The sequence below is a fragment of the Ursus maritimus genome, unplaced genomic scaffold, assembly GCF_017311325.1.
Source record: "Ursus maritimus isolate PB19 unplaced genomic scaffold, ASM1731132v1 scaffold_2, whole genome shotgun sequence".
Lineage (NCBI taxonomy): Eukaryota > Metazoa > Chordata > Mammalia > Carnivora > Ursidae > Ursus > Ursus maritimus.
In genome coordinates this window covers 73,355,366-73,427,270 of record NW_024424452.1, presented here as the reverse complement: position 1 = coordinate 73,427,270, position 71,905 = coordinate 73,355,366, and the positions used below count along the sequence as shown (strand labels likewise).

At 46.1% G+C, this 71,905-nt stretch overlaps 1 protein-coding gene and 1 long non-coding RNA gene across 2 annotated transcripts in view; one reads left to right on the top strand and one right to left on the bottom strand.

The window, feature by feature from the left end:
- The window catches only part of LOC103667650, a 10,037-nt gene extending 5,028 nt beyond the window's left edge, over positions 1-5,009 (bottom strand). The window contains exons 1-2 of the long non-coding RNA XR_569804.2: positions 4,495-5,009; positions 4,097-4,183 (exon numbers count right to left, since the gene is read on the bottom strand). This is a non-coding gene — a long non-coding RNA (uncharacterized LOC103667650). The remainder of the gene's footprint in view (positions 1-4,096; positions 4,184-4,494) is intronic.
- Positions 5,010-36,871: 31,862 nt separating this feature from the next.
- On the top strand, positions 36,872-62,276 carry DPT (dermatopontin). The gene is made up of 4 exons (XM_008695820.2): positions 36,872-37,198; positions 47,529-47,654; positions 58,243-58,350; positions 62,010-62,276. The coding sequence occupies exons 1-4, from the start codon at positions 36,894-36,896 to the stop codon at positions 62,074-62,076; spliced, it is 606 nt and encodes a 201-aa protein (XP_008694042.2). The 5' UTR covers positions 36,872-36,893; the 3' UTR covers positions 62,077-62,276.
- Positions 62,277-71,905: the final 9,629 nt, after the last annotated feature.

The following is a 71,905-nucleotide window of genomic DNA, read 5'->3' as shown; positions in this document are numbered from 1 at the left end:
AGTTGGGTGCCTGGGTGGCTCAGTTGGTAAAGCATCTGACTCTTGATTTTGGCTCAGGTCATGATCTCAGGGTCATGAGATTGAGCCCTGCGTTGGGCTCCATGCTCAGTACAGAGTCTGCTTGAGATTCCCTCTCCTTCTGCCCCTACTCCCTGCTCGCACTCTTGCTCTCTCTCTCTCTCTCTCAAAAAAAGAAGAGAGAGAATTCCTATTAATCATTGAAAAAATAGGAACATGGATAAAGTGTATAAATAGGCAATGCACAAAAGGAAGAAATCCGAATGGCTGAAGTTCAAGAGATTCTCAGTCTCACCCATAATGAGAAACATCAACATTAAAACAACAATATTATGCCACTTAATATCCACTCAATTGGAAAAAATTAAAAATTAGAGGACTGCAAGATTTCAACAAGTTGAAAGAAACCAGAACACATATGCTTAGCTGGCAGGGGTGGGACTGGCACAGTCTTTCTGGAAAGTAATCTGGCAGCTCTTAGGGGAATTAGAGTCTGGGTATCCTACAATACAGCAGTCTCTGTCCGGAGAACCTGCATAATCTTGCATGAGAAAATCTTGCATAAGCCCATAAGGCTCTGCAAAGAAAAATGTACACTGCAGGCTTATTGATAGCGGCAAGTAGCTGTCCATCATCAGACGGAATATTACACAGCTGTTGGAAGCAATACACTAGTGAGCATACATTAGAAGTAGTAAGCAAAAAGGTAAGAAATATAATGAGACATGGTTAGGGAAGCTAAAAGCACATACATCCACAAAATACCACTACACGTGTCTCAGATACATACATATCGAGAATGTCTATTAAACATCCTAGAGGAGGTAAGTACTTAATAGTAGTGAATATTAATGGGAAATGAGGGATGAAAGGGAAACAAATAAGAAAGAGACCTGGTGGGAGTAAACGTCATAGTGCAGCATAGTGCAACATCAGAGAGCTGTTCGATTAAATCAAAGCTCTGCACCTAAAATCCAAAGAGTTAAAAAAAAGAAAGAAAGAAAGGACATACACAATATAGAGCAGAGTGTTACGAAAGGTGCTCTTGGATCTCAGTAGACACTATTCCTGAGCATGTGGAAACACATGAGCCCCACGGGACTGAAAATGCAGATTGAGTCTCTGTTCTTAAATTCATGAACCACGGTTCTTCCAGAATGTTCTTCAATCTCTTGAAGTTCTTTCCCATTCTGCGACATTAGTGAAGATTAGCCAGGTGGGGAGCAGAGGGCATGGTTTCTCTATCCTGAGAAGCTGGTGACAAAGCTCCTTCCTGACTGAGGTATCCTAGAAACGGTTGATTTGTGTTCTTGCCTGAGTGATAGAGTCCATGTTTTTCCTTTACATGTTGGCAGTAGCAAATGTCTTTACCATGGCTGCCGTCCAGAGAATTTGAAGCCAGAGCTTTGCTCTGGGCGAACATCCAGAAGAGTAATTTGGATTCCATAGCCGAAGAGCCCTAAACTTTAAGGAGGACCCAGCGGCTAAGCTGACTGCCTCTTCCAGCCTTTCTAAGTTGAAGAGGGAAGCAGACTGGCAGCCCTCAGTCATTCGCAGGTCTCAGCCTTTCCCAGCCATCGTGCGCTGGCCTTACTTTGAGTTTTGTTCTTTTAGAGGAGGCCCAGGGGCTTAGGAGGATTTCAAAAGCAAGAGGTGAAACATTGCCCAGGATAGTTTATGTTTTCGTTTTAGGTCTCGTGCTACCGCCATACTAGATATGATCAGTTCAGTAAAATCTTCCCCGTGAGTGTTGTGTTGGTGAGAACTTTTCAGTGTGGGAGAAACACCACCCATGGTCAGAGCAGGCAGGTTCCTCCATGAGGTGGTTAGAGGCCTCGGAAGGCCTGCCAATCCCACATCCAACGTTCTTCTATAAGCTGAAGGGTCCCGTTATTCTTACCAATTCTATTCTTCAACCATTTTCTCTTAGTGTAGTAAGCTGTTCATAGACAAAATCTCATTTCACAATTTTAACAAAACTGCTAATTAACTACTATCATTCCTAGTTTACAAGTAAAGAATGGTCTCAGAGAGGTTCCCGCCTTGCCCCAGGCGACACAGCTAAGACACAGCAGACCCAAGAGGCAACTCCAGTGGACGTGGGCCCACGTGGGGAGCCTTACGCCCTCCATACTGGTATTTAAAGCTTCTGTTAAGATACAGATGTATTTTATGCAGCATTTTGGAAACTGAGTCATCCTCAGTACCTCATTCTTATTCATTGGTTCAGATCAGGCAGATGTGTCCTCCAAAGCAGGACCTTGAAAGAATGAAGTGCAGAAAAATAACAAGGCTCCCACACTTGGGACACTCACCACCTAAGGACAGCAGCATCCTGGCCAGCACACAGGAGACATCAGTCGGTAAAACCTCCATCCCTCCTGCCTGCCACAAGGTGCCCCAGGGAATGTTAGGGAGAGAGGGCTGGACACCAGAGACTGGATTCCAGAAGAGGTGGCAACAAAAAATTGCAGGCACTCAGGAAGGGTGATAACAGACTGCGGCAAACATAACCTATTTTTCCAGTCACACTACTCCCACAAAGGCTGTTCTCTGTGCCATTTTTCTAGCTGCGGCTGGTGGTACCGAAGCAAGGTACAGGTTTTGATGCCGGCCCACCTCTTCTAAGTCTGCCTGAGGACCCCGTGAGAAGGAGCCTGTAGCTTGTCAGTGTTAGGGGTCAGGGATATCGACTTTCCATCGATGGCCTAAATGCCCTGTGCTAACAGGTAATAATAATCGTACTTGCAGTGATAGCAACAGCTAGTTAGGCCCTTCCTACGGGTTAGATGCAGCACCAAATGTTTTAAAAACATCTCATCTCACTTGATCCTCCAAACAGCCCTCCAAAGTTACCATTACTCCTACTTTATATAATTAAAACTGAGTAGAGAGGTCAAGCAATTGGCCCATGACCACCAGCTCGTGCATGGTGGTGCTAAAACCAGTTCAGTTCAAACTCGAGACACCATACTCTTGACCCTCACATTGCACACCTTGTTACTGTTATCCTGACCATCTATGATCTGGGGAAACTGAGGCACAGAGTGTTAGTTCATTAAGGTAACAGTTGAGATATATTTATGACTTAAAAATACACATTTGCTTAATTGTCCAGCCATTCATTTTGTTAATATTTATGGTCATAATTAATATAATTAGTACCTGCAGTAACTATGGTATATTATTAATAAAGAAAAAACAACAGTACGTGCAATCATATCATTTGTCAATTCTTTCGTAACTTATTGCCTTCTACTTAAAAGTCTTCTTTTACTTCCTCTAAACTGGGGATTCTTAATCTTGGGTCCCAAAGTATTCATGGATAGAATTCTTGGATGGAAAAGGGCGGATAAACATAGATTTGAATTTGAAAAGGGAAAAAATGACATTTTTGCTTCACTGGCCTCTAACTGAAATGCAATATATCTCAGTTGTAAATATTGTCACCAAGCTACTGTAGCATATTTAGAAATATCTAACTCCATCACCAATAGAAATTGCACATTTTAAAATATTATTTATAGGTATGAAAAATATTTTTAAATACCATTTATGCTTATGTCTACTTGGAAATATAATAGTTACTAGATCCATTGCTAGACCTTTTATTTAATATTTTAATAAAGAGGCATATGAGTGGAATTGGTGCCTTCTGCAAGATTGAAATCATGGCAGGTCCAGAAACTGATGCCCACAGGGCGCCTGGGTGGCGCAGTCGTTAAGCGTCTGCCTTCGGCTCAGGGCGTGATCCCGGTGTTCTGGGATCGAGCCCCACATCAGGCTCCTCCGCTGGGAGCCTGCTTCTTCCTCTCCCACTCCCCCTGCTTGTGTTCCCTCTCTCGCTGGCTGTCTCTGTCTGTCAAATAAATAAATAAATAAATCTTTAAAAAAAAAAAAAAAAAAGAAAAGCAACCAATTCCATTTCACTGGTATCAAAAAATATTTCAACTCTTATACTCACAGACAGAATGAATTGTGTACTGGCCACATACAGAGGCATTGCTTTGATGAGCTGATACTTCAAGGTAAGGTCTAAAAAACACCAGCTGTGAAAGCAACATAAAAGGATTTTTACCTGTACCTCGTCTCTTAAGTCCCCATGCCTGGAGAAGCTAATGTCAATTCATCATGTGATACTCAATTTGTACAATAAATCATGACCCTGGGGAAAAAAGAAGCATATATGTATATATTACTATATCACACATATTTTAATATTTTAGTAAATGCATTTCAATATAATTTGTCTCTCTTGTAATCCCATGCAGTTTATTTTATGTATTTGAAACATTTAAGTATTTGAAACATTTTGGACTTTATGATAGAAAGTTTGAACTGCTGCCCTAAGCCATGCCTTAGAGGTACATTTTCTTACAAGTGGGGCTGGAGTCCAGAAAGGGTAAGACTGCCCAACCTCAGCAGAGCAAGGGGGCCTGACCCTCAGACCATCCCTGATCAACTCCTTCCATCTACCTCGCTCCAACCAGATAGGTTTCTCTCTCCAGTTGGCTTACATCTTCATGATCCCAGAAAGCAGCAGGTCTTCATGGACAGAAAGTTCAGCAATGGGTGTCTCTCCAAATATTGACTTGAGGCTCAGAGCCTGCAGTGCTGGCTGGTCATTCAAGAGCTTGGCGCTGATGCCTGGGTCTTGTTGAGCCTCCTGAAAGACCATAGGTTGTATTACCCATTATACACTGTTCACTTCCACTGCACAGGAGGCTTCGAGACTCTACCACCCCCATCAGACGCTGAGGTCCGTGAGGACGGAGTCCACATTGACATTCTTCACGTTCTCAGGGGTCAGCACCATTCGGGGCAAGGAAAGGCCCTCACTGAGTGTCGGTTGCTGACCACAGTCATGCTACCAATGCAACAGCCCGGGCTCCAAGCAGAAACAGGGCTAAGGCTTTGAATTTAGGGCCCACTCTGCTTTCTCCTTGTTTGAATTCTTTGAACCAAAGTAGACCTTAGGTTTAACATAAATAGAGAACTAAAACAGCCAAGGAGGATGCTGTGATGTTTACTACGGGAGTCAATCATCAGCTGACAAATGGAGAGAGGTAAGAGTTCACAGGCATTTATTACTAAATTAATTAAATGCACAGCTGGGCACTGCAGCACCATCCCAGCAAATATAATGAAGTGAGCTATACACCTCTAGCTTGTTAATTTAGGAGCTCATAATTCGTGATATTAAACAATGAAGATTGAAGCCGCTAAGTGTCTGAACTACGATGTTTCTGGAGTGGATATCTTACTTTTATGTCACACTTTACAGTACAAATCACTTTAATTTGCATGCCATCTGAGTCTCACAGCAGCGTTGCGGAGTGGGTGGTATTATCTTCATTTTTACAGAGGCAGAAACGGGAGTGTAGTGAATTCCATCACCACTTAAGGATATACAGCCAGTGTCTCTGGTATTTATTGATGTGTAACAAATTGCCCCAAAATTTAGCCATTTAAAACAACAAACACTGATTATCTCACAGTGTGTGTGTGTGTGTGTGTGTGTGTGTGTGTGTGTGTGTGGAATCAGGACACAGCTGAGCTGGGGGCCTGTGGTTCAGCATCTCTCCTGAGGCTGCGGTCCAACTATCGGTCCAACAAATGGAGAAAGGCTTGGAGAATTGGCTTCTGAGCTCGGTCTGGGGCGAGACTGAGTTCTTTGCAGGCTGTTCCTCACCAGCTGTTGGTCAGAGACCTCCCTCCATTCCTTGTTAGGCCACAATATGGCAGGGACCTCCACCCATGAGAGAGAAAGTGAGGGAGAACACCCAGCACAGGGCCATGGTCTTTCACAACCTAGTCTGGAAAGTGGTATCTGTCATTTCTTCCAAGTTCCATTCATTAGAGGAGAGTCGGGACATCTGGGCACACTCAAGAGGGAAAGGTTCGAAAGGGCTGTCAATACCTGGGGACGGGGGTCACTAGGGATCATCTTAAAGGTTGCCTACACAGTCTTGAAGACAGGACTCAAACCTAGGTTAGCGTTTTGTCTGATATACCATGTTGCTCCAACACGGATCCAGTTAATTCTTCAAGTGCTTATTGTGGGGACTATTCTTGACACAAACGATGCAAAAATAAAATATGTGACCTGAGGAGAGTCACAGTATATGACCCTGAAGGATTACAGCACTTGGGGATGAAGGCTGTGCTGGCGGAAAGCCCACGGCATGGTGGGAAACCTGCAGGAAGACATGCAGCCCAGTCCTGAAGGGACTGTCCTCTGAGACAAATGCCGACAGACTGGAAGGACTGGCCAGGTTAGGTAAAGAGAAGATGTGGAGAAAGGCCTTTGCAGCACCTGGGAAGTGCAGAAACCTGAGAGAAGATCCGCCATGCATCCCAGTGCAAAATATTTGCAACGGCTAAGAGGCGAACAGTTCCTGTTGAGGTGGGAGAATTTATTGTGTGCAGTAGTTCTGGGCCCTGATTTACATTAGAGCCGGCTGGGAGCTTTTAAAAAGGCCTCTACCTTAAGCTGAATGAAGAAAATCAAAATCTCTGGGAATAAAGACTGAGCATTGGTACTTTTTTTTTTAAGGATTTATTTTACGGCTGCCTTTTTAATCCTCATACCCATCCTATGAGATAGATACTACTATTATCCTCATTTTACGGATGATTTACTTCTGCATACTTCATTTTACTCCTCAATTTAAGTTACATGGCACCAAACGTGTGATTTAAATACGTTTGTGTTTCTCCAAAGTACCTATCACAGTGCCTTGCACTAATGAATTCAACTTCTTCTTTATTATGTTCAGTTAGTCACTGTATAGTACTCATTAGTTTTTGATACAGTGTTCAAAGATTCATTAGTTGTGTAAACTTCTAATGTTTACTAAAATAATCGCCGCACTCAAGGTAGTCATCCTTGGGTTGCTATAAAGTAGTGATAATAAAATATGAAATACTTGGGCAGGTTAGTTCTCCAGACTCCTCCATGGACTAAATTCTGGCTATTAGGAATGACTGGATGGTGCCGGTAAAAGGTCCGGTTCAGGATCACTGGGAAGGGCTGATTCAGCCCAGAGCTCCTCCAGGATCAGCTGAGGCCTTCGTTGAGACCGCGCTGTGATTCACCCGTCTCCCTTTACCCATTCTGCTTCCTTTACTCTCTCTCAGGGCTTGATCTCAAGGACTCTCCCCAATAAACTTCCTACACACAGATGTCCATTTCTCCATGTTGAAGGGCCCAACCTAAGACAGGAGGAGCCTAAGACAGAAGGACCACATTTATTAACTTTATTTTGCTTTCATAAACATGGTATCTCAGGGGCGCCTGGGTGGTGCAGTCATTAAGCGTCTGCCTTTGGCTCAGGGCGTGATCCCAGCGTTCTGGGATCGAGCCCCACATCAGGCTCCTCCGCTAGGAGCCTGCTTCTTCCTCTCCCACTCCCGCTGCTTGTGTTCCCTCTCTTGCTGGCTGTCTCTGTCAAATAAATAAACAAAATCTTAAAAAAAAAAAATAGGTATCTCAGAGTGGAAATTGTACATGATTTATGATCAGAGAGATCAATGCTTATCTGGTATCAGCTCAGAGAAATTACTTAATCTCTCTGAGCCAGTCTGCTCATTTCTGAAGAGGGATCTTACTAGGATTAAAGACAGTTCACATAAAGCACCTATCACGAACATCTGGCAAAATATAGGCACCCAGTCCATGGAGGCCTATAAATTGGTGAAGAACCAAATACCCAGGGCACATCTTCTAACTTCCTCCTAGCACCACCACACTGGTATGTTTTAAAACATTCTAGGTGACGCCAAGATGTCAGGGTAAGAACTACTGAGCTCAGTCATGAAAGAGCCTTGTAGACAATGTTAAGAAGTTTACATTTTATTTTGAAAACATCAAGGGAGATTTAAAGGAGGGCAGGCAGTGACTTGATTAGATTTGTATTTTAGAAAAATTCTGCCTATACAGTCTAGAAGATGGGATGGAGGAGAAGACACTGGAAAGTAGGAGTTAGGCAAAGAGATCTCGGCAGTAATCCAGCCTGGAAATGATGGTGGTTAGAAACAGCGAACCAAAACAGTAGCAGTAAAGACACAGGGGACAGGACCGATTGGAGGACATTAAGGCCATAAACAGATTGCCTGTGGGATGTCAGGGGGAGGTTGAGCTAGAGGTGAGTGCAAGTTTCTGGCTTGAAACAGTGGTGAGCCAGTGTGGTTTGCCAAGGAGAGAAATGCAGAGGAGCAACAGGAATGAGTGACGACATGGCAGAAATGCGAGTTCAGTTCAACAGCCCATCTCAGTGGAGATGCACGACAGCCACTGAAATATGGCCAGGAGCTGAAAAGAGGGATGTGAGCTGGAGATAATTATTTAAGGACCACGAAGCCAAGGGAGAGTATGAAATCAAGAAAGTGAAGGATGGACCCCTGAAGGAGAACAACATGTAAGGGGTAGGCAGAGAAAGGGAAACTGACTTCGAAGACTGAGAAACAGCACCATAACACTTGAAAAGAAATCCAGAAGCATCTAAGGCAAAAGAAGAGAAACATGCATAAAAAGGTGGTAATCAACAGGGCCAAATGCTTCAGAAATATGAATAATAACTAAACTTTATGAATAACCCCTCGTTTGAGTAGCAGTTTTGTATCAGGCACTTGATAACTTTTCCACTGAGGAATTTTTGGCAATAAATCAGAACAGCCCAGATTTAAATCATAAGAACATCTACTATTCCACACAGCAAGCAGTCTACGGAGGGAAGATCCAGTAACAGGATGCCAGGACTGACCGAGACTTACCTCTGAGCTGGTGCAGGGTCACCATCCAGGATGATCTCCAGCCATCCATGAAAAGTTTAGTTTCTGTGAACAAGTAGGAAGGAGGAAATGAATGTTGGGAAGCCAACCAATAGCGTCCGCTACACGGGATTTCTTTAGATGTCCTCCAAACGATTGTGCAAGGGAAGGATTATTATCTCCTTTTTTATAGATGAACAAACCATGGAAAGCAGACGGAAGAAGCTTCCGAAGAGCACACATCTCAGAAGTGGCAGATCCAGGATTCAATTCAAGTGAGTCTAATTCCCAAGCCTGTGGGTTTTAAACAGCTTTTAAGGAATGATCCTTCTATAGCCGCCCCCGCCCCCCACCAACAGGAGGCACGTTCCTCTCTTACTGCATTTTTTTCTTGGGCATTTATTTCCCGACTCATGTACTAGAAACTGAGTTTTTCTACCTTGTTAGCAAGTTTGCTGTGGCACAGCCATATGTCTTATTGTTGATAAGATAGGCTACATTTATTACTTGTTTTATCTATAGAGTAGCTCACCCGTCTGCCACAGAACAATATTAAACTGGCTTACATGAATGGTTTGCAAAGCCGGTTTGTTATTATGAACACCTGCAATTGTCCATGAGGTAGCAAACTCATCATCTGTCTTTCTCTAGAGTCTTTCCAAGAAACCAGGTCACGGTGATTGACCGTGCCCACGAACTCTCTCTTTGCATTCTCCTGTTTCCCTACATCTTCTCTCTTCCTCTGACGTTTGCAGCTAACCTTGTATTCATTCCCCAGAATTTCTTCTCCACAAGAGGGTTAGCTAAGCTAGCCCTGAGCCATGCTCCGTGATGGAGTAGGCACAGATCTGAATACGGGATTTTTGATGGATTATTAATCCTCCAGCTTCTACGACCCATGACATTCATGAGTACGTCTGTTCCACATTCCAAAGGGAAAAACAGGGCAAATGAAATGGGTGGGCACCAAATCTAGCATAGTTTTAAAGTAGTATCATTTGCTTTACGTCCCTAAGCCCCATCTGCCAGTGATTTGATCCTTCCTGCTCACTACTTTCATCTTCTGCTCCATGGGCATGCAGGATATTTGCAAGACCAATGGATGGTAGGAAGATGCTGATATCAGGAGAGATGATGATAGCTACATTGATTGAGTGCTTACCATGTGCTGGGCACCGTGCTCAACATTTTCATCCACCATGACTCTTTTGATCTTTATAACAACCTGTGAGCCCTATTTACAGCAGAGGAAACTGAGGCCTGGGGAGCTTAAGTAATTTACTCAAGGTCAGCCAGGTAGTGACAACTTGAAATTCCAGTCCAATGTTTTCTGTCTTCAGAGATGGGAATTCTTCACCGTTCTGCTACTCCATCTCCCAAAACCTTAAATAAGCAATAGCTATCTCCTCTTGATTCCTTTCACTCATACATACTGAAATTTTGTTACTGTGTGCCCAGGACTTGGGTTTAAAAATGTAATCACACTTTATGTGTTCCCTTGGGTGCATTCATTCTTAATCCCCCAAATGTCCCTTCAAAAAGTAAAGTCACCTTGATTTATGACAAAGGAAAGAGGTCTGGGGAAGTCATGTTGAAGAGGAAGCTAGCTCAGTTCTCCCCAGTCCTGGACTGACGGTAGCTGGAGACAGGGCCTGCCAGGAAAGATGGGACATGAACACTGGGTTGCCTGGGCAGAGCACAAGAGGAAGATGGGGCTACCCAACACGTGTATAAGAAAGCAGCTGTGTTTCTTTAATAACTCATTAGAGGTCAAGTGTAGGCTACTAGGAAAGACGGAGACTCTGGGAACCACAGACACTAGGAATTTCCGCCCACTCAGGATTCTTCACTAAGAACATCCGCTGGGGGCCATGAGCAGGGCCGGAGGCAGGGCCAGGGGCCAGAGAGCATCGTTCCGCAGTGGTGCAGGCCAGCTGCAGACGAATCATGAAACATCACTCAGACCCTTTCCCCTAAGGAACAAAAGCCTTAAGTTGCCTGTGGGAGGGCAGCTATCCCTGTCCTCCCCAGATCCGAAGTGAAGACGCATTAGGGCTGGGAGAAGGGGAAAAAAGCTCCACCCCTGGGTAAAGGAGAAGGAAGCATCCACAGCAACATCAAAAGCTAAAGTGGCCTGGGTTGCATTTGGGCTTTCCCAACCTGCAGGCTCACGTCAATCATCAGTTCTTAAAAATGGCGTTGCCTCCTTTCCCTTTCCATTCTGGATCTGCGATCCTCAGCTAGTCATCTAGCCTCCATTGTCCATACTTTGGCGTCTTCCATTCCACCCTGTGTCTGAGCTGCATCCTGGCTCATTTCTGCAAATCGCTCCTTTACGTCACTTCTCCTTCCAGCTGCCCGGAATCTGCTGCTTCGCCTGCCCGTGAGCTTGTAGGTTCCAAACATCACCCTCTCTTCCAGAGAAGTTTTATATGCTCTTATTTGACTGTCCCTTGTCATTTCTATAGTCTCTTAATCCTTGCTCATACTTCTGGCACTCCTTTTACGTATTTAAACATACCAAATATACCCATTTTATAAACTGCGACGAATAAATCCAGTATCTGAAGTCCTTGTGGGTCTGATTCTACAATCTTTCCGCTGGCTCTCATTCATGGCACCTCATTTATTCCATGCTTTGTGAGTGAATTCTTGTTTGATTTAACTTTATGGGAAAGAGGGTCCTGCTGAAAGTATATTCTTCCATAAAGAATTTGTGTTGCTTTAGCCAGACGATGGTGGCTACTGATGGAATACCACCTAAAAATAAAATTTCAGGGGCGCCTGGGTGGCACAGCGGTTAAGCGTCTGCCTTCGGCTCAGGGCGTGATCCCGGCGATCTGGGATCGAGCCCCACATCAGGCTCTTCTGCTATGAGCCTGCTTCTTCCTCTCCCATTCCCCCTGCTTGTGTTCCCTCTCTCGATGCCTGTCTCTATCTCTGTCAAATAAATAAATAAAATCTTTAAAAAAAAATAAAAATAAAAAAAAATAAAATTTCAGTGTGAAGGGGTTTTTTAATTAAATAGGTAATATAAATTTGGTATAAAACCTTCAAGAAAGCCAGCTTTCAGTTAAAAACTCTCAGGGAACAAAATTTTTTTCCTTCTCCAGCTATGGCTAAGTTTAAGGCAGATGACTTTCCTTGTGGATCCTCTTTGTGAAGTTCTTTTTTTTTTTCTTTCTTTCTTTCTTTTTTTTTTTCCTTTTAACCTAGTCTATTCTTTCATTAAGAATAGGTGACCTTTTAGCATTCTGGCTTTCTTTACCTTCCTCTGTTGAGTGGGTTCCTACAACATGGGTAGTCACCAAGGCCACCAGGAATGAGCTGATTGTTCCAAGATAGCTGGTGGTTTAAAAGCTTAGTCTCCTTTTGGATTCCTGTATTTAACTTGTTTTCAACAAGCTGAAATTGCTTATAAAAAATAAAGGAGCGGAATGTCCTAATGGTGCCTGTTAGTCTATTCCTGGGTTTGAATCCCAGTCTGCTATCTTAATTATTGTGCAAGCTCGGGTAATCTATTTGCTTTCCTGAAGTTGTTTTGTCATTTGTAAAACATAAATAAATAATACTTAGCTGCATGTTTGACTCTCATGCAGACTCAGGAATAATAGATGCAAAGTGCCTAGAACAAAGAGATCTTGCCTGGCACTTAACCAGTGGCTGTTATTACAAGTTTCGTTAGCAGACTCCCTTGGGATAAATGTCCTGAAATCTTTAAAAACTACACACTGGCCATTTCCAGACAGGCCTGCTGCCCACTCAGTCCAGAGTGAGAAAAACAAAGAGGAGGCGTAGTTTGGAGTCCACAGGACCGTTACATTAGGAGTGAGAGTGGTGGTAAGGGGATTTATCTTCTTCTCCATCTTCTGTATATCATTCTGTGTCCCAATCAGAAATGATCTAGTGGCAAAAATGACACCCTCTCAGATGTACAAATGATTGCCTCTGACAAGAAAATAATAAATAGGGTAGGGAGGAGCTCAACGAAAGAGCCAACTACTGTCATTAAACAGAACCTTGAAAAACAACAAGAGTATGAGCTCAGTGGTGTTTGGGCTGTGAAGCAATCATTCTCCATCTGCCAGGTGATGGTCCTAATGATTACATCCACAGCGTCCAAAGGGTAATTGAATTCACATATTCCTGATCCACTTACACTAATGTAATTTGAACCTGGCCTGATAGACACCGAGTCATGCATAGGCTACCCTCTCTCCTTTTGCTTAATTTGTCCAGATGAAAATTAATGAGAACTTAATGTCCGTTCGAAAATTGTTAGGTGTATTGGATTTCACAGGTGGCAAAGCATCTCTAAGTTTAAAAGATTTTTTATGTTTGTTAACTGATGGTTACGGGATTATGGTCACTTTGGCCTTTTTTGTTTACTGTGCCCTGCAGCAATCATTCGGAAACCTGTCTTTCAAAGAAATAACGCATTATGGCAACATCATTGATTGGTGGCTGTCCTCTACCTTATGAAATGTTCCCCTGTGAAACTATGGAAAGGGGCCATGGTCACCATTCCTGCTCCCCCCTTGAGGGATATTTAGATTAAATGGAATTGACTCTATAGGCAGATTTACCTCCGTCCAATGCTCATTCGGACTTCCACAGACACTACGTGACCCCTACAATGAGAGTCTTAGCTTGAGCTCCCTAGGAAACGGACTGTGAAACAGAGATTGACGGGCAGGTTTACTGAGAAGAGCTTTCAGGTTCAGCATCCATAAGTAAGGAAAGCAGACCTGGGCAAAGGGAGAAGTTGAAGGTTGATGTGATGTCAACCAAGGCCCCACCTGGCCCCCCAGAGTGCTCTGGAGCGGAGGATGGCCCTTCAAAGTTGTCCGAATTTGTTACTGGGCTGCAGCTGTGGAGGGAACAAAACTTTGGGCAAGGACCTTTCTTCTCTCGAGGGCTGTTCCTGGGGAGACACTGGGCGGTGGACCAACAGCAGGCAGCAGTCTCGGCCGCTGGGGGAAACGCATGCCTCCATCCTGTGGCCGGGCCTGGCTGGTGCCTCCCAGCTTCCCCTCACACAGCAAAATCAAACACAGTCCCCGGCTCCGTGGAGCTGACAGTCTAGTGGGTATTCACAGCATTTCTCAAGTTCCTTTGTCTTGACCTTGAAAAGTCACCATTCATCTTGTCCCTGGTGGCCCTGTCCCCACTCTGTCTTATTCCAGCTTACCCCAGCTTCCTTTCACCCACAGACTGGGGAGACAATTACGATCATAGTTGTTGCTGTTTGGGTCAGCGCTGGGGCACCTTCCAGCATGAGCAAAGCGTTCTATTAGCTCAGCGGTCTGTTCCCAGTGGTTCGGCTTCCTGAAGTCCTCAGTGTGCAGTGCTAAACGGGAGGATGAGAAAATGACTCAATTGATGCTTATCCAGAACAATTAGCTCGGAGAAAAAGTAGATAATTATTCCATCATGGCCGAGGATGTGTATCTGGGTAGGCAGAATGTTCCTCCCTTAGCCACTGAGGGGCCCCAGTCTTGTACAGTAATCAGGTACAATATCTTATAAAGCTTTTGTAAGAATGGATGAGACAGGCAGGGGACTCGGATTATTCCCATTCTACGGAGGAGGAAACTGAGGCACACCACAGGCACAGACGCCCGCCTGAGCCACACATCAACAAAGTAGTGGAAATGATGAAAATAGCTATGAGTTCTCGAGAATCCACTATTCCCCTCCCTAGGCCAACATTGTTATAAACAACATCACTGCTTTTTACATTGACTCTGGGAGGTACATAATAGCACACGGAGGTTCAGAGGTTAAGTGACTGGCCCAGGTCACACAGCAGTTGAGTGACAGGATTTGGGACCTGCCTGTCTTATTCTAGAGCCCAGGGTCTTTGCACTACGCCCTGCATAGGCATTCCGGTCTGCGGTTTGGAAGGTGGTGCTCTGAGGTAGTGTGGGGATTTCAGGGCAGAGGCCCCGGGACATGGTTACAGGTGAATTTTGCCTCAGGGGAAGGCTGCTGCCGAACCAGGTGTTCCAGTGTAACAAGTGTCCTGGACCTGCAGAGGGACGCGGGCCAGTGAGGAAGGAGCATAGGGCCTGCCCCTGCTCCGGGGGATGGATCGTGCAAGGACCCAGCGCTCAGCTGGAGGACTGGGCACCACCGTCCTCCTGTGAGCGTCCTGCGGGGAGAGCATCAGGGAGAGGGGGAAGCTAGCGTGGTCTTCACATCCTGACAGACCAGGCGTCCGTCTCAGACCGGCTTTCTCTAGGGTGCACCTCGGCTCTATGACCTCACCTACGTGAGACAGGGCTTCCCCCCTGAGAATCAGGGACGTTCTGACCATCTTCCCAGCAACACGACAGAGATGAAGTAAGAACGCATGTTTAAAGCGCCGGTCCCGAGCCGGTATTGACTCCCACTTTTGACCTTCCAGATCCGGAATGGCTGGGACTCAGAGAGCCAAACTGCTTCGCTGGGGTATGAGATGTGACCCAGGGGCAGCCCAGGCCGGTTTGGTGTCACCGGCACAAGCCAGACCCAGACCTGGCGCTTATTGCTCTGTGGGAAGGCTGGGGGTAGGGTTCTGGTTCACTGGCTGGTTCGGGCAGTTTCCACCAGGCTGGCTTAGAAAAATGAGGCCGTGAGAACAGGAACTGCCCGAGGCCAGATGACTTCCCCATTCCGGGCACAGGCTGCCCTGCTGTGCACGAGACAGCAACGTGCTGGTGGGGTCTGGAGAGGCCTGCAGGGCCTGGGAAGGGGTAAAAGGGAAATCACACCCTTCTCAAGGCCTCTTGCAAGACTTCGGTGCTCCCTACGTCACCCAGTTTTGAGCAGCGCATCAAAGCAGTCCCCACCCCTGGCAGATGACCTCCTTGTATGTCGCCTGCTGAGCCACCTGCCCTTGTGGTACAGCTTTAGAAGAGCGAGAGCTCTTAGTCTGATTCCAGACTAACTGGAGCTGACATGAGAGCCTCCACATTCATTATTCCTCGGGAGCCTTCAGCTCCACTGTAATTTGCAATTAATATGGTGCCCTGTTTCTCACTTGTCAGTGACCTTGACTGAGTGCCCTCTGCCTGCAGAGCTCGAGGGGCGCAGCCCAGGGCTCCGGGGTCCTGACTGAGCACACAGCGAGCGATGGAAACCTGCTGCCCTGCTTACTCACGGGCCCCCCTCCAGCCCCCTGAACTTCCGCTGCTGCATCTGTAAAATGGGAACACTGAATGTGCACGTGGGGTTCGCTCGGTGCTCCATAACGGCCACTGGCACAATGAGTAGGAGAACAGCTTTATTATCAATGTGTCATAATGAAAAGAAAAAAAAAGTGTGTGCATGTGTGTGCGGGTATGTGCGTGTTAGAATGAAATTCAGAGATTCCATGACTAGAGAGAACCACGAGATGCAGAATTATGGAGAATGACCTTAAAGGCATTTCTTTCTGACAGATGGCCATCCTGGTGCCGATAAAGTCAGTCAGCCCTCAGGGGCCTCAGCTTTAGAACTGCATTTTAACAAGAAGGATTTTTAACTTAGTTATCATATGGCTCAGGGGTGTTGGTGATAATTTCATTCATTCCACAAATATTTTTACTGCCTACCATGTGCAAAGTTTTCAAAATAAAATAGCTGCCACATTCAGACGAGAGCGGTGCATACAATTTCTTGTTAACCGGTCAGAATCATGTGGGTGATGCTAAGAAGAAGGCAGATTGCCCCGTTCTGTGTGTACTGGTTCTCCCAGAATCCTCCTTGCTCTGGGAGCCCTCTCTGCCCACCACATCCCCTCTCGGCATGGAGGTCCACGAGGACTCGGAAGGTCCTCGCTCATTTCTTAGCGTCTCCCTGCCTCCCTCATGTAAATCAGTAGATGCTTATCCTTGCTCATCCTATCTCTGGTTTCCTCAATGTTTCAGCCTCAGCGAGTTCTGAAAAATTAAACTGAGAGAAGATATTTCACATTATAGTAATGATTAATATAATCCCACTGAAGCCTTAATCACTCCAGAAATACTTACAGTATAGGGGCGCCTGCGTGATGCTGTCATTAAGCGTCTGCCTTCGGCTCAGGGTGTGATCCCGGCGTTCTGGGATCAAGCCCCACATCGGGCTCCTCTGCTAAGAGCCTGCTTCTTCCTCTCCCACTCCCCCTGCTTGTGTTCCCTGTCTCGCTGGCTGTCTCTCTGTCAAATAAATAAATAAAATCTTTAGAAAAAAAAAAAAGAAAAGAAATACTTACAGTATAAAGAAGGACAGGTTGGACACTTAACACCTTGGCCGAAGGAACTGAATCTAATAGGATTTCAGACAGTACAACTGAAGACGAGGTATGTATAGATATTTTTGCTTCCTACTCTGACATTTTTGCCAGAAGATGGGAGAAGAAGGAAGAAAAGAATTTGCAGGAAGAAAATGGGCCAGATGCTGACTTGGGCTTTGGAAATAATTACATGAATGAGACAATCTGAACACATTTTTAAGTAGGAAAACATGATGTGACTTGAACGGTGCTAAGATACCTAATGCATTTTTCTCCGAATAGAGACTTGAGCCAAGTTATGATTGTGACATTTTCTTGACATTTTCGCCTCTGCTGAAACCTCCAGGGCTTGTCATCTCTCACCTCCCACCTGACTTGTGTCCTGTGTGACCTGTTGGATCGATACTTAAAATGCTCCAGTTCACTAAGCAGATTTTTACAAGGGACTTTGTGATTGTGTCAACATCGTGCTTCGTTAAGTGGTCATTTGTGATTGTGTCAACATCGTGCCTCGTTAAGTGGTCAATCCTTAAGTCTGTTTTCCTGACATTTTAAAACAATGGTCACATGGAATGGTTCCTTCAACCAAATCAGGCCAAAGGGGTTTCACAGGAGAATATTAGTTTCCATCAAAATGTGATTATTTTATTTGTTTATATTCATAGTCTAGGGTCAAAATATTTTTTTTCCTGGGGAAATCTTTCAAATCATAATACAAGTAGAGAGATTGATTCATTAGGAAAATTTAATTTAATTTAGAACTATACAGAAAGAGAACTAAGGCTTATAATCTGAACCTGTTTGATTAAAATTTTGTAATACTATATGGGCTAAAAATCAGGAAATAGCAGATTTTCACATTTTAACCTGATATTCTCTGGAATATTGAATTTGAAATCAGTGTCTTGAGGGCAGAGTCAATGCCCGTGCAGTTTACTCCCTCTTGGAATGAATTCATGGTCACGAAACATTAGAAGAGGAAAAAACAATATTAAGAGAGAATCCTTTAAAGCAGGGACCCATGGTCTGTGGGTGGATTCAAAGTGTCCACAAATTCCCCAGAAATGTATGTTAAAAGTCTAATGCGCATGTTCTCTTCTGGAAAGAAAGTTCGGTGTTTCCATCAGATTCTCAAACTTATCTATGACCTTCCAAATGTTAAGAATCACTGTCTCGGACGTAAGCTACATCAACCCTCATGCTACCAGTTGGGCAAATGCCCACCGCCTCCCAAATCTGGATAGTTAAACAACGTGCCTAGCATTCTCTACGACTGTAAGGCAGACCCCAAGCTGGACTGTCAGGAACATAATTAGAACCACCCCCATCAGCACCAACATCCTTGGGCCTTTCAGGCAAACAATAGATATTAAAGTTAGTTCTCAAAAATATCATTTCCACCATACTTGTAAATGGCCCACTAACATTAATGGGGAGCTGGGACCAGATCAGTGAAACACTGCATTTCTTAGGTTTACCATCACCCCGTTTGGTTCTGGTTTAGGACAGGGGCTGCACAGGTCCTTGAACAAACACTCCCCGCTCCCCTTCTCAGGAACTGCATCCTGCTCACGTGTTTGGTGCCTTGGCAAGTGTTTGGTCTCCTTTGATGACTGGGGAGATGCTGCCTGCCTTGGTTTCATGGAAAAGTACTCCCACATCTGTGCTGACACCTGAAACCTCATACCACAGCTCTCATCCAACAGGTCTTTCAGGCGTGAGGCCTTTGCAAAACAGTCTGTTGGATAATAACGGAGAAGATAAAATTTCACAGATAAGGAGGAAGTGGCGTGAGTGGAAACCTACAGGGGTGAATTTGCACTCTCTTCTCCCCTCCCCTTGTCTCCACCACCCTCCAAGTCTGGCCCCAGGTCGCCTATCTGCACAGGTTCCACAAACTGCAGAGTCTGCAAATACAAGCTGTGAGCGATCCACCAGGTAACACTTCCTCTGCCTGCACAAAGCGTAAACTGCTTTGTCTCCAGCCAGTTGGGAGGAAGAAAAGTCGGATTTGAAAGGTTAAACTACCTGTCAGCCTTTGAGGGACCTCGACTCCCTTCTCGGGCAAACCTGAGAAAAACGACCCCAATCACCCACCTCAGCGTGCTCTGAACAATCTGGTTAACCATCATTAACCTGGAGTTGATAAAGTCCTTTCATTCCAACGTAAGTATTTGCCTCGATGTTCATGTAAAATACAACTTTTCCTTGCAGGCTTCAATCAGTCCTCACTTGCAGCCAATTCCCTGATGACCCACGTCAGGCGACTGTGGAACATGACATGCTTCTTGCTGTTTCAGTTGTTGTCTGGGGGACATGGCTCCCCTGTTCCTCGTTACCATGTCCGGCAGCAGGAGTTTTCTGTTTTGATTCATCATTGCAGTTCTGTTCACCAATGGCTTCTGAGACTTTACTGTGTACTTCCACTGGTTGCGAGGAACTCCCAGCTGAAACAAGCAGTCTTTGTCTTTAAGGAGCACACGATATTGTCTGGAAGTCTCGTGTAAGCTATTAATTTTAGCACGTGGCAACGTGACAGTTTCATGCTGGAAAGACAGGCAGGCAATGTGTTACGGCAGCTCAGAGAACGATTGCATCTCAGCTGTGTGATCAGGAGAATCTTCAGAGAAGAGGATGCATTTGAGTTGAGGTCTTATTGCCTAAAATAGTTAATAGGTATCATTTATGGGGTGCTGACTACCAAGCATTGTGCATTTTCTCATTTCGTACTCACAACAGCTTACGAAGCAGACTTACAAGTGGGAAAATGTAGGCTTACAGTTCAAATAACTCCCAACGACCGAAAGCACTTCTCGTTGACTCTAGAACCCCTGTCCTCACCACTCCACCACGCCTGCTTAGTTAAGTAGGCTTTCCAATCTGCAGAAGATGGAAGGTATTCAAGGCTGTGTTTCCATGTTTATCGGACGGACAGCAGAAATGCAGTTCAGAGAGCGGGACCGTGGCAGCCTGGAAAATACTATAGGAATACCTCTCGAGCCCAGAGCAGTCCCTCTGGGCCAGGCTTGCTTGAGCACTTCAGACACAGTTATTATCTCATCCTCATAATAATCTTGAGAACTGAATATTATTATCCCAATTTTTACTACTGGAGAGACTCAGAGAGCTGAAATTACTTCCTTGAGATTCAAAGAATGTCAAAGAGCAGGGCCTTGACCTGAAGTCTCAGTGATTCCTTTTTGACCTCCCTAATCCATTAGAGGAAGACGAGTATCCACAAACCTGATCAAAGACCTCCAGGCTTTTAACCACAGCTACACCTTTGCCTCCTTCCTTTCTCCAACCCAGGACAAGAAGACAAATTTAAAAAATCCTAGATCCCCTCCATCAAATTGCCTTCCTATTGTTAGTTGGAATATTATAGGTTGGATTATCCACTGACAATGAGAAAGAAACAGGAGTAGATTCTCACCATAATCTCCCAAAATGTACATAGGGAATGTACCTATGTTACACATGAAAGAACTTATACTCAGTGAAAAACCTTGGTTAAAATCAGAGAGCCATTATATAGAGTCAGTAGGGATGGATTCATCGGTTACAGAGATTAGCAACACATAAGATGCTTTGTGTTCAGATATTTATCCCAGTCTCCTCTGGACCTTTCTTTTAAAGGATGCAAAGTCAGAATTTGTAGATGGATCTCTTTCCTCATAGTTTGGATTTGGGGTGTTCTATTCCTCGTGGGGTTTGGGGAGCTTTGTATCGGACTTCCCCTTTACAGTTCTTTGCTGAAGTGTTACAGCAGAGCCCATCGGAAGCCCCTCTCTACAAAGAGGCCATCTCTACAAGGGGGCCGAGGAAGAACCCCATGATTCCATGGCCGTGGGGAGACTCTGCAAAATGTGCTTTCTTCTCCATCCCAGAAAATAGAAAACAGCATGTTTCTCAGCTGGTCATAGGGTAAATGTCCATATGCCTGTTGGCCAGCCATGCCACGCTGGTGATTTATGGAGTGGCTCTCTAAAGAGTGTGGCCCTCAGAGGAACCAACTCACAATGACAAATGTGAAAATCTTACTCGGAGGAACTAAACTCTTACATAACTATTAGTGATTGAAAACTGCTCAGCGTTTAAAATTCTATAATAGCAACAATACATGTTTACTGAGCATCTGTTATTGGGCCAGATACTCTGTAAGAAATGGGATGTAAGGGTGAATAACATAAAATTTCCACCTTACAATCTAGAAGTGTCTAAAAAACAAACAAGCAAGTACACTAAAGTCTGGGATGTGGCAAAATAGGGGCACTTAAAACAGGAATGCCCAGGTGGGGCACTATCCAGATGGGAGGGTCAAGGAAGGCCTCTCCAGAGAGGTGCCCCCTGAGCTGAAGTCGGCAGGGTGCAGTGGGATGGGCCAGGTGAATGGGGAAGGGGAGATGGAGGGTGTCTTTCCTGTGCCACTGAAAGACTGTGCAAAGGCCAGGACATAAGAATGATCATGGTGTTTTTAGATAACTGGTAGTCATTTGTGTGGCTGAACCATACAGCTCTGGGGAAGAAGTGGGGGGCAGACCATCAGATGACATCTCCTATGACATCTCCTATCTTCTCAATCACTGATGATTTTCCATAACCAATAATTTAATGGTGGCTTCGAAGTTTTAGAGACAGAAGTTTTGTCAACACTAAACAAAATATTTATTTTTTTCAAGATTATATTGTAAATACATTTCCAGATTGGAAAGGGCCTCTTATTCAATGCAATCCCCTGTTTAACATGTGAGGAAACTGAGGCTCAGTGACTTATCCAAGGTCCTCAACAAGCTTTGATAAATGCTTTTACTTTAGAAATGTGCAAGTGTATTATGTTCCTGGATGGGAAGACTAGGTATTGTCAGAGTGAGTACTTTTTCCAGATCTAGGTATAGCATTCATACAGCCCTAATTCAGCTCTTGAATGGATTATTTATAAACAATCCAACAAAATCACTCTAGGAATCAGTCATACTAAGTCATCCAGTCATTAGAAGTAATTGTCTATTCGATAGTACATTCTATTTATTTGTTTCTTTGTTTGAGAGGGAAAGAAACGCAAGCGAGTGGGGGAAAGGGCAGAGGGGGAGGGAGAGATAGTCTTAGTCAGACTCCATGCTCAGCACATAACTGGACAGGGGGCCTCCATCTCACAACCCTGAGATCATGACCTGAGCCAAAACCAAGAGCCCATTGCTCAACCTACTGAGCCACCCAGGCACCCCTCCATAGAACATTCCAGACAGAAATGTAGAATAGTAGAGATATGAAACCTTTCCTCCTAACACACAAAGTACTTTCTCGTATTATATCCCACTCTTAAGGAATGTGAGTATGTTAAGGACACGCCTCCCAGGGGAAATATTCTCGTCCTTGGCACTGTCCATCAATCTGACTGCTGGCCGGCAAGCTGGCTTGCAGGTGAGCCTGTGCTGATGTCTGCCATGAAAGGAAAGCAGCAGAGGTGGTTCATGTGACCTCTGACAGAAAGCCTTCATCCAGCCCTTGAAAATACTGTATTAGCTCTTCTTCCTTCCAACTGCAATAATAATGAATGCTTGTATAATGTCTTTTATCCTAGGAGCTCTGAGGGATTTACTAACATTACAGTGCTTAGTTCCTTTTTGATTAGACATGGGAAAATGTCAGTTCTTGTGCTCAGGAGAGTTACTGCCCCTCCCCAGACACCACACACAGGCTAAGTCATCATCCCCAGGCCAGGAGAGGGGGTTCCTGCACCCTGAAGGCCAACTAAGACAGAGACAAGGAGGGACCTCCGTAGGCTGTAGGACACTGTGGCTGAGGCGGTAGCATTGACTGGGGCACTGGCTCCCCACAGGAACAGTGTGGGGACAGTCTATTGTTCAAAGACCTGTTTCCAGAACTATGCAATCTCATTTGCAGGGTGCCCATGTGGTTGGAGAAAATAGATGACATCTACGGGGAAATTAACATTTCAGACTCCACTCCTTGGGCACTTTCCCATCTTTGTAATCAGCATCTGGTTTTGGTGTCTAGACTGTGAACTTGGAAGTCAGAATTCTGGAGTTCAAATCCCGTGAACTCTACAACCCGGCTGTGTGATCTTGGGCAATTTCTTGGCTTCTTTCTGTGAGTCAGTTTTCTCACCTCTACAGTGTGTACAATCCCATCCCGAGGGCTGTTGTGCAGATGAAATGTGATGATGAACATCAAGAGCTCAGCCCTGCATCCAGCATGGAGCCCTGCGGATGGCAGCTTCTATTCCATCCATATAGTGGTTGCTGCTGATAGACTTGCTCGCAGAGTGAAGCCGAGTACCCTTTGCTTTTGTAAAAAGGAACAGGAGATTTTTTTCTCTGTTATGATAATCAGGATTTTTATTTGTTTACTTATTTTAATAATAGTTTTTATTATGTTATGTTAGTCACCATACAGTACATCCTTAGTTTTTAATGTAGTGTTCCATGATTCATTATTTGCGTATAACACCCAGTGCACCAATAAAAAAAATCTTTATAAAAAAAAATTTTTTAAATCTCTATAAAAAAAAGGAGGGGGGGGCGCCTGGGTGGCATAGCAGTTGGGCGTCTGCCTTTGGCTCAGGGCCTGATCCCGGAGTTATGGGATCGAGCCCCACATCAGGCTCCTCCGCTGGGAGCCTGCTTCTTCCTCTCCCACTTCCCCTGCATGTGTTCCCTCTCTCGCTGGCTGTCTCTATCTCTGTCAAATAAATAAATTTTAAAAAATCTTTATATAAAACACCCAGTGCACCATGCAATACGTGCCCTCCTTAATACCCATCACCCGCCTATCCCAGAAATTATTTATTTATTTATTTATTTTAATGTTTTTTATTATATTATGTTAATCAGGATTTTTTAAAAAAGACTTATGAACTGAGATCAAGCAAAAACAGTATTTACTCTCTCAGGTCCTTCGCCAGTAATAGCTCTTCCCCCACATGCTAGCTTTCTATCTTTTGTCTTCCTTTTTTTTTTTCTTCTTTCGCTGACATCTTTGAAGTAAGATATTTATATAATTATCAGATTGTTCCTAAAGGATTAAAGTTCAGTGGAGAATTCGTATTAGCTTGGTATCAAAACCCAAATCTCCTGATAGCCCGTAACCGTTAGCGTTACTCATCTCTTATTACGCACCTGGCAACTTTCCAGTGCTTTACATCTGCCGACTTACTTGACTCTCGCACTAATTGTATGAGGTAGGAACTGTTAACTTTCCCATTTTACAGAGGAGGAAACCGAAGCACAGAGACATTCGTTGATTTGTTCAGGTTATGCCACCATGTTTTCCCAGGGTTGGCTAAAACTCAGAGGCAAGCACCAAAAGATTCCGGGTTTTGCAGGGAATGCAAACCAGAGTGACCGTGAGATGAGATGAGGTGAAGCATGGGCAGGCATGTTCCCTGGGAGTCTGGACTTCTTCAGAACGTTTGCAGGAAGAAAGTGTACCTCAGAGCAGTCAGTGGAGAGCATTCGCTCTCCTTTGATGGAGGTGCCCCCTAGCCTGCAGGGCTCATTCTCCCGCGCAGTCCCTCAGCTCAGCAGCTGCTCAGGAAACCAACACTGTGATGTTCCATCCAGGTGACAATGTGGAGCCAAGGGCCACATGGGGCAGGTGGAACGCCGTCAGACAGAGAGGAAGGAGGAGGAGCTTGAGAGAAACTGAGAAGGCTGGTGGTGATCGTGTCTCCTTCAGCGGTACAAGGAGGGCAACTATCAGCACAGTGGCAGAACTCCTAGAATCTAGAGGTATTTTTTCCCTAGGACAGCCACAATAAATAACCACAAACCTGGTGTCTTAAAACGATGGAAATTTATTATCTCATCATTCTAGAGACTGGAAGTCTGAAATCAAGGTGTCATGATAGCCATGCGCCCTTGGAGGCTCCAGGCAAAAATCCTTCCTTGTTTCTGCAGAGCTTCTGCTGGCTCCCGGTGTTCCTTGGCTTGTGATGCATCACAGTAGTCTCTGTCCCTGTCTCCACATCACCCTCTTCTCTGTGTCTGTGTATCCTCTCTTCCTATAGGGACACCAGTCATTGGCCCATGGCCCCACCCTAAATCCAAGATGATTTCACCTTGAGATTCTCAACTAATTACATCTGCAAAGACCTTTATTCCAAATAAGGTCAAATTTTGGGGTTTGGGGTGGACAGAAATTTGTGGGGGAATACTATTTAATCCACGTCACCAGGCCTTAGGAAACCATCACTGCTGTTGGTTTTAGTGAAATAAATGGAACAAATATGCCCCTGCCTCAGACAGAACAAGGTCCATTTGGTGCTCTAGAAAGCAAGGAGTCATATGCTTAAAATCAAAATACCTCAGAATATATGGATAATTTGGTTTACTCAGCTTGTCAGAATAAACCACCTGATAGCTACTAAGAATTTTGAATTAAATTACATATTCTTTGGCATTCCCAACTGTGTGACCTAGCCACACAGCCACAAAAAAAATGGATACCTTGATGTAGAAGTCATTTAAGTGGGGTATGGACACGTCTATACACACATACACACACACACACACAGAGAGAGAGAGAGAGAGAGAGAGAGAGATGATAGACAGATGATAGATAGATAGATAGATAGATAGATAGATAGATAGATGATAGAATAGGTTTGATATGACATTACGCCCAGTATTATTATATACAGGCAGATAAAAAGACCCAAAGCTCTTTGCATTTCTGTACAACGGGAGACTTTTCTTTCAGTTGATGCCATTGGTTACTTCATTTTACAAAGTGTGAAACTTTGTTGTCATGCCACAAATTATATTGTGTCCTAAGTCCATCTACTTTTGGAATTTGCCACAGGGTGTGCTTAATATTGGTGATCATATTCTCTGTAATGTCACTAGCTAGATGGCCACATGATTTCCAGTTTTGCTTCCGTTACTCCTGGAAGCATTTTTGAGGGATGAGAAGTATGACTTGAGGAGGGAAGAGTAGAGAGCGCCTTACTTCATTGACATTGGCCTATTTCACCTCATCCCTGTGAGAAAATGTTGATTCAGCCCCCACAGTGAATGCACCAGACCCTGTACTGGGCTCAGCACCCGCACGTATGTCCCAGCTTTTAGCCGGCTCGTCATCCAGCTCACCAGACAGCAGCTGCCTGGATATCCTCAGACAACGGTAAGTCAGGAAAACCATAGTTTCTGAGCTATGTCTTGATCTGAATTTGATGTCTCGGGAGGCTTCAAACCAAAAAAACTCACCCCTTGTTCTTAAAGGTATTTATAGGGTCAAAGGCTAAAAGGGACTTCAGGGAGCGTTTGATCCAGACTCCTGATTTCAGTCAATAGACAGCTGATAAATATTTGTTGAATGTCAGCAATGTACAAGGCACAGTGCTAGGCCTTGCAGAAACAACAGTGGGTAAACCCGGGCACAGAACTCACCCTCCTGGAGCATATACAGTCCGGTGGGAAAGGTCAGACATTACCTAATAATTACACAAGTAAATAGGAAGTTGTGAAGGTGATGAAGGCTGTGAAGAAGGTGTGTGCCGCGTCATGAGAGTGAGACGGGAATCGTCTGAGTCTAGGCGCTCAACAAGTCTTCCCAGGAAGACTTCAGCTGGGGTCTAACAGGAGAAGCTCTGCAGAAGCCGGGAGGAGCCTCCTGGGCAAAGGGAGCCGGCAAGCTCCCTGAGGACCCCCAGGCCCGCAGCAGTCAGCGAGGGGCCAAGAATCTGTACTTCTTGCGATTTCTCTCTCTGATTCTGATACAATCCTGAGAGAGTTGTCATTCCGAGAGCACAAGCTCTTGTGTTCAAACGGACTTGACGTGGGTGACCTCGGGCAAGCTCCCCTCTAAAAGCGTGGCAAGGCGTCCCCGAAGGAGTACGAAGATGACATCCAGTATCGTGAGTGTAAACATTTTGCACAGTCAGACCTGCGCCTGTAAGTATGCGGGTCAGCCAGATGTCATTTCCCTTTGCTCAGGAAGGTCTCCAGGGACAGACAGTGGAGAAGCCTGACTCACACACATAAGGACAATCCAAAGGGAGGGACAATGTGTTGTCAGGACAAGATTTGTCCTTGACCTCCTGAAGGGAACAGGTTGCAAAGTGGGGCATTTGGATGCAGTGACGTAAGAGTCGAGGATGGAGGAACCATGGGTGGAAGTCCCACTGGCCTCATACTGAAGAAGGAACCTCGCCAATGCTTCCTGACATCACCCAGCTGGTGAGAACATTCTTCTCTCTGGGAGTAGCTAACAACCACAGCAGCTGGAGACTGATGTCCAGAGCTGGGGGCAGCCACATCGTTTCAGGATCTTCCCTGTACTGAATCCAGCCAGTTATCCTTAGATTAGTCAGGTCCTGGCAGGAAACAGGTGCACACACTCGAGGGGTGACTGGAGAGAATTCTGAAAGAACTGTGTACAAAGGTGGGAGCAAGGTTAAAGTGGAACATCCTGGGGCCAGCTATGGCTACAAACTGCTGAACACCACTCCAGGCCTGAAGTGGCAGGGCGAGGGGGGTGATGCTGCTGGAACCTGGCCTTGGAAGAGGGACCAGCCAGCAGAAGCCAAGGCTTCATGGAGAGAAGCCCAGCCACTGCCAACCAGGGCTTGGCAGGCAGGGAGCCAGGGGCGTTAATAATTTGAGCCTCTCCTCCCATCCTTTAGCATTCCACTGGTGCCTCCCATTGGCCAAGCCCCAGAGGCACATCCATGCAGCACATAAATCTTCCCCAGCACAGTGCAGATAAGAGGAAAGATCCAGAAAGTGAAACATCTTGCAAAATGGTGAGCCTCTCTTTTTTGAGTACCTGACTCTGTTCAAGCACTTTCCACGTATTTCCCTATTTAATATTCATGATAGATGAAAAGTATCATGTGTGTATGTTTATGTGTGGGTGCGTGTGTGTAATACACGCACATAGACAACATGCACACAGACACACAGACACACACACACACACACACACACACACACACATACACACTGCAGGGCTTCGGCAGCAGCGGAAATGCTACAGCTCTGTTAGTGCTTCTGTTTAGGCGAATCAAGCCCACAGTGGAAGAGACTCGAATGATTTGGGTAGGTGTTAATACTGCAGCATTTAAAAAGCTGGGATAGAGAATGAACGCCGATTAGCTCAGCGGCAGACCGTTGCTGGGGATGGAAGGAGGGTGGAGCTGCCCTGCTCTGTTCCGCCCTGTCACTGTGTGCCTGGTGGAGCGTGAGCAGGAGGCAGTCTGGGCCCCACAAAAGCAGGATTAGAGTGGAGGTACAGGCTTCCAGCGTAAGGTATAAATTTGTCAAATCACTATGTTGTACTCCTGAAATTAACGTACCATTGTGTGTCAACTATACTCAAAATTTTTTTAAGTGGTTTTGAAATGAAAAAGTAAAAATCCTTGGAATGCATAAGAAAAAAAAAAAAGAGTGCAGAACGCTGCGCACTGCCCATGTGCCCCAGAACCAGGGGCACACCTGGACCTGGACCAGTAGCTGGGTACTTGGCAGAAGAGACTTGCCTGGTTCTGCCTCATACTCGGAAAGAATACAAAATCAGAAACATTCTCAGGGAATGAAAACGCACCTTAGCCTATGGTTCCAGACTTTGGAAAGCGTAAGGGTCACAGGGAAGAGCTCATTGCACACATGGATTCCAGGGCCCCATCTGCAGGGATTGTGCTTCGGCAGGGCTGACTTCAGCCCATCCCTCCCTGGCTGTGATGCTGCTGCAGTCTGTGGATCTCACTCAGAAATGCTTATTTGCAGTGGGCACGTGTTCTTAGGCCTGGGAAAGGCAGTGGGCTTGCTCCAAAAGCCAGAGGTGAGGGACTGATCAACGCCGAATGGAAGCACAAGTGTGTAGTTGCAGCAACGGGGGCAAGAGCATGGATCTTAGTTGGAGAGTAGCCAGGCACGATCAGAGGCAGCAGCAGACAGGAGCAGTGCTGGGGCAAGCACCGGGCAGAGACAGTGGAAATACTGTCTCCTCTGGAGAAGAAGGGCACTTCGGGGAGGCTACTTCTGCTGCTCAAACCCAGCCCCATAGCCTTCAGAATGGTCAGAGAGAAGGACTTGGTGTCTGTAACTGATCTTCCAAAGCCGTCTGGGATGGGTCACCTTGCTTCCTTGCAAGTCAGGTTCACGAGTCTCTGCCCCATCCTTCAGCGCCCTGAGAAACCTGGCAGGGCTGGCGGGGATGGTCAGAGGGACGGGTGCTTAAGGATCCTCTATGTGGATGTGGGAGACACAGGTTTATATCCACATGCTGTCACCCGGTATGTCTGTAACTTTGGACATGACTCCACCTGCCAAAGCCTCCATTTCAAAATTGGTAAGAGAACCGATCTTCGAAGCCAGCTTCCCCACCTCCATCAATGCAAAGATGAACTGATTCTTGTTGGAGCCCTGCAAGTAGAGAAGAATAAATATGTACGGGGGGCCTCCCACCTGCTAGATGGCATGGCTTATATACCAGCGCTGAGCTTTTTTTTTTTTTTTTTTCATTTTCTTTTATTTTTTTATCGTTCATTTATTTGACAGAGAGAAAGAGAGACAGCCTTCGAGAGAGGGACACAAGCAGGGGGAGTAGGAGAGGAAGAAGTGGGCTCCCAGCAGGGCAGGGAGCCTGATGCAGGGCTGGATCCTGGGACCCTGGGATCACACCCTGGGCGGAAGGCAGACGCTGAAGGACCGAGCCACCCAGTCGCCCTTATCTCCAAGCATTTATAAAGCAGATTTGAAACAAGGAACTTTGGCTTGGAATGACATCACTTAAGATCTCCTTCCCCACCATGAAGGCTCCTCCTTCTGCCTGTCACTCACAGACCTCCCGAAGTCTTCTCCCTCACCCCCTGCCTTTAGTGCCCAGCCCTGTCCTCCTGCCATCTGCAAACTCACTCTCTCGGTGACCTCTACCATCCACGCCCCTCCGTGCAGAGTAGTGGGGCCCTGAGTGGTGAACCAGTGCATTCCCAGCTTCACCATTCCCAAACGATTTCCTCCCGGCACTCATGTGCTCAGGAACTCTCGGCTGCCTGCGGAGCCGCTGCTCATTACGCTAATGGGCATGACGAGCCCCTCTGCTCCAGCGTCTAGCGCTTCCCCAAGGCAATAATGACAACCTGCATTTGTGTCAAGCTTTACAATTTACAAAGGCTTTGCAAGACCATTATTTGGTATGATTCTCCCAGCAATCTCACGGCGGTGAGAGGGGCAGGTGCTGTGATTATCCCCCATCTTACAGATGATCAAACAGGCTTTATCTCACTCAGGGGTTCTCAACCAGAGATGATTCTGTCCCCCAGGAAATGTTCAGCCATGTCTGCAGGCGTTCTTGGTTGTCACACACGTTATGGGGAAGGAAGGGAGATGCTGCTGGCACGTAGCGAGTGGATAGAGACCGGAGACGCTGCTTAACATCCTACAACATTCAGAACAACAAAGAATTCTCTGGCCCAAAGCATCAGTAGTGCCACAGTCAGGAAACCTGGCTTAACGTCATGTTTACTTGTAGAACCAGGATTTTGACCCAGGTATTTGGATACCGGCCACCTCTGCTCATCATTTCGTATCTGCCACGCTCTGAAGTCCTGCCATGACCATTTGGTACCTGGGATGATAAAATCCCCTCATTAAAAGAAACAGACTGATGAAGTCGAGCCCCCCTTTGTGCCTTGTGCCAACTATAACAATTGGGGTGTTACCCATCCTCTCTCAACCTCATTTTCTTCAACCACAAAATGGTTATCCTGGAACTGGGGGAAGACTAACTGGCCAATCGCATGTCAAGTCATAGCAGAGTAAGAAGCACATAGTAGGTGCACTGTGTTCTGGCCGGGAACGGCCAGCAGTCCCTGTACTGACGGATGAAAGGTGACTTCCAAACTTCACTGTGAAAGGCAGGAGAAGGTAAGGGGGTCAACGCTCAGAGGCGAAGACCCTTTGCTCTTCTTTGCTCCCGCTTTTATTGGCCCTTCAGGATAATCACAGATCCTTATCTCTGTTTCTCAAGTACATGGTGTGTCACAAGGGGTCTTACTGGAACTGGGAGCATCTGTTTACAAGAAAGATACGATATGCTAATCTGCGTGGTCTGCGAGTTCTGCTCAAAACAGCCCAAGGGGCAATGCCTGCATCTCTTAGATCACAGCGTGGCTGTTTGGGCTAGCGAAGCTTCGGGAAGGCAACTCCCCACGGCATTCCAACGGCAGAGTGGTCATGCAGGCCTGGGCATTCCAAAGGCCTACGCCCTTTTCTGAAACCTTCCATCGCCCTCAGTGGCCTCCGTGTTCCATTCTAGCAAGCCAGGTAGTATGGCTGATTTCATGCTCTGCATTCACCCCAACAGTTCTACTCCTCCCCATCTTCCCTCTTCATTCTCCTTAACTTTGGTTCTCACTCTTTCTTCTACAGCCTCTAATACAAGCATTGTTAACCTCACGGGTTGCTCTCAGGGCTCACCTCAGATGGCATAAGGTGGGCGCCCCACCGATCTTCGGAAAACAGTGGGTCATGCAAACAGTGGCGAGCTTGAGGGACAAGAGGGCAGCCTGGGTATGCAGAGACTATTTAAGACCTTCCTCAGCTAAACTCTGAAGCTGGGAAATGTTCTTTTTGAGGAGAGAACATGGGGGTTCGGCAGACACGTGGCATGGAGCCCCTCCCGGTGTATGTGTAAAGACCCTGTACATAGGGCCGCAGCTAAAACCTGATTACAGGCCGTAGTTAACAGGGAAATAAGAAAGTGTGCAAAAGTGGAATCTTCCCATAATTTCCAGCCAATATTTTAGGCTAAACATCTGCTCATCTGGGGCTCCCAGGTCCATGCAAGCGCTGCAGTGAGCCGTGCCTTCTGCCTTTCCCACAGCTTGTCCATGGAGCCAACGGGTCATACGCAGAGCACTGCGGTGGATTCGCTCTGCTCGAAAGTGACACCATGAGTACACACTGTTTTTCCTGCCAACGTGCGACAAGATCCGCTCCAATCCAGAAAGTGTAAAAATAACTCACTCAGAGGGGTAGGTAGATTCTAGGATCATTCTGGGGGCTCCCCCCTGAGTTTAGGCCAAAACCATATATTCAGAATTTCTCAAGAAGGAATTGTATCCCTGAGGAAGCTACCAGGTTGGAGTGGATCCAGACCCCCAAAGGGTCACCAGAGTAGCTGTGGTTTTCCACAGCTTTCGGAAGAAACCAGGCCTCATAAAAGTTTTGGTGATAACCTAGAGAAATTGGAACCCTCACACACTGCTGGGGGTTCGGCTGTTTTGGAAAGCAGATTGGCAGACTTTCTTCAAAAAGTTAAGCGTGGAGTTACCATATACTCCTGCAGTCCCACTCCTGGGTATATATCCAAGAGAAATGCAAACCTATGGTCATTCAAAAACTTGTACAAGAATGTTCATAACAACGTTGTTCATAACAGCCAAAAGGTGGAAACAAGCCAAACGTTCATCAACTTATGAATGGATAAATAGCATGGGGTATATCCATATAATGGAATATTGTTTGGCAACGAAAAGAAATGAAGTCCTGGCACACGTTACAACATGGAGGACTAAGTGGCAGACCAGTCACAGAAGACCACAGGATTCTATTTACATGAAGCGACCAGATTAGACAAATCCGTAGAGACAGAAGGTAGATTCGTGGTTACCCAGGGCTAATGGGTGGGGAGAAATGGGGAGTCATTGCTAATGGGCACAGGATTTCTTGTTGGGTGACAAAAATGTTCTAAAATTGTGGTGACGGTGGTACAATGCGAATACACTCAAAGCCGTTGAATTTTATGCCTTAATTGATGAATCGTGTGGTATGTGAATTATATCCCAACAAAGTTGTTAGATGGAGGAGGAGGGGAGGAGGAAGAAGAGGAAGAGAGGAAAAAGAAAAAGAAGAATCATCCAGGCTTTGGAAAGCTCATTGGCTGAGTCTTTCCAAAACATCTCAGGTTCATTACTACTAGGAAATGAGATAGTCTGGTGATTACGGTGTGGGTTCTGGAATAAAATGAATGATTTGGACTCAGATAGGCTTCAGTATCATTCAATTACTTCTTCCCAAGTGACTCCTGGAATTTGGGTAGATTTTTCTGAGATATCCTCCGTGTGTGGGGTAGTTCTCACTCAGTGTGCATCAGATTACCCAGAGGGCTTGTTGAAACACAGATTGCTGGTTCCCACCCCAGAGTGTCTGATTCATTAGGTGTGTGGTGGGCCAGAGAATTTGCATTTCTGACAAGTTCCCAGGTGACGCTGATGCCGTGGGTTCTAGAATCACACTTCGAAAACTGCTGATCTCATCATACTTAGTTCTTGAAAGTCCTCAGATCATTGAGCACATGTTGCTAATAACAGCAGAAATCCACAGTGCAAATTAGTTGTGCATGTTCATATAAATAACCTCAGAAGTATTTTATGTGGCGATTCATTCCAAGTGTGGACTTATAGTTAGTGACTGCAGTTTTGATGAAACAAGGAATCACAGAATGGAGTCAAAAGACCTGAAGATCACAGCCTGCCAGCTCTAGGAATCTGAGCCAAAATGCTCCCTGGCCACAGTTTCCTCATCTGTAAAAAATGAACTCCAATAATGCTTCACTAATATACGCTATAAGGTTATGAGAAAGATAATAGGATTCCCTAGTTGCAAATGCAAAGATGCACGTGTGTTAAACAGGTTCCTAATGCCCCCTCAGGAAAGCTATTTTCTGGGATGGCTCCAGCCACTCACTCAAAGCCCTCAGTAGTTTCTGGAATCCCCTGAGCCATTGCATAAGCTGGGATGCCTTCAGCTCTAAGTAACAGGATTCTACACCCAAACTGGCCTAAACTATCAGGATGTTTACTTCTGCACATCGCAGGGAGTGCAGCCATGGTATCTCTAAGCTGTAAGACAAGAGAGGTCTGCCCAGAACAGGGAACAGGTGGGGCCTGGAAATGGTTGGGAAATGAATGTGCAATAAAGATAAGTGCTTCAATGACTTGCATGGTAGTCTGGGAATTCTTTAAGGCTTGAGATTCCTCCTACGTCCTACCCAGAACGCAGGATGGAACTCATGAGCATCTGGAGGCCATAATTTAAAACCTCCAGGGGAAAGGGATGGAGGAAAACCAGCCAGCCAATCAATCAATCAATCAATCAATCAATCAGTTCTCTCTAGTAGTGGTTCTCAATGTTGACCGTATGTGAGTATCATATAGGAAGGTTTTAAAGGGTGCAGTTGTCTGGCCCTGCTCAAAAGCTTCTGGTCTGGAGGGTGTGGGATGAGGCTCCCCGGGTAATTCTTGACTGGCAGTTTTTGACGGGGTTGAGAACGAGTGGTCCAGCGTATTAAAAATCAAAGTGGTCGCCCTAAGCTTAGAGGACGCCACTTGCTAGCGGTGGGGAGTTACTTAGGGATAAAGTGGTAGGAGAAGGTGATGCTAAAAGCCAAACTGAGGCTCCTTTATCTGTTAGGCTCAGAGCCTCTTCCCCTCCCTTGAGTAACTATAATCTCAGAGCAAACTGCATGCCCAAAACACACACACCCAGACACACGCGCAGACTCGCGCAGACACAGCTGCTTTCTTCCCGTGTGGCACATTCGTCCTCCTTCAGGGTTATCTTGATTAATCTAGCCTGAAGGCCGTCTGGTAAATGTGCTATAGGTCGGACAAGATGTGGGATTTAGAGTGGGATTTCTTTTTCCCTAGCTCCACATTCCTTTAGGAAAGTTGTTCTTAGGGGCGCCAGGGTGACTCGGTTGGGTAAGTTACTGCCTTGGGCTCAGGTCATGATCCCGGAGTCCTGGGATCAAGCCCCAGGGCAGGCTCCCTGCTTAGCAGGGGGTCTGCTTCTCCCTCTGTCTCTGCCCTTGCTGCTCATGCTCTCTCTCTCTCAAATAAATAAATAATAAATAAAATCTTTAAAAAAAAAAAGTGGCACTTAAACTTGAATAAGAATCACCTGGGAAACTTCTTTTCTTTAACTATAGGTACTTGGGCACCCCTGTGAGGTTATGGTTTAATAGGTTCTGGAGTGAAGCCCAGGAATCTGCATTTTAACAAGCTTCGCAGGGCCCTAAGAGATAATTGGTCTACAACCACAATATAAAGAAACTTCTTTAAGAACAACCTTGATGAAAAATGAGACATACTATGCACTTAGGAGACACCCAAAGGGCTCAAAAGATCTAAATAGCTACATCACCAAAGAAGACATACGGTGGCTGATAAACACACGAAAATATGTTCAAAATCATTAGTCATTAGAGAGATGCAAATCAAAACGTCCCTGAAATGCCACTAGAAACCTATTACCCTATTAAAATGGTTAAAGAAAGAAAAGGCAATTTTCTGGTAGGGATGTGCAATGGCTCAGCCACTTTAGAAATCAGGTGGTTTCTTATAAATTTAAATATATACGTACCTTACGGTCCAGCAATCCCACTCCTAGGTATTGCCCTAAATGAAATAAAAATTTGTTCACACAGAAAAAAACCTGTACATGGATGTTTACAGCAGCTTCTTTTCACAATTACCAAAAACTGGAAAAAAAAAAACCAAACATCTTTCAGCTGGTAAATTTCTAATCAGCCTGTAGTACAGCCATACCATGAACGCCACTCAATGTGGACTAATCTCGAAAGCATTATTCTAAGGGAAAGGAGTCAGATGCAAAAGACTAATTATATACGACTGCATTTACTTGACATTCTGGAAATAGCAAAACTATAGAGATCAGGGATTGCCAGGAACAGGGTGTTAGGGAAGATTTGACTACCAAGGGTTATAAATGGGATTTGGGGGGGAGGGGGTGTTGATGGACCTGTTCTATGTGTCAATTATGGTCCTGGTTAAATGACTCTATGCTAAATATTTTAAAAGATGAATTTTAGGGGTACCTGGGTGGCTCAGTCAGTTAAGCATCTGCCTTCGGCTCAGGTCATGATCCCAGAGTCCTGGGTTCGAGCCCCGCATTGGGCTTTCTGCTTAGCGGGGAGCCTGCTTCTCCCTCTCCCTCTGCCTGTTGCTCCCCCTGCTTGTGCTCTCTCTCTCCCTCTTTCTCTCTGTCAAACAAATAAATAAAATCTTTAGGAAAAAAAAGATGAATTTTATTATCTGTACATTATACTTCAATACAAAGAAAACCCCCAAAATACTGAAGGATGAATTCAGATTATTCAGATGAAACTCATTACACACTTAGAGCAGAGCACAGCTTGTAGATAGAGCTGGGTCCAATTTCAGCAGCTCAGAAGGATGCTTGAGTGCAGAGATAGTGCCTAACTTCTCTTCCCATGGGCCCACAGCACTTCCATGTGTGACTTAATAATCCACAGAGCCGCCTTGCAAATGGGCACACCATACGTACACTCAGGGTCAAAAGACATTGGGCTGAGAACTTAGAAGAAACCAGGCATCTAGCGCCTCAAAATCCTAATGACCCTGTCCCTTCATCCTATTACTTTGGTGTTTTGGAATCACTGTGGGTATCTGTGGGGTCCCGGAAGGTGAGTTTGAAGAACAAATGCAGGGGTTTGCTGGGGGAGGGGAGCAGAGGGAGGGAAGGTCCTGAGAGAGGAGGGGCGGACAGAGGTTCTCTCAGGTGAAGGCTTTTAAGGGGTGTGAAGCTGTTTGCTCTTATAATCTATCCGCAGAGTTGTTCTTTCTCCAGGGAGTTTCTTTCATTTGTCTGTTCCTTACGTTTTCCTAGAATTCCACCTTAAAACAAGCTGGATGGACTTATGGCCAGGATCTCCACGCCGAGAAGTTTTGCTTCAACGATGACACACTGCAGTTGGAGCCTGCTTACCGACATCTGGAAGCCACATGTCAGCGGCAGCTGTATAAAACGGTCCGCCCAGCAGACCTCGGGTGACAGTGTTTGCCAGAAGCCCGGGCAGCATGGACCTCACTCTGCTCTGGGTGCTGCTGCCACTGGTCACCGTGGCCTGGGGCCAGTACGGAGACTACGGGTACCCGTACCAGCAGTACCACGACTACAGCGATGACGGGTGGGTGAACCTGAACCGGCAGGGCTTTAGCTACCAGTGTCCCCACGGGCAGGTGGTGGTGGCCGTGAGAAGCATCTTCAACAAGAAAGAAGGCTCGGACAGACAGTGGAACTATGCCTGCATGCCGACGCCGCAGAACCTCGGGGAGCCCACGGAGTGCTGGTGGGAGGAGATCAACAGAGCTGGAATGGAGTGGTAAGGGCAGCCTGCGCTCTCGGGCGGGGGCATGGCCATGGCCGCACATCCCTCCCCTCCCCCGCCCCCGGGGCTGCTTGACCCCAGCCTCTAGAGACGGGGCGAGGAACTCATTCTCTGGGGGGCAGGGCTGCTGCCCAGCAGCCTACATGACAGGACAGAACCCCAGGATGGGGCGTGCCCACGGCAGATGGGCTCCTCTGTGCTTCTGTCCCTTCCAGAAGCAGCCCTCCTCTCAATTTGGTCCACGGACTACCGGGGGTCTACAAAATGTTTACTAGCCTGTAAAAAGATAAGTACAGAAATTGAAAGTTTTTAAGATACTTTATAGCAATGTAATATTGTTGTGATGTCCAAATGGCATTTTTGTCTTGTAGTCATTTATTTTTACTGTTTTACAAAGGTATTGGCCCACAATCGTTTGGGGGCGATAAGTGACTGGACCCTCACTGTGGACAGTTTGAGAAATGCGGATTTAAAACAAGCGAACGGGGGAGAGGGGACAAAGAAATTTCGGCAAAGAGAAGGGAAATGAACTACCTCTCTGCTGCCCTGTAAAACGTGCTTTCTCTGGGTTATAAGGACCGAGGTCCTTCTCTCTGTCTGAATTTAAAGTGGGTTTCACTGCCAGAAAATAGTTTACTCAAGACTTTTAGGGAGAAGTGCTGTTCTCGCCTGATGGGGCTCTGCCACAGTCAATGGCATGGAAATGGTCCAAGCCAGTGCTCTGCTGTGGGGTGTGACGTCCCAGCCCCAGACCTTGGTCAGCAGCCCATCCCAGTACTACTGCCGGCGAGGCTGGCTATTCATGCAGCCTGGATGGGGCGGCAGGACCCCTGGGGGTCTGGGGAGGCTCTGGGGGAGGCAGGTCCAGGGAGGAAGAAGCTCAGCTGATAGACTGCTGCTGGGTTTTCTGTAGAGCAGGACTTTGAGGGTTCCAGCAGCACGTGGCGGAGAGCGGGTTGGGGGTGGTCAAACTCTGGGGGACCACGCAATCGGCAGACAGCACCGTGATGAGACCGTAGAGGGAAAGACACTGACGCATGAGTGGAAGAGCCAGGCAAGAGAGGCGACTTCTGAGTAGTCAAAACAGCCATTTCTCAGGGCTTACCCTGAGCTAGACCATGCTGATGCTTTATATGGATTATCTCACTAATGCTCAAAATAAATCTAAGATGTTTTATGGGTAGACAAACCATGGCCTAGAGACCCAAGTGTTTCCTCAGCCTGAAAGTGGTAAAGCCAGGATTTGAATCTAGTGAGTCGTAACTCCAAAGTGTATGTGCGTGGCCACAGTGACAAGCTGCTTGAGTTCCTGCTGCCCCCGCCTGATGTGGGCTGTCTGTCAGTCCAGCCAGGGGCCAGGACTGGACTCAGGGAAGTGCTTCATCCTGGAAGGACAGGAGCTGGGAGGGCACAGTGGCAGCCCAGCCCTGGAGGACTGGGGGCTAGCTTGGTTACCGTGACTGAGGAGGGGCTCAGCCAGCCTGGGGAAGGGATAGGGAGTGGGTCAAACAAGCAGCTGTGGGGGGGGGGCAGTTGCTTACTGGGCCTTCCTTGTCCACCCCACTGCCTCTGGTGAGCAGATTTAATTATCCAAAACTCCATCTGATACGTGGCCAACTCAGAGTCCAGCCTTGCCTCAGAGAGTCCCACAGCCAGGCCCATTGCCTGGCATGGGACACAGGACCACCTAGTCCTCCCATCTAGGGGGTCATTATACGGGTAGGGCCCCTTTCTAATGCCCCTTTTTAGAGTCATATAGAAAAACGGCACTCGGAGATGATTTCTTAACCCCAGAGGAAGAGCCCTGGGCTCTGAGTCAGAAGGCCTGGATTCGGATCCAGGTTCTAAAGACCACGTGACCTTGCTCCAGGGGTTCAACTCTTTAGGCTCTCACCTCATCTGGAAAATGAGTGGTCACACTACATGATCTCAGAAGAATCCACAACTCCAATACCCCATGCTCTGTTTGGCCCTGAAAATGCACTTGGATTTTTCTTACATTCTGTCGATCCTTGTGTTCATCCCTGCCAGGGAGAGAAGGCAAATGATGTTTAGTTTTAAACTTGCCAACTTGCATCTGGTTTGTCATTAACTGCCAGACTGTTTGAAGAAAAGCAAAAGAGGAAGGGAGTGGACATAACATGATTTTGTTTGGCCAATGGGAGCCCAGTGAGAGGCTGACAGGCAAGATCACTCTTCCACCTCTTCCTCCACATTTTGGGCTCTGCTGACTCAAACGATTTTCCTTCTCCCTTTCCACCCTCTGTTGCCTCCTACTCTGCTAATCACAGAGTAAAAAAACGCACGAACATGAAAAACAGCTCCTTTACAGTAAAACTCAGCTGCCCCAGGTCTGATACCAATTACCCCAGAAGCATTTTTTTAGATGATTATTGCTTTGGGTTTAGACTTCAGTCTCAGTGAAAAATCTGGAAGGAAAGAGTGCTCAGAGGCTGAGGGGCACTTACACCTCCCATGGGCTGCAAGCTTGTAATCTGCTCTGGGGGAAGAGCTGCCGACGGTTTCGTGAATTTGGCTGCCTCGTAAAACTGAATCAGCTTGCAGGTTTATTTTAAGAGAGAGGAGGAGTCTCAAACACAGATCTGACAACAATACATGGGATCTACTAAAGGCCTTTGCTAATTGGAGCACAGATTTAAAAAGGGCTCCATGGGGCACCTGGGTGGCTCATTGGTCAAACACGCGACTCCTGGCCTCAGCTCAGGCCATGATCTCGCGGTGCAGGGATCGAGCCCCGCATCGGGCTCTGAGCTCAGCACGGAGTCTGCTTCAGATTCTCTCCCTCTCCCCCACTCTTGCTCTCAAACAAATAAATAAAATTATTAAAATAAATAAATAAAATAAAAGGTGCTCTAAGCATGGCTGAGTGTCTCATAACACTGCTGTTCACTGTAGTTTGTAGAAAACTGCCAGATTCTGGGACGTGCATGCTGACTTCCCTACCGATGGCCACCAGGAGGCTTTCCCAGAGTCCCAAGTGTGGCACTTTGCCATTTCAGGGCATGCCTCGGTTGTTCTCAGGGAATCTCTAATGTGACGTGGCACGGGCAATAGGACATGTGGGTCCTGTGTGGAGCAAAATGAAGCTGGAATTTTCTAGTGAGGCAGAGCTGCCATGTGGTAGAAGGAGCTCTGGTCTTAGAATCAGGAAACCTTGATTCACAACTCCTGTTTCTATCATCTCTTCACCCTGTGGGTTTGATTCCTCATTCTCCAAGAAAGGAAGGTGTGGCACCTGCCTCACAGCAGGGGGCGTCACTGTGTGCGTGCAGGAGAAACGTAAGAGGGACTCTAAGTCTCGCTGTAAACAAGTGCTTGGCACATCGCGGGTGGTCAATAAAGGTTTAGTGAATCTGCAATTCGATGGGGCTGGTTTGGGGCAAGCCAGGTTTACATGGGGCCTGAATTCAAAGGAACAGCTTTCTGTTTATGGGCATCTACTTTCCTCCCAACCCCTTGGTGGGGGGCTGGGGGGGGGGGAAACCTGGGCTTCAAAGGATCTTGGCAAGGTGTTTATAAATGGCAGCTTCTATTAGAGCTGACAATTTAAATTTATGAATTCACCAAAGACAAGCGATGTGACGGAGAAGAGGAGAAAGGAAAACTGTCCCACAGAGCTGTGTTAGCCTCAAGGTCAATCTGAAGCTAAGAATAGAGGGCGGGAACGCGGTTTTCCATAACCCGACTCTACTGGAGACCAGGACTCTGTGTCGTACAGAGCAGTCCTCCCTGATTCATGGTTCTGAGCACTCAGGACACACAGCGCCCACCTCCCCTGAGAGTCTTTCTCAGACCACCTTGCCTAAACCCGCACTTCCCTCCCACCCTCCACTCCCCAATCTGTTTTATGTTTGTTGTGGTGCACCTGTCATTAGCTGAGTTGTATTTGTATAGTGTTTATCTCCTTCAAAACAAGCTTCACAAATGTAGGGACTTTCTTTTATTTGACGCTGCATAGAATATTCCCCGGGGCCTAGAATAATGCCAGTGCATAGTAGGACCACTAAATATGTATGCAAGTCTAAATCAGACTAGTGAGTGCTTTGGACAGTTCAAATCCCAGCCAGTGTCCCCACCACACTCAACAAAGACGCCCGCAGATTTTCCCGTGAGGGAAACCACTTTGTTCATCGTTTTGGTTCGCGGTGTCCCATTACGTATAATAGAGAGCCCAGCTTCATCGTTCAAGTCTCATCTTGGCCAGTTGCATTTGCTGCCCTGCAGGATGGTCTTCTGAGACTTCCTGAAGCTCTCTAAAGCACTCACATACGGTGTTGGACACACTTATCCCAGGATGATTTCTTCATTAGATTCCCATCCTACTATCCCCAAAACCTACTGTCCCAGTAAGCTTTCAAAAATGCAATAGTGAGCTCTTTATCTCAAAAGCCACACGGGCCAAATGCCACATGGTATTCTGGTTTGGATCTTGGGACCCAAAAAAAGGGCATTTGAGGGAAAACATGAAGTCCAAATGAAGTCTGGAGTTTAGGGTTGTACCAGTGATCATTCCTTAGTGGTGATCAAGGAACCGGAGTTCTGAAAGATAAGGTCAGGGGAACGCCTCTTCGGTAAATCTAAAATTACTTCAAACGAAAAAGGTATAAAAACGAAGGACGCAGGCTAGTAGAGTACACGCTGGTGGTTTAAAAGGCAAACAGCGACAGAATCAAAGAAGCTTGGTGTCAGGAGGGCCCGGAGAATAATCCAGAGCAACGTCCTTGCATCGTAGTTGAGGAATGAAGGAAAGAGGGGCAGCAATTGAAAAACCCATGAAATAGGAGCTTTCCATGCAGGTGCTATGACCCTAGGCCTAATTGACGTGGTGCTTGGTAGCTTATAAACACTCCCCATTTATATGTCCCTTTGCTCATTCATTCACTACCAAATGCTTATTATCACAAATTTTGCCAGACTCCAGGAACATGAAGAAGAATGACACACGGTCTACACCCTTGAGTGACTCGTAGTCTAATCTTATTTGAGCTTCGCGGTGATACTGGAAGGCGGACCCACTATTTCCCTGTTGTGCAGGTGAGGGACTGTTGCTCAGAGCGTTGGGTGACTTGCCCGCTGGGAGCTGGTGAGCAGCAAAGGGCGGGGCCCAAGCGAGGCATTCTGATGCCCAGCGCTGCTGGCTGACGGGAAATGTTCTTGGATAAAGCTGTCATGAGTGTTGGGCTAAAGAAGATATCACATCCATGTAAGAGTGACTTCTGAGGGCAAGAAGGCGAGTGTGGGAGAAGGGTTATGGCAGCTCCAGGATTCTCGCCAACTCCCCACCGAGATCACTCTTCTAAGTACTAGAAATCAGTTGTCTGAGGAACTGGAGTTTTGCAAAAATGGCTCTTGGCTGTGCTGACAAGGATGGCAAAGGTTCTTTAATCCCGGGAGGCAGGGGATTTGCTTCGGTGGGGGTACCTGCCAGACATAGTCTTCCTAATAAATAAGAGATTTCCACAGAGTTAGGATATCTTCCTCTGTGTGTGCGTGTGTGTGTGTGTGTGCACATGCATGTGTGTGTGTGTGAGTTGTTCAAGTCATTTTGAAGTAACGGGAAGATAATTTTTGGAGTCAAACAGGACAATTCTCAAAATGCCACCCCACGACTGCTAATGCAAGTTATGTCAACTTTCCAAGCCCCAGTTTCTACCCCTGCCAAGACAGAAGTGCTGTGAGAAGTAAATGGGATAATATATAGGCATTACTGGCTGTGAGTCCTTGAGAGAATCACGTAATGTCTCTAAACCCGTTTCCTTACGTATCACACGCTGGTGGCAGAGGGAACTGGTTATGCAAGCCCATTTCATGAGATTGTTTTGATGACCGAAATAATGCACACAGGTTACGATGCTGAGCACAACTCTTGGCTTGGCACTCGGTGAGTCCCTGACAAAGGCTGCTTATTTTTACTCTTATGAACACGCTGTAGAAACTGAAACTCAAAGAGATACGTATCACACAGTCCATTTTAAAGCTGGCCCTGAAATATGAATGGCTACATTACAAAGGCCCCTGATGTGTACCATCTTGTTTGGGGAACAGGTAATTCAGTTATGATCTATAAAGATTTAAGCGTACATCATGAGTGTCTTGGATATTGGTCATGTTTTCAGATGGACATTGAGGCAGTGTTCGATCTCTGGGTTCACAAATACTGTGCTAATTGATGTTGGTGGGCTCCTATGGCTGAGGCTGAGATTCCCACGTGCCCTGGATTTGCTCTCAGGCCATAACTGTGATGTTATTACATCACATAAGATAACCTGGATCTTCTCAGACGCCTTTGGGATGGTGTCTACTGCTTGTATTTTTCCAAAACAGGGCAGGAGTTTGTATTTTGGGGAGAATTTGTTTTTCTCCCTCTGTCCTGCTGTGTTTTGTTTTTTTTTTTTTTTAATCCAGAGAAGCTATCCAGCAGGCCATTTGAGCATCACCATCTGGAAGCCTGGTAGACATGAAACCAGACACGGAGAAGACAGGAGCACTCTCACTCCGATGTGGGCAGGTGGAGAACAGACTGCGTACGGCATAGCACTATTCAGATCGTTCGCGTCCCCACCTGTGTGGCAGAAGGCCCAGCGCTCAGCAGTGCAGTGCTTACTTCCAGAAACTCTGCACTATCGCACCTTGCCCCCAAACTGGGTTTGTCTCTGCCTCTTGCCACTTCCCTGTCCCAATGTCCCCACCCAGTCTCTTGCTTCTCTTCTCTGGCTATAGTGCCCATCTACTTCTTCTCTCCAATATCTGTATTGCCATAGCATGTCCTAACTGGTACAGCCCTCTGGAAAGGAATCCAGACCAAGTACAGTACCAGGCAGAAAGTAGGTTCCGATGCATATTTGTTGGAAGATTTAATGAACATTCTAAAACCCTATGGACTATGTTATAAATGCCTTAGAGCAACTCAAAGGATTATTCTGGGGAAAAGAGAGTTAACAGGAATCAAAGCTTTATTCTAAAATAATGAATCTCTCTTGGTGGAACTTAAGCCCTCATCAAGCTGGACTGGGGGACAATTTTGGGGGAGTAAAGGAGGCTGTGTCACATGGTCTCCCCAATGCAGAGAGCTCTTATTCCATCTCTGCTATGTGGTTGGAGACTGGCTAACAGGCCTGGAGCACATTGCATGTCTGTGGAACTGGGAGGAAAGAGACCAGCACAACCAGCCCACCCATTAGATGTGACTATGAAAGCTTGACCAAGATGGCGCCGCTTTACCCTGTTCTACGCCAGACCCATTGCCATTAAGACTCTGGACTTTTTTATAAGTCTGGACCAAAACCAGCAGAGACTGGAAGGAGAGACTAAAATTCCACAGAAGAGTTCACCAACAACACCAGACACGTGCACACTTTCCAGTGCCAGCCGCCATCACTTGGCCTGACCAACCGCCCTGGACCCAAAGAAGACTACAGGAGACAAGGAGAAAACATGGCCAGAGGGTGGACCAGAAGCAGAGGACAGTCTTGGAGCAACTCTTGTGGTCCCTGATAGCTCATGTATGAAGCTTTGGCCTCAGAAAGATCCATTTGGATCCTGTTCTTCCAGGTTCCACCTTGGCCAGGAGTGACTTAGACTTGGCTCCACACAGTGTGGTAAGGACAGGATGGGGACAGAACTTGGGTCTGCTGCTTCCTCAACAACAACTCTTCCCCTGCTCCCTGTCACTTCTTTGTTTTACTGCCGCAGACACAGGAGAAGGTTTTCTGTCTTTGCTTTCCAGGGGACAGCCCCAAGATAAGTCCCTTTGAAAAGGCCACCCTCTCAGAGAAGGTCCCTGAATATTGTCAGGGGAGGGATAACTAACTGCCTTGTGATTTGCTTTCTGGACAGTTTCTTCTGTCAGGTGGAGCAGGGCCAACAATGATCCAGTTTGTGAAACAAAATTGAGCCTTCAGCCTTCAAAAGGGATGATGCAAAAGAAAGTCTGCCCTCTGAAACGGGGAGCAGACAGCCTCTGAAGCAGGACACCAGAGGACTCAGACTCCGTGGGGACGTTCTCAGGGAGTCCATGCCCACGGCTGCGCTGGGGTCCCATCACAATCCACCCCGAAGCCTGCAGTCCTGGGTCCATACTCTTCTGTAGGCCTGTTCGGGAGCATCGAGCAGGGGCTGAGAAGTGGAACAGAGCCTTCAGGGTGTCTTTTCATCACCAGCCACTTTTTAAAAATTGAGTCGGAGTCCCTTCAGCGATGCCAGCCCTCTCCTGCTCCCCCATGCCCCTCGTGTTCACAGCTGCCCTCACCCTTCCTCTCTCCTGCCTGCTCCCATGTTTGTGATCCTGCAGCTTGCGGCCAAATGTCTAAGCGAGTCTTCTCAAATAAAGCACTTTCACAGAAAGGTGATCAAAAGGGGCAGGAACGGAAGGGAGGAAGGACCGAAGCTCTGCTCATTTTGTGCCCTCGGCCTGAGCAGCCTTTGTTCCTGAGGGAGAAGGTGGATGTGGGGAGATGATCACTCACTCCGGATCCTGGAAACTTCTAGGGGAGTGTCAGGGCCCTGTCTGGATCTGAGTGATGGGCTCTTCAATGTCAGCTCTGCCTCTGGTGATGGAAGACTCCTGACCAGTCATCCGTTCGTTCGTTCTCCTGTTAAACATCTGCTAGGCCCATCGTGTCGGGAGCCATGGGGAATTCAAACTGAAGACTGACTGATCTTTTCCCTTAAGGACTTTACCATCCGCTCAAGTATCTATGCTACAAAGTGGGTATGTGTCAGCACCTAAGACAGCCAATCTCCATGAGCTTTGTTTCAGGGGAACGGCAGCTCGGGGAATACAATGGAGTCTACCCGCTTTCCTCTGACTGGAGACTGGGGAGCCAAGGCAGCTTTGGCGGAGTACGCTCCCAGTTGGGGGTGGACAAGACGAAAGTGTGATGACAATAATAAATAGTTTATTAAGCACCAGAATATACATGCATTGTCTTATGTGGTCTTCGCAGTAACTTAAATAAGTACATGCTATTATGATGCCCATTTTACAAATGAGAAAACTGAGGCCAATAGAGAGTATGAAGCCTGCCCAAGGCGACACAGCCGGGAGTAACTGGAACACCAGTCCAGCGGCATAGCCCATGCTCTTAGCCATTCTGCTCTACTGATCCCCACGTGAAATGTACCCCAACAAAAATCCAACTCTGGACGGAGTCATTTCATTGTGTTGGCCGCATGCACCACAAACTCCAATGGGATGGCCGTGGGACGGAAGCTAGGAGAGAGTTCTGCTTGGTTTTCTGACTTTCACCATACGTTCTCAGGCCCTGGGCCTGTAGTGTCAGATAATCTTCACAGGGCCGCGTTATCCGGGGTGGTGCGTGAGGGAGTGACGCGCACACTTCCCGTACAGGGTCGTGGGGCCAGCTGCCTGGCTGACAGCCGGCGGGGAATTCACGGAACTTGGATCGCCTTCCGAGCGGGTACCCCATGCAACAGGTCAGCTTATCTTGCTGCACTTATTTTCACTTAAGTCCAGGGAACACTGTCCCCTGTGGTGATCCGAGCGCACAGGACAAACCCCAGCAATGGAACAACAGCCACAGGGAAACCGCAGCCTGGCTGGGGTTTGAAAGGGCCGTTTTAGAGGAAGCCAGAACTGTAGTGATGGTAAGAAGGAAGATCGCAGAAGCTTCGTTTACAACTTTTAGTGCTTTCTCTCGCAAAGCCCTCACGCTGCTAGAATTAGGATATAATAGACTGTCTTGGACTATCCACTGTCCTAGATCTGAGCCCTCCATTCCCATCCCACTCCCAAATGTGCCAGGTGCTTTCCAAAGTGGCCCTACTCCTGATGAGCCGTGAGCGGTGGCAGAACAAAGAAGCCTAGCGCGTCAAGGACGTGGGTCTCAACACACATTTGCCTCTATATCCCATCCACTTATGCCTTCTTCTAACTATAAATTCATAGAAGTTTATCAGGAGCAGCGCTCCCCAATTTCTTTCAGCTGAAATATTCTCAATCATTTGAAGTTTAAAGGTGAGCATGTGTTATTTCTACAAATATAGCAAAGTCTTTATTATTTGGATTAAAACGGAATAAATAGGGGCACGTGCGTGGCCCAGTCGGTTAAGCTTCGGACTCTTGATTTTGGCTCAGGGTCCTGAGATTGAGCCTTGCGTTGGGCTGGGCATGGAGATTCTCTCTGTCCCTCTCCTCTGTCCCTCCCCTCCCTTCCTAAAATAAAAGGCATACGTTGTCAGGAATCCAGGTCAACCAAAGCATGGCCTGGCTCAGGAGCTGCGGGAGCTGGGGTCTTGCAGGTCCTTGTCGTGAGTTCACTCAGAGTTGTTCTCTTCTCTTCAGGTACCAGACGTGCTCCAACAACGGGCTGGTGGCAGGGTTCCAGAGCCGCTACTTCGAGTCTGTGCTGGATCGGGAATGGCAGTTCTACTGCTGTCGCTACAGCAAGAGATGTCCGTATTCCTGCTGGTGAGCCTGGCAGCCAAACGCAAGGCCTCAAGATGCCTGGGGCTGGGGGGACACTCTGGCCTCTGTTTCTGACCTCAGATAAGCCTGGGCTGTCACAAACTAAGCTTGGAATGCAGCGGGCAGCAGATAGGAGATGAATGTATAAAAGCAATGAAAAGGTTTGAATGATATTCACGCTGGGAGGGACCTCAAGGCTCATCAACCCAATACATCTACACCCCTCTTTTGGCAGGAAAGAAACAAGCAGACCATAGAACAAGAAAGTCACTTGTCCAAAGTTAGACAGCTATTTCATGGGAGTGCCCCCCCCCCAGCTGAGATGTACTGACTCTTGTTGCAGTGCTCTTTCCCCTCAACCACAATAACTGCTCATCACATCCAAAGCTGCTGGACCTGTTTGGGAACCTATATTTTTCTAGTCACAGGTCACAGTAGCAAACATAGTATATAATTACAGACCAAAGGAAGAGGCTAGTGTTTTCTAGATCAATTTGTAATTCCAATTTGTATAATTTTGCTCCTTCCCTGCTCCCTGGGCTGATGCCAAATATGCCCTGACCTAGCTTTCAAATTGACTAGGAGAATGTGTATATATTTATTTACTTGGATAACTTCCAATGGGTGTTGACAACACAACTTGTCCCAAATTCTTCAGTCTAAAACCAAGCCAGGCATTTCTGCCTTGGACAAAGAGATCCGAAAGTGTCAACGTTTGAAGTTTGGCTCACTCAAGGGATTTATCTCTCTGCAGTGTGGCGCTGGAAAGGACAGCCTTGTGGGTTATGCTTTCTTCTGCCACCAGACAGCATTACTCGACTGACGCCCAGGCAGGGCACGTGGCTGTCGGCATGGGCAACTCCAAAAGCTAACCGTTTTCTGTTTAGAGTAATGATAAATAGTAAATTCAGAGCTCAAAGCCAGTCGATATCTGTAGCTGTAGGACAGAGCAGGGGTTTGCTCTAGCTCTCCAAAGCTGCCCCTATAAAGCAGTTCTTACCCCACCACGGCAGGTGAGCAGTCATGTTTGGGGTGTTAAGATCGAACTGTGACAGATCCCAGAGAAAAGACCTAAAGCCTGCACCTGCTGGGGTGGCCTGGAAGAAACACTGAAAGGACAAGAAACTTGAGTTCCTGTCTCTGTATTGACCCCTTCCCTCTTCTCCCTCCCTCTCCTCCTCCCCCTCCCTTCCTCCTCTTCCACGGTAACTGTGCTGTCTCTAGAATGTCATCTTCCTTTTCTTTGGGCCTCAAGTCCATCACTTAAAATGATGGCCACCTCTGTTGGGTCTCTGATATTTTTGAGAATCTGATGAAAGCTATAGATCTTGTCTTCGGGAAAAAGAAAATGCACTTTACCATATTTAGACAAAAATTTACACAGAATTTCCAGGAGCCCTCAAACTCCCCGAAGGCCACCAGAAGATCTTTGAGGTTGTTTTGAGCCCTAAAAATTCCTTGACGCCAAAGGTGCTTTTGCAAGAGGCAAGCCAGATGCCCAGAACTGATTTCAAAGACAGGGTGAAGGTCCTAAAAATGACTGGGCCCCACCCAGTGGGGAGAGAAGGTAGGAGCCTGCCCGCTGTGTCCTGAGAAGCACGACTTTCCCCAATGTTCCTGTCCCCAGCCTGCTAACAGAAAGCATGGAGAGATCTGCCTCCCTTTTTGAGAGGCATTAAAAGTCAGTTAAAATGTAAATAAATTATCCGAAAGAGTAACCAACAAACTAATAGTCAGTTAATCCATTACCACATTAGCAAGACTTCCCCTTAGGCTCCAAAGGAATCCATCAGGGCCGTGGGAGGCTGGGTGGTCTCGAGGAGCGCGTTCAGGAGAGAAGGGTTACAGAGAAGTCAGCCCTGAGCTGCTGCGGAGGGGGAGGATGGACGGCCTAAGGGCAGTGCGAGGACCAGCTGTGGGGGGCCCTTCTGCCCTCACGGATGCCTCTTACAGCTCTTAGTGCTTGAACTGTCTAGACTGGGAGCATCGGGAGCATACAGGGAACTCGTTGATCTTGTATCCCCAGTGCCCAGTGTAATGCTTGGACCGTAGTGTCTGCTTGATAGTTATTGAATGAATGTTTGAACAAGGGATTCTGAAGGGCATGCAGAATAAGGTGAAGAGGCCCAGAAAACATAATTTACTCACTTACTCTAAAAAAATTTTTTAATCTGTTTTTAAATCCCACTCTCCCATCCTTGCCTTAGAATAAAAGCTCTGTACAAGCAAAGATCTTTATATTGATATATTCCAAGCCCTTGCCTAGTGCCAAGCACTTATTAGGCACTCGATAATGTTTGTTGAATGAATGAATAACTTTGGCCTACTTCCTAATTCTGTGAGGATAAAATGAGATAATATACGTCTGTACTGGCACTGGCTATGATCACACAGAGCTGACCTGTCCTCTTCAACCTTCCTGGCTTCAGTGTAGACCTGGCCTCCTCACTAACAGACAGGCCTTTCAAAGGCTGACTCTACCCAAGGTCATCACCGTCAGGGGTGGGATCGTCCTGCAAGAAGAGAACCAAGGACTGGAGCTGGTTGTGCCGAGAAACAAGAGATGGTTCACGTGGACCATCTACTGGGGGGGGGGTGACTGACTCATTGCTCCCCAGGCAGAGGAGGAGGGAGTGGGGTAGCTGCGCATCCCATCGCTGGAGGACCAACTTCTCTGCCAAGACAGGAGGGAGAGTCTGCCCCCCTAGTGGTCACAGTGTCACCGGCTGGCCACCTGGCTTCTGGCCAAACAGAGCAATAACAGGGCATGGACGTAGGGCCCAAGGCTTTTGGCGACAAGGCAGGCAAGAAACAGTCTCATTCGTGTTAGAAAAATTGTCTAACAGCAGAAGTGGCAGTGAATGGAGGTAAGGGTGGGAGAAAGGGGAGCTATCTAATCTTGCCAGAGTCCCCATCTCTGTGGGATCTATGATCTGCTTCCCTATCCTGACCATTGTTGCTTGAAGTTCACCGTTTCTTTGAACGCTGACACCCAAAAGACATCCAGGTCTTTATGTCTCAAAATTCCACTCATTTTCTAATGATGCTTCAGACTTCCATTCACCATTTGGGGGCTGGTTCCAGGTTCCTCCGGCTCCCCACAAGTACTGGATGTCCTTCCTCTCACGTACTTTAGAAATGACCTCAGGTTCTCTTAGATGCGGCCCACCAATTGTTAGATGTTAAGAATTTAATGAACATGGAGGGGCGCCTGGGTGGCACAGCGGTTAAGCGTCTGCCTTCGGCTCAGGGCGTGATCCCGGCGTTATGGGATCGAGCCCCACATCAGGCTCCTCCGCTATGAGCCTGCTTCTTCCTCTCCCACTCCCCCTGCTTGTGTTCCCTCTCTCGCTGGCTGTCTCTATCTCTGTCGAATAAAATAAATAAAATCTTTAAAAAAAAAAAAAAGAATTTAATGAGCATGGAAAGATGCACATAGGAACAAAGTCCTGAGGTTAAAGATGAGCCACTTTTCCTCAGTTACCCGAGACATTCAGGGACCCATGGCCAAACTTGGTCTGCAGTGGCCTGGCCCCTCCCTCCCCGCACTCCACCACCCAGACATGTCACTGATGGTCAGCAGAACCCAAGGGGGGAGAAGAGGAGAGAATTACTCAGAAAGACACAGCTAGTCCACTTGGAAGCAAGTCCCCCTGAGGAAGCTGCATCTATTTCTGACGACACGGTGTCAGAGCTGAGAGCCACTGCGGTTGGCCAAGGAAGTGGTACTTTTTCAAAGGGAAACTTGGAGAAGCAGCAGAATGAGACTGCAGAATGCCCCATGGTATGCAGTGCATGACTCACTAGCCCCTGGGGTGTCTAGACATTGCAGCGGCATCTTTAAATTGCCTGAGTCATGACGTTGTAATATATGTCTTTCTAAACTCCATGAAGCGTCCAGGGCAAAAACTAAGTCTTATTTCTTCAGCATCTCAGCATATTGCCTGGCACAAAATAGACCCTTAATAAATCTCTTGAATGAATGTTGCAGCCCGTAGGAACAGTAACAGTGGTGAAACCTGACATTGATAAGATGATGTTGTACAGCTGAAAACGATTCTTTCACGAGCATTGTTTTATTTGATCCTTCTAACAGCCCATCAGAGTGAGAAGTGTTTTCCCACACCTTCCCACAGTGAAAACTGCTGATAACGTTCCTATTTGAAGCCTTTCCTCACATCACTGAAACTGGCTTGAATTACCTCCCAGGGAACTGGACGCATGTGGGTGGGGACATTTTTCTCTCCCACTTTGAAAGCCGTTCTGCGGCACAGAGCCTGGCCGTGTTTTGAACTAGCTCAAGGAGCAGCTATCATCTTTGTGTTTGCAAACATTTAAGGATTCAGAAAGAGCACCACTCTTGCAGGAAAAGACAACAGATCGTGCAACCAACTCCCCAATGAGTACGAGACTTGTTTGGTGGCCACCAAGGCGCTGCTCTCGTTTCCGACTGAGAAGTTTCTCGTTGGATATTATAGCCTCGCTGAACTCTGGCAAGAGAGTGAATTTCTGATAGATTAGACGTGCTGTCACTAAACAGTCCCCATGGGGTTGGATACATATGTAAAATTTACACGTATTTATTTATATATGAGAACTCAAATTCTTTAGTCCAGTCATCCGCAAACCACAAATACATGTCACTGAAGAAGCCACAACCCTTCAGAGCCTGTTTGTAATAACTCGCCAGTCTCCAAGCAGCTGTAGCCGCTGCCTGCCACGCACCAGACCGCCCCCCATCAGCCTGCGAGGCGTGGCCAGGCACAGGCTCTGGGTCCTGGGAACCGAGGGTTTTCGATTGAGCATCGACTTCCTTTTCCATGGTTCTTCTCCAGACCTGTGGCCTTTCATTAGATTCACTACATATTATGTTTTGATGGGAAAAAATGTTATTTCTCAGAATCAACATAAATGACATATCAATTCTCCTCCAACCTTGAGATCCCATGACTCTTGCCTGTCACTTTGTCCCCTGCCTTTCTCCCCTCTCTCCCTGAAGCTCAAGTCCTACACAAGAGAATATTTTTCTTAATTCCTAGGTAGCCCTATAATCAGTTAACTAGAACATTCTTCTCTTCTTTCCACCCCAAAGCCTCAATCAAAGCTCATCTTTAACCCCTCATCTCATGGTTCAGATGTTAATACAAGATGGGTGGTGTTTGCACGACCAGTCCCCCATGATATCATGGCAGGGACAAGAATGACGTCATAGGCACCTCCACTGTGGTCTCTCTCACCTCCCGCCCCTGGTCAGGTGCCGCTCAGCGCCGTGCCCAGAGGCTGGTAAGAAGGGCAGCTTCCATCCTGGTACCTCTGAGCAAGTTGGAAGCTGTTATTACAGAGATGAAGAGAGCCACACTCCGTTTTAGCGAGTCTACTTGCCTTTCCTGGAGTCTAGAGACAGCCACTCATTTCTCCATTCATTAATTTATTCCATCAGCCAGTCAATGTGAATGTATGTAAAATAAGTACGATTTATAGACTTTGATCCCGCCCATTCCCTGTAATGATGACGATGACACCTGTATTGATCGGGCAGCTAGCATGTGCTCGCGTGTTAGCTCATTTACTTCTCACACAGCAAATATGCCACTTGGACCCAGATGAGGGAAGTGAGGCGCGGAAGTTGGGACCCATGCAAAGTTCCAAGCTCTGCTCAAACAGATCTATCCACCTCGCAGCCGCATGCCTTCCGCACAGTGCTGAGCTCTCTCAGTCCAGAGGGGAAAGGAAGACGCACACGGGGGAAGTGTCAGCTGGCAGCACAGGAGGCATCTGGGAGAAAACAAGGAAGAAAGGGGTTATTTTAGCTGGAGCGGAGATGTTGGAGGTGGAGCTGTCTCCATCAGGGTTTAGGACCAAGGTGACCATGATGCAACGTGGCTGATGAAAGCCAGTAGGAATGGAAACAAACGTGCTTGCGGACCAGCCCTGGGCGCGGCCAGTGAGCTAGAAACTCGGTTCCAAGAGAGCAATTTGGAAAATATTTAGAGGTTTTCCTCCTTCTAATTTCAGTCAGAGATAGCTCTGGAACTGTTTCCCTGTAGGGTGACACATATTTGAACCATTTGAAATATCAGTCTCCCAAATGCTGCAAGAAGACAGACGTGAACATCCAAGGTTCTTTCCCATCCCCCCGGAGTCTAGGGTCTCTCCACAGAGGACGTACTTCGGTGGCTACAGAGACCCGGTCCTTCAGCCCCACGGGGTCAGCTCCCCAGCTCTCTGGGAGGGGAAGCCGGGTGGTTGCTCCTTTGCAGGGGCTTTCCTTCATGCATAACTGCCTTTGGGTCTTATTTTTCTCATCTTTGCAAAAATAATTCAAACAGGTTCTGACGCAGCTCCTATCGGGGATGCCAGGCCATTAGCAAATTAGCTGACCTGAGATATGCTCGCTCTTGCTAGCTGCCCTGGAAAAGCATATGCAAGAGGATTCATCATGAACAATTTAAAAACTTCTCACTGATCCGCCTGTCCGAGAGGGACATACTCCTTGTAGCTGGAAGTAGAATGTGGGCCAACCTCAACACATCAGTTCTACAAATGCTGGATTTCTCGTCCATGCCACTGTGAACGAGATCATTAAGGTTTATCTGCTGCCAGGTACCACTGAGCCCTTAAGGAGCTCACCAGATTGGTCCTCAACATGAAACAAGATGCTTTAACGGAATCCTGGGGGGAGGGGGGGTGTTGTTTTTGTTTTGTTTTGTTTTGTTTTGTTTTGGTGGGGGGAATCCTGGTTTTTTTTAATCAAATACTATATATTTGGTGCTGACAAGTAACAGGACATTAGAATAGGATGTTTAAAATAAGGTGCTGATTGGGAAGTGGAGAAAATAGGGGCAAAACAGAATTAGAGGTTGGATTGACCAGAAGAAGCTTCTCGAAATGTTGTTTGAATGTAGATTGCTCACCAAAGAACGGGTCAGAAAACATCCTCAGTTTATACTAATTTAGAGAAAAGCCGAAGCTTCCGCGGGCACCCCCATTCTGGTTTGTTAACGTGTAAATGATGGGTGTTCTTCCAGTTGCTACAGGAGGGAGGCTGTGGTGTGTGCTTCTCTGGTGTCCCAGAGGCGGGAGAAGGTTGAGGATGTGATCCTGGCTGACTATAACCCAGTCGTCCTCACTGGCAAGCAGATCCTGGTGCTACAGAGTGTGACGTCAGGTTTACCTGCTCTGTAATCAATAATAGAGGTGGATTTGGGTACAATTTTACGCTGAGTCACTCTCTGCTGAGGAAGAGATTTAAAACCCTGTCTTTCAACTATTAAAACTGGTCGTCAACCAAACCTCTGACAACAAGTAATCTGACCTCTTTACCCAACTACATTGTATCTCTACTCCCCTTTTTAAAATGGGTGGGAGAACACATACCGGGGCTGGCTCTGTCCCACTGTCACAGCACAGGGACATCTCTCCATGGCGGCTCTGATTCTGATAACGGACCGCTCGGCAGCCATGTTTTGATTCTAGTCGGATCTGTTGATAATTTCAGTGCTTTAAGAATCTTAGATGAGAATATCTTCTATCAATCTTAAAAATCGCTTCAGCTTCACAGGGTTGTCTTCAGCCCCTAATTAAGATTTATTTAATTTCCTTCCATCTCCTTCAACCCCATCTAAGAAGCTATTCTCATGCACTTTTCAAGTTCTCTGTCTGTCTCATCTTGCCTGCAGATGGCAGAAAAAGTATTATGGGATGAGAAAGTGTACCGAAATAAGTCACTCATCCAGCAGTGATAGGAGGAACACACACACACACACAGTTCTTTGTAAAGGAGTATGTAAGGATCCCGACAGAAGAGCTTCAATTATGTAGCCATTTCAGTGCATTGAATAAAGGCGCCTTACTGACTGGTCCTTCCCTTCATCCTACCAAGGTGAAGGCTTGTTTGATTGTTGTAATTGGTCTAGGAATGTATGGCAATGCTCAGTACGGAGTATGCTTTGCCAAAAAGCTGCCCGAAGTGACCTAGTAATTGACAAGGAAGCTGGAACCACCCAGAACTCTTCTCCACCTGCGCTCAGGAAGCCCAATGCCACCGCTTATGAAACCCCAATCTTCTGCTTCCTTGTGGCCTCTTTTAATTTCCTGACAAGTCCCTATGCCCCTGTCTCGGTGTCTAGCTCTGACGGTTTAAATTCTTTTTTTTCTTGGAGGAGCTGTTATTGGGGTTTTCATTTATTAAGACATTTTGTGTGGGCATGATGTCATTAAGAACTAAATGGAGATAGAGTTATCTGGTTCCCAAACTCAGAATCCTAGATCATATTGAAACAGCAGTTCCCTCTATGGATGGTCTTTGGGAGTTTCACTTTCTACTAATGATTTGGGCCATTTCTCCCTCTATATTTTTAGTTTCATAAAGCCGGCACAATTGCCAACAATGTCCAAATTCCTTCCCTGACCTCCTTAATCCAGGGTTCTGCAAGATAATCTAAACTTATCTTACGTTTTGTAACAAAACAACAACAACCAAAAATCAAGTGGAACTAAAACCTGGCTGGGACCAAGATGGAAATGTACCAGTGAGCATGCATTATACCTTCTCCAGGGCGATCTAGAAATCTACTGAATAGCCGTACCCTCCCCCGAGAGGCTTCCAGACCACCTGTCCAGTTAATTGGGGGACCTATATCTGATCACCACCAAAACTCAGGCAAAAGAGAATGCCAGTTAAAGTATTGGGTAAATTATTCCCCTTCGAAGCTTAAAACTTCATGATTTTTTTAAATGCAAGCCTCTCTTTTCCACTTTATTCCAAATTTGTTTAACTAACCAAGTAATCTGACATCAAATCAGCAAAAACTTAAAAAATAAATATCTAGACTGATTATTTCCAAATAATTTTAGCGATTGGATTTGGCTTAGTGCAGTTTTGCCATGTGTAGATTCTTCCTTAGAACATATAAAAATGTTTGGCAATTAGCTTTTAGACATTGAATCCCAAGAGTGCTTCAAAGTTCTGGAAAATATTTTGTATTCCCTGAAGTAAGGAAAACACCTCCTACCCCATTTCTCTTAATCCTAACTTGCATTATTCACCTTTCCAACCAATGCCTCTTTTTTGGGTAAACTTTAGTCTAGCACTTGTTAGACTCCTTGGGGATCACAAATCAATGGGGTCCAAATGAGGCCCGATTACGTCCATTTATGACTCATTTAACACTTTCGTTAGAACGAGGAAGTCCTTGTTCGGGGTCTCTTTAGAAGCACAAAATAGATTTCTGAATTAGCAGAGCCTTATTTCCCTTCACGAACACATTAAGTGAAAACACGTGTAACCCACTCTGGGTTGGGCTTGGCATCCTAATGAAGCATAACTGTGTCTTGAGAAAAGTCCCAGAACAAGGAGGGCTACATGTGGCGAAGGAACAATTTAAGCCTAGAGAATGGGCCTTCAGGGCTCTAGCTAACTCCACGTTATCTTGAGCTAACCATTGATCTTGCTGCATCCAGCACTGAGATCCTCCCAGGAAAGCTTCCGGTTCATAAATCACTCCTTTTTAAGATTTCATGATAATCCTTGCAATATTAAGTCTACATAGTGGCACATCTTTCTATCATCAACATATGTACAGCAACATGCAATGACCTGGTGAACCCAAATCAGCTGAAATTACTGACACTTACTAACTGCCTTGGAGATACAGATAAAGACTTTGGCAGACCCATTTCACACTGAAAGGACTATTTTGATCCCAAAGATCCCCTTATGAGAATCAAAAGATTCTAAATTTATTCCAGGTAGACCACTGCAAACCTACTCAGAGAGAGGCCTGGGATTGAAATTTTGGAGGGGAAAGAAAGAAAAGGAGAAGGGGGAAGAAGAAACAAAATTGCTCCTATGATTCACCTTCTATCATTTACACATCACGCATATCTGTACTAGTCCCAGTAACAAACCTATAACGTAACTTTCATTCCTCTATAGACCAGGAAACTGAGATTAGGCAATTTATTTATTCAGCAAATACTACGTAGCAGGAACTGTTTCGGGTGCCATAAAACAATGGTAGACAAAGAAAAGGAGGATTTTGTGGGGATTAAATATTACTTTAATATTTTTCATACACTTTAATCATGTCTCAAAGTAAAAAAATACATATTAAACTATCACGCCATACATACATCATAAATACACATATACAGTACATTTGAAACAAAGTTTTTACACACATACATAAGAACTTATCTTTAGTATGTGCTCTGATATTTTCTACTCTATTTTTTCTTCTTTAACGTTCATTTGGTGATAACCGATCAATTTGATTTCATGACCCACTAATAATCACAATCCACGGTGTGGAAACATGATACCAGCAGACTTGAATGGCACGAACTAATACCGATATTAATTAATATTTCCTCAAGGCCTGGGGAGTTATCTTTATCTTTTTCAGTGTGTAGTTTAACAACAAGAAGAAAGGAGAAGCCGGAGCAAACCACCCATCTTTCACGGCCTGAAATGGTTTGGTGGAGTCCATCTAACTCTGGCTTGGGTTTCCCGTGAAGTTCAAATGCCATCTCTTCTTTGTTGTAATAGTGTTTTATCTTTTTCCTCTAAACATTTATTCTTCCCACGTAGGCTGACCACGGAATATCCAGGCCACTATGGGGAAGAAATGGACATGATGTCGTACAATTACGACTACTACATGCGAGGAGCAACTACCACTTTCTCTGCAGTGGACAGGTGAGCCTTCCCAGGGGCTAGGAGCTGGAGGAGCCAGGGGCCAGCTCCGGACAAGCAGGAATTTCCACTGGGGATTTTCCCTACTTTATTTCCGACTTGGTCTAGAATTAACTGAGAGTTGCGTGGATGGTGGAAGGCCATGGGAATGGAGCTATTCTCATAAACCCATTTCATGGAACAGCTCCCCCGTGGAGATGATGATGGGCTCCAGGCCACTCAGAGCAGAAAAGCCTCAGCTTGGTCTCCTGTGATGTTCCAAGCTCTGCCCTTCCCTCAATTTCAAAGAGCACTTTATCTGACCCAATGTCAAGAGGAGAGGACAAAAATGGTTGAAGGAACAGCAACTGTCAAATTGGACCCCCATGGATGCTGATGCTGGTCTCAAGATGACCCCCATCTGGGGTTGAAGGGAGGGAGAGAAGAGAAGGGGAGGGGATCCCATCATACTTAGAAAGGAAAGGGAAGGGGCGCCTGGGTGGCACAGCGGTTAAGCGTCTGCCTTCGGCTCAGGGTGTGATCCCGGCGTGATGGGATCGAGCCCCACATCAGGCTCTTCTGCGATGAGCCTGCTTCTTCCTCTCCCACTCCCCCTGCTTGTGTTCCCTCTCTCACTGGCTGTCTCTATCTCTGTCGAATAAATAAATAAAATCTTAAAAAAAAAAAAAAAGAAAAGAAAGGAAAGGGGAGGATTTACATATAGCCTGAAGGCAAAACAAATTTCTTCCATCTCCTTTCTTAATAAGCGCCCAATCCTATCCCAAACACTCAAAACAATAAGAACATGAGATCTCTTCTCCCAGCTAGTATAGACAGAGGGGTCGGTAAATTCAGGTACTTTCAGTCAGGTGGTAATCGCTTTACACAGCACAGGAATATGAATTCCTGAAAAGTCACCAATAAACATTTTGCAAACAGAACAAAACTTACATTAACTCGTTGATAATGGACTATGATAACTGTGAGTGTGACTTATCTTTCAGAGATATCCGTGTTTTTAAATGAAATGATATCTCACCTAACTGAAGTTAACATGGCCCAGAATTTAAAAAACAAAAGCAAAGCAATAGAATAAACATTAAACAGCTCTGAAAGGGCACTCTACATGTGCCGGCTCCACAAAGACCTTTATGTTTAACCCTAAGAGAGTCCCTCATTTCTCACACATTAGTCATTTTTATTTTAGATCCATTTTTAAGTAGCTTGGTTATCTATTTTCTAGAAGCAGAAAACTAAAAAATGAAAATGAAAATAGTATGTAAAACGAAACTCTTTGCCAGTGAAAATAACTAAATGACATAACACACACAAAAATATATTTAAGAAAAGAAAGGCTTAAGAACTCAAAACCATGGGGGCCTGGTGACAATTAGCAGGTGTGTCGCCCCCAAGGGCAGACTGGATAACAGTGCAGTAGGGCGTTCAGTATTCTTAATGATGTCTCCAAGTCCACAGGAAAATTAGTTCTGTATTGCTGGTTTAGAAGGCAAGAAGGAGTATAATAAAGAAAGAAAACATCCATATATATATATATATATGCAGTCAAAATATCCAATTCCTGTGGGGTTGAAATTTTTCAGTTATGTGGATTAACCCAGAGCCTTGGAAAACTGAAATATCATGTCATGCATTTGTTTAAAATGAACATACCCATGTGATTTTGCTGCTGTCGCTAATAATCGGTGGCTTAAAGATCCACAGCACGTATTCCTTCAGCTCTGCTGAAAGATGCTAAGGCCACCGCCTTGGAGAAATAGCACCAGGGCAGGGCCCACGGGGCAGGTACTTTCCCTCCATATGCAAATCATAGTGCGTTCCTCCTGGAACAGAGTTGCTCACCCTAAGCATTATTGACATGGGGCCAGATAAGCTCTCTGTTGCAGGAACCTGTCCTGCCTGTCCTTCCAGACGTTTAGCGGCATCCTTGGTCCTGATCACTAGATGAAGGTAGCAACTTCCCCTCCCCCATAGTCGTGACAACGAAAACCCCCCTGGGGAGCAAAAGTGTAGCTGCTTGAAAGCCACTGTCCTGGAAGAAATCAAAGACTGAGCCTGATTAAGTCCCTTGGTTCTCTTAGGACCAAGTCTAAAATTTGCTCAGCATCAATGAACAGCCTTTTAAAAGAGTAGTGTGAATGCCTGGCTTAAGAGCCTAGTTATGTCTGTTGGTATACAGATAAATAAGACTTGTCTACAGTAATGAAATTCATTTGATAAACATGCATGCCACCGATTTGCTTATCTCCACCTAAAAGAAGCCATGTCTTCTGTTGACAACTGCAGGAATAAATACTAATACATAGCTGGGCACCAAGACTCTCAGGACTTGCACCAGGAGACCCTCCTCCTAATCGTTTTAAACAAATGACGTGGAGCAGCGGACTCAGCACTACAAAGCCTGACTTAGCTGCCTGGGGACCAGCATGTCCCATAGCTGCTGGCGAGAGGTATCTCCCAGAGCTAAGTGTGGTCAGTCCCACCTTCCAGATCAGAGGCTGGGTGGAGACCTTCTCGGTATTGGTTGTGGTTTAGGATAAACCAACCTAGGAAGAAGCCTTGCGGGTTGAAAGCGAGGAGGAGAATTCGAAGATTAAATGACCCAGCTGTGCTTTGGAAGGATTTGGGTGATCATATATGGAATGACCTTTTATTTTGATCCTTGGTTGGATTTTGCAAAGGATGTGACAGCCATGTCCTCTGATGGGGTTATGGGCAGGTAGTTATGGGGGTACTGTGGTGTAAGAGAAAGAGCAGGAGTTCAGTTCAACACACTTGGAATCTGAAGTTGTCACCTCATTATCTTAAAGAAAGTCACATGTTTGTCTGAGTCTCCTTCTCCGCCTAAATCGTGAATCATTAAATGAGCCCACTTGTGCGCCGGTGCCATGCTGGACACACTGAACTCACTCAGAGCATAGTGCTTGCGATCGACACATGGCCGTTAAACGATGTTACACCGGAAAAGCACCATGCAGAGTACGCACTCAATGAATTTTTGTTCATAGGCTTACCCCTAGCAAAGAACATTCATTGAAATGTATCCACACCACATTTTCCAAAACGGAGCAATTCTACGTACTTTCATACCCGTGCCTGTCCTATGCAATTCGATTTCTGTTACTCATGAATGGCAGGCATTTTCTTTTTCATTTTATGGGGTTTTAAAGTTGTTTCCCTTCCCTTCATTTCCCTGTAATAGTGTTTTCTGGAGGGATACCCATCATGTATAGGGTGGCGCCTTGAACATGGCAAGTACTCACTAGAAGAATAAATGAGCAAATTGGTGGTCTGTTTAAGGGAAGATTCTCTACAACGGAATGGAGACCATGTTAAAAAAAATCCTTTTATTTCAAGCTGTTAACCTATTTGTCCTTGAGGTACTCATGAGACAGAGTAGTGCCAGTTGACCCCGAATGATGGATAGGACCTCCACATAGCCAGTAACCTAGTCAGTCACCTGCAAAGTGCCACCTGCCCTGAGCGAGGAGGTGTCTAGGACTACTGACCTCACAGATGATTACCTGATGGTTTTCTAGAGACTTCCTACAGACCAAAGGGAGATCAGGTGCCCCTTCAGTTCCTAAATTCTCTAAAGGTTCACTGCTTTTCCGTCAGCAGTGACTTTTCTCACTGGCATTGGCTTTCTGACCCTCTCCCCACAGGGATCGCCAATGGAAGTTCATAATGTGCCGGATGACTGACTATGACTGTGAATTTGCGAATGTTTAGATCTGCCACTCACCAAATCTATTGAGGGGAAGGGGGCCAGGAGACCTGAGGATGTCCGCATACGTCAACATCAGCCGGAGCTCCGACGTGGTTTCCGCTGCTCTCTTCTTCCCCCTGAGCTGGTTAGCGGCTGCAGCGTCAGCTTTCTGGGCCTTTCTTACTAGTATCACACTTACAATAAAATCCACAATTAAATTGCATTCTCACTTTCAACATGTTCCATAGCAACCGTTTTATATGACTGACAATGGCTTTCTTGCACACGGCATGTACAGTGTGTGTGCTCACAGCCAGAAAAAAGCCGGGTTCCTGGAGCGTCTGTCACAGGCTTGCTCTTGCTTTTGCTACCAAACGAGCCGCAGGCAGGCCTGGGGCTGAGCGGTATCCGTGAAGAGGTTCAGTGTCGTGGAGTGAATGGCAGAAACTGAGGAAGGTGGCAATGAAGGTTCTTTGCAGGTCAGTGTGTTTGAAGGAAACCCAGGGTCCTCACCAAGCCTTGAGGGAGCATGCTTCCCCTCTCCCCCTCCACATCGGCCGTGCTTATCTGGAAATCCGAAGTGCAGAGTTCTGTGCTCCAGGAGGGAGGAGACAGGGAAGTAAGACGGAGACATAAAAGGGTCTGGGCAGAGCTGAAAGCCTTAGCGTTGGAAGAATTCCCTGACTGGAGGGGAGATTGTAGGCATACCCAGTAATGCACGACGCAGAAATCAGAGAAAGCTATGCAAATCTGGCTCGAATCAGACAGGAACAAGGAAGAAGACAGACATTGGGACTTGAGTTAGGAACTTGGAGGGAAAGAAAGAGTGGCCAGGTTGCTTTGGGAACAGAAAAGGGGGTCTGAGTCACTGGCACCTGGAGATGTGTCCAGGACTCCTGGGAAGGCGGGCATATGCCCTGGAGCCATGGGACTTACTGGCAAACTCACCGGGATTGGTCCCAATTTTCCGGCTGGGAAAGGCCTCCCCGAGACTCCACTTCCCATCTCTGCATAGTTTAGGGGTGTTTTTTGCAGAAGTGACACTGTCCTTCCTCCTCCTGTGATGTCTCTGTCCCCAGCCCTTTGTACTCTCTTCATCATAAAAGGAATAAAAATGTTAACATCACTGTGCAGCAAATGTGAAGGGTGAATTTTTGCTCTCTACCCCTCCCCTTTCCAATTATTCATCCCATCCGTTTGGAAAATGTAGCTTGCATTGTAATTTGTGCCAAGCACCGTGCAAGGCCCCAGGACTACAGAGACGACGAGGACAGAGTATGGTTGGCCAATCTAATGATTAAAACAGAAAGTGCCAAGTGTTTTTACTAAGGACTGGACAAAGGGTAGAACCACACTTATTTGGCATTGAACCTAACCTGATTTGCCATCAGGGTCCTCCAGCCCTCCTCCCGCTAGCACGCCACATGCATTGCTGACACGGGAAGCCCCTGTTCTCTGTATCCGCACGGTTTACCTTTTGTTTTCAAATCTGTGCTGCTCTTCCCTCCTCCTCTCCCCCAGTGGACCCAGGAGAGCAGGTAGCCAGGCAAAACCACAGGGATTATCTCCCTTGTCATGCACCCCATCCAGGTGGCCAAGACGGTGACCCCAGGCCAGTGCAGGTGCGTTTCCCACAGTGACAAACTGGGACTGTGAAAGGGAGGGCAGAGCCAAGATGTCCTCCTTTGCCTCCTCTTTGCCCTGTAAGGCAATTTTTACATGATGGCTTTGCTTTGCTTTGTCCATGTCATCGTTTTCCACCTCCCCGGCAATTTTAATTTACAACAAGCTTTGCTGTGTTATTTTTCACAAAAGGAGCCATTAATGTGTTAGCAATTGCAGCACTGGTGCAGGACGGCAGCCAGGAAGTGGCCGTGGCCGGGTGTGTGGGGCGCAGCTGGAAGGCAGCCATGAGGAAAACAGAGGGCTGGCCGGTGAGCGCAGCTGCAGGGGAGGGGCGTGCGGGCTGGAGGGCTGCGGCTGGGAGGGACAGTCAGGGAAGAGAGCAAAGATGAAAAAACACCCGATAAAGCCACCAGGTAAGTGCCTGCGCCAAGTAGAATAAATAGATTTTTACTAAGAAAAAGCTACTCTTTGCATATAGGCCAAGGATAATGATAGTAAAGACATTATCGCCTTGGTTCAAACCTGAATAATTTATATTTTATATCATATGTCAGTCAGGAAAAACTAAGGGTCAGCCTGGGGCTAACTCTGTGTCCTCATCGTTCCAATCTTTCTACTCACTTGCTCCATAGCCTTGGATAAGCTACCTCCCCATTCTATGAGGACATTATTTCAGGTAACCATTGTGGTTTCTTGCAATTCTAGAATTCTGTGAACTCTATCCCTGGCCCCCAAATTGTTTAGAAGGACCCTTGCTAAGGCATTTTCTTCCAGATTAGAAGCCTGGAATATGAGTCGAAAATTGAAGTCCGACCCCTGACTCTGACAGAGGGTGGCCTTGTCAGATTAGACAAATCCCCAGGCCACCATTTCGTCATCTGCCTGGTTCGGACGGGAACCCCTCTCCCAACAACTTCACAAGATGGTGGCCACACAAAGTGGAAAGAAGAGAGACCGGATTCCAGCCTCCCAGGGCCTACAGTCCTAGTAGGGAGAGATGAGAAAATGGACGATGAAGTCACAGGTGTAGGCAAGTTTCCTGAGGAAGCCAAGTCTCTGCCTGGCCCTGAGGGACAAGGAGAACTGCCGAGGTAAGTAGAAGAGCACGTGGGATCTTGTTCAGACTGTTCAGGCACAAATCCTGGCTCTGTCACTTCCCAGCTTCATGACCTTGGCCCAGACAACTACCTTTCCCGATTGATTTTCTTACCAGTAGAGATAATCATTGGACCTGCAGCCAGTTAGTTGTAAGGATTACATGAGATTTCATAGTCTTGCGCATAAGTACCCAGTAAATATAGTAAGAGGAATGGAAATATTATTAGTATGTATTAGAAAGAACGTTCCTCAGGTAAGTGGACGTTCATAGAGGTCAACAATAGAAACGGTTTACCAAAGAGGTGGAACTTCCATTTTGCTCTCATTCATTTCTTCATTTATTTTGTCTCTGAATCAATAAATTATTAAGTGCTAATCATATACCACCCGCTGTTCCAGTCACTGTTCCTGAGTTCCAGGGGATTATACGCTAAGGGAGCCAGACAAGCAAACAAACCATTCAAGTCCAGGTCAAGAAGTCAAGGACAGGCAACACTTCAATAGAGAGTGGTGAGGGGTTGGGGTAGAGAGGGGATTGTGGAATTTCAGGCAATGGAAACAATATGATAGAAGGCACAAAAAGATGGATGGGCTTGGGAAAGCTTCCCCAGGAAACCCTGACGTCACCAACAGAGTCTAGCAGGCCCAACACACAGTCATGATGACCTAAGGAGGGACTGGTAGCTCACACGAACACCATGATGGATTCCACTGTTTGGGCACATGAACTGCAATTTATTGTCTCCATCGGGAACTCAGTGTTCAGCCGGGGCTTCCTACAAATCTAGGGAGTGGGAACTCATCAAGTGCTCCCTCCTTACCCCCCATTCCTTCCTCACACACTGTGTTATGGCCTGGGGAAGTCCTCTCTCCATGCTGGGTCTTCTTCAATACATCCTGTCTTTATGATCAACTGTTTTGACCCAGACATGAAACTCAACTTTTTTTTAGGTCCTTCAGAAGAATATATTCTTACAAAAGCATTAGTGAATGCACAAACTCAAAAAGGTAAACCTAGACATTCCCTTCGTCCTTGTTTTTTTCTTATTTGCACGCAAACCCTCGCTATGCAGGGGTTTTCCTCTCTCTAGCTCATCTCCATTTGGCCCCGAGCCTGCTGGGCTCTCTCCTCACCCTCCCCAACTTCCTCCCTCTATGAACAAGGGAAAATGCTGCTTCGTGCAGCCCACACCCAAACAGATGGGCCAACACAACCAAGGTCATATATAGTCAATAGCATCCACTCTCCTTACAAAGCCTCAAGTCAATTTCAATTAAACCACATCTGTTGAGTTCTGTTACATTAAAATACTTTGTTAAGAAGTGACAGCTAAATCTGGTTACCATTCTGGGATCCAGAGTCAGCAAGGTAAGTGAAACCTTTGCAAAACGGTGCCCAAGCCTCCGTGGGCGAGTTACCCTTTACTTACTGAACTGCTGAATTTCTTTTATCAGTTTATTCCTTTTTGTAAAGCAAGGATAAGAAATATGCCTACTTCAAAAGTCATTTTAATGACTAATAATAATATAGTCACACATAGCTCAGATTTCATGGAATTTACAACTTTCGAACAGAATGGAATGTCCATTGTCTCCTTCAAACTAAAAACGAACCAAAACTCCCCATGTACTTTAAACCTATTTATTAGAGTCTGCTGTGCCTTGCTAACGCTGGAAATCTACCAATGTGTGACCTCTTTCTTCCCCCGATGCATCCACAAGGAGCCAGTTATCAGTGTGAATGATCGTGTGTCTGTGTCAGTGAAAAACACAGCCTAGAAAGACTCGTAAATGCAAATTATGACATTGTCTGCACTGTGCCATCACTCTTTACTTCTTTGTTCTTTCCTTTCCTGCCTTTCTCAACTTTAAAAAACAATTGCCATTGACTGTGTTCATAATCAAAAAAGAAAAGTAATCTTACAGAACAAAAACAGTCACCAACTGCCGAACAGTTCAGCCCTAGGACTCGTTCCAGCCAAAAGGTGAGCATATGGTGACTTCATAGAAAGAGATTATAAAACCAAACCCTTTCATCTAACCAGCCGCCTGGTGGCTTATAATTTAATATGCAGAAGTAGCCGTTCTTTCCAATGCTGCTCACCATCCCCAGAGACCACGGAACAGGTGCTCCGTCTGTCAGATGGCCAATAGGAAACCATCATTTAAAAGTCCTCCACTCACCAAAGTCCTTGGCGCTCTTCAGGGCCAAGCACTCAGCTTCCTCAGAAAACTTCTTACTCCTCCTAAGACCTGCCCAGGGTCCCTTCCTTGCTCCCGCAATACTGTCTTCCTTCTCTCTCCTGTCTGTCATGTTCACTGGTGAGTTTCCAATGCCTAGTGAGGTGTTTTACACATAGTGGACATCCAAGACCTATGTTTTAAAATTAATCTGAATTTCTGATGGATTTTCAGTTTCTACTGGGAAGACCTCTGTCGAAGCTCTAAGCAATGGATAATTGAAACTATGTGTAAAATCACTTTGAAAATTACAAAATTCTATTAGGAGGCACGGAATGATGATGATGGTTTTGATGACGGTGAATGCCATCACCTGCTCTCTTTCTCCAGCATCATTAGGTGACCATTAATTTTATCCTTTAAAGAGCTACTCACTAATGATGGGTGAGTTGGAAAACCCACCAGTCAGTCACAATTGTCACTTACATGTTCAGAAAGTGTATGTCTCCATCCTAGGGACCTGAATGCCAATTTTGTTGTTGTTATGACCTCTGAACTGCATTGAAATCAACATCAGATCAGTCAGCGCCTGACTTGGCATTTGACGAGCGTGGCGTAGAGCCTTGCCAATGCCCCTGAGGCGACTGGGACACTGAGGGGGCAAAGAGGTTCGGGTTGGTTAAACAGGTGCAGCCCTGTATTAAGTTAGATGCTGTTTTTAAGTCTAATGACAGCATATGAGTCCAGGGGAGGTAGAGTAGTGATTTTTGTTTGACGTACCCATTGCACAACAAATATTTAAGTAATCAATACAAAGAGAGCCCTAAGACAAACCCTACCATAGATTATGACTTCATGAATATAGACGTCGTGACCCTTGCTTTTTGTTTTACTCCCAGTAAGAGTCTGCTTTTGGAATTAGCTGCTGATTAGCTGGACCCAATGAGTAAAATTGGTTTCTCAGAGTTAGGTGGTTTCCTGTTTATATGGTTGCCTGGCAGGCACTCCTAGCCCACGCTGGCGCCCTGCATCTTCCCTGTCTGCGGCTGATGGATTTCCACGGATCTGGGTGTCTCCGTGGGCCTCTTTTGTTGGCAGACTCAAAGGTGAGCTCATTAGCCATACCCCCAGGAAAGATGTTCTTGGAAATCAACCTCACTCTGAGTCACATCTGCCGGTCCCCTACAGAGACTGTACAATGTCTTGCAGATTGGTTCTGCCCACAGGCTTCCAGGAGAAAGGAACTGAAAATCTCTCATGGACTAAAACAGCACAGTGTCAGTTGGAGAAGGACTTCACTCCACAGAAATTCAGAGCAAAGGCAGGCTTCTAGTTCACGGCATGCATAGGTTAGCCTTGATAAAATGTGCAGGTCTCTGCAGAGAGCTGTTAAAAAAAAAAAGGGGAGGGGGAATTGGTGAACAAGTAGATTATTGGTGAAGAAGAATCAGACTCAGCTCTTCCCAGAATGGTACCATTCCTTGTTCTAAATTCAAAACCCCACACGTCTGCGCTTCTGTGTACATAATGCTGACTGTTGCTTCAACAAGGTGTCATTAATCACGTATGCTGTTCCCGGCACAAACTGCAAGAAGCCAGAGGTGTAAAGCACACTCCTTTACTCAGGGAGATTGTGTCCTAGATAGGGAGACAAAAACTAAAATCTGGAAAGTTCCGTAAACAAAATAAGGCAGCTTATAATCAAGCGTACAATGAGTGATGCAGGAAATCTTATACTTTTGCTGGGACAGGAAGATCACCGTGGGCTGATGAAACAGGAGACGCTGCGACAGGTGTAAGGAGACCAAGGTCCAAGCCAGTAGCGAGCAAACCTATGCAGTAGGGATGCTCACCCGGAACCTGAGGGGGATCTTGGGGATCGTGAGACCAATTCTTGCATCTTACCAATAGGAGGCTGAGCCCACTGTGGTACATGACTTATTCAAGGACACCCCGTGCGTTAGGGGCAAAGCTAGGTCTAGAGTTCCAGGCTCTTGGTGATGTTTCTCCCGGGTCTCCATGCAGCACGTTAGTCGGACAAGGGAGAGGGAGATTTGGGCCTTGCACTCTGTGCTTGAATAGGTTTTCCTGTTCACGGCCTGCAGCCAGCTATTCTAGACAGGCTTGTTACGGACATTCTAGAGATGGCTTCAGAGGTTTCTGAAATAGGAGGTAACTTGCCCAAGCTCACCCCGTTGGTGGAAGTGAATTTTGAACCCAAGTCTGGCAATTTTCAAAGCCCAGTTTCTCTCTGCTCTGTCAGCCTGGAGTCAAGAGTTTCCACTGAGAGCAAAGAGAGAAAGTGTTGACACTTCGTATTTTGCAGCTTCATAGATGAAATTCAGGTGCACAATATGAAGAAATGATTCACATACTCCAGTAGTTTACATACGCCCTTGAGGGAAGAGGCGGCAATGGGGAACATCGTTGGACGTCCAAAAGGTAGACAAGTTGTCTGAAAATCAACACGGGGCTGCTCTACTCTCTCACATTGTCGTAGGCCCTACCCGTGATCGTAAAATCAGGAACAGATTTAACATCTCCCGCAGTTACGATAACACTTGTTGTCTACCTTTGAAAAAATGTTTCCTACAGAACAAACCCTCAATTCCACGAACTCGGTCTAATCCAAGTAAGCAGAATTGCTCTGACAACTGACACAATAATGCCTTGGCTTGGTCCCCCAGCCCCCACTACTGTTTTCGCTCTCCACACAGACTCACAGTCTTGGTTCCCTAGCTGTGTGAGCTCTGGGAAGCTTTCTGCCTGGAGAATCCGTTAGCTCAATAAACCCCACTGTCCTCCCCGGTTGATTATACCTTAGGATACCCTGTCTGATAGCAGAAGTGTGTTGAGCTAACCTCAAATCTCTAACCCACCTCATCCCACGAGGCTTTCTTCCAATGTTATTTTAGGGTGTGCATGGTACCTGCATCATAAACCAGACTGATCACCGGCATTGGCTAATGGCAACCAATTCAATAGACACATACATTACTTTTCATTAGCTGTAATACCCAGGGAGGAGATGGGCACCTAATCTAAGAAAGGAGAATACTGTGTTCTAGTTTTATTAGACATGGTAAAGATCTCACTTGTGGGAAGTGGAAAAGTAAGCAAATTTCCAGAATAGTGGCCATGTTGAGGTCCCTCTGCATGAAACCTGTCTCTATGGCCATTAAGGAAGGTGCTTCTTAGACCACGTGCAGCTTCAGTCCACACAGGCCTCAGAGAATTCAGAGCAGGTCTCCATTTTCTGAGCTAGCCAGGTCTTTGGTTTACCTACGGCTGTAGATATATGCATCAGATGATGACGATGAAACAATTAATTATTTTTATGCATACTCTGAGCCAGGTATCTTACTCAGCCCTGAAATGCACCTCATTTGAACACTCATAGCAGACTTACGAGGCGGTTGTCATCAGCCTAATTTTACAAATAAAAAAACTGAGACTCAGGTTGAATTATTTTCTCAAGGCTACACACCACACGTCAGAGGAGAGTCGGGCTTGGCTGAGCCCAGAACATGAACAGTCCGATACAGACGTTGCTATGATGCCTTTCATAGGCCATAAACGCCAGCGGCATCCTGTCTCTCACCGTCGGAAGCCAGCATGGGCACCGGATCAACTTAACCTCAAGCTCATCTGAAACCACCAGACCAGTCAATCCCTCCCGGTACAAATGGTTCATTAGTCAATGGGTACAATGTAGTCCCTTCACCTAGCGGAGTATCTAGTGTATTGTTGGAGCCAATGAATGACTTCCTTGGTTGGTTACTTGTGGCTGATGCTCTATGTGACAGCCACTTCACTCATCTATTCTCTCCCACATTCTTGATTCATATTCTTCCAATCATATCCCTTCACTGTTGCTCTCATCCTCACATCCCCGAACATTCCTACCATCTAGGCTCCTAGAACTACTATCCCATGGTTCAAAGTCATCCTAATCCTAATCACCCACCTTCCCTCTTTTCACAGACTCATGCCTCACCTCCTGCTTTTATGTCAATCTTGTTTGTGCCTGCAGCCCTCTCAGGTGGGGACATGCGCTCACATAGGCTCTGAGTACTGCGACTCATCAGAATAATTTCCGCCTCCTAAGCAAGTCTTGAATTTGACCCCTTTTATTTATTCTCCAACTACCACCTTTTTTCAGACCCTGATCACTCCTCCATCTCCTTAGCTATATTCTTTTCTTCAGGACCTCCACCCATCTTTCTGAACATAAATACAATATGTTGCATCCCTACTTAAAATCCTTCTGTAACCCACAACAATACGGTCAATTAGTCTTGGACAAAGCAGGAAAGAATAAGCAATGGGAAAAAGACAGTCTTTTCAACCAATGGTGTTGGGAAGACTGGACAACTACATGCAAAAGAAGAAAACTGGACCGCTTTCTTTCACCACACACAAAAATAAACTCAAAATGGATTAAAGATGCAAATGTAGATAGGAAACCATAAAATCCTACAAAAGAACACAGGCAGTAACTTCTTTGACTTTGGCCATAGCAGCTTCTTTTTAGATATGTCTTCTGAGGCAAGGGAAACAAAAGCAAAAATAAACTATAGAACTTCATCAAAATAAAAAGCTTCTGCACATTGAAGGAAACAATCAACAAAACTAAAAGGCAACCTACAGAATGGAAGAAGATATTTGCAAATACATATCCAATAAAAGCTTAGTTTCAAAATATATAAAGAATTTCTACAACTTAACATCCAAAAAACAAATAGTCCAATTAAAAATGGGCCCAAGACATGAATAGACATTTTGCCAAAGAAGACATCTGGATGGCCAACAGACATGAGAAGATGCTCAACGTCACTCATCATCAGAGAAATACGAATCAAAACTACAATGAACTATCACCTCACACCTGCCAGAATGGCTACAATCAATAACACAAGAAGCAGCAGGTGTTGGCGAGGATGTAGA

Coding starts and splice junctions, on each gene's coding strand:
- DPT (XM_008695820.2), top strand. CDS start 36,894: ATGGACCTCACTCTGCTCTGGGTGCTGCTGCCACTGGTCACCGTGGCC. Junction 37,199..47,528: donor AACAGAGCTGGAATGGAGTG/GTAAGGGCAGCC, acceptor TCTTCTCTTCAG/GTACCAGACGTGCTCCAACA. Junction 58,351..62,009: donor ACTTTCTCTGCAGTGGACAG/GTGAGCCTTCCC, acceptor CTCTCCCCACAG/GGATCGCCAATGGAAGTTCA.